The 69,328-nt window shown below is 43.9% G+C and overlaps 5 protein-coding genes across 5 annotated transcripts in view; 3 read left to right on the top strand and 2 right to left on the bottom strand.

Annotated features, from left to right (window-relative positions):
• The window catches only part of LOC310777765 (uncharacterized protein), a gene marked incomplete at its 5' end in the record, with an annotated part of 6,224 nt that extends 2,639 nt beyond the window's left edge, over positions 1–3,585 (top strand). Inside the window, 3 exons of the mRNA XM_083638125.1 lie at positions 481–721; positions 2,988–3,104; positions 3,343–3,585. Of these exons, the coding sequence (XP_083494251.1) occupies positions 481–721; positions 2,988–3,104; positions 3,343–3,557 (573 nt within the window). The 3' untranslated portion in view covers positions 3,558–3,585. The remainder of the gene's footprint in view (positions 1–480; positions 722–2,987; positions 3,105–3,342) is intronic.
• A 5,249-nt stretch (positions 3,586–8,834) lies between these two features.
• ptpn11a (protein tyrosine phosphatase non-receptor type 11a) lies at positions 8,835–27,292 on the bottom strand. Its single transcript, XM_083638996.1, has 17 exons — positions 27,146–27,292; positions 26,448–26,570; positions 25,334–25,528; positions 23,189–23,381; positions 22,726–22,845; positions 22,509–22,622; positions 22,184–22,280; positions 21,867–21,964; positions 21,068–21,133; positions 19,759–19,917; positions 18,958–19,089; positions 17,853–18,007; positions 16,711–16,778; positions 16,467–16,618; positions 14,627–14,745; positions 11,495–11,600; positions 8,835–11,302 (listed from the first exon to the last, which is right to left on the bottom strand). Exons 1-16 carry the CDS (start codon positions 27,157–27,159, stop codon positions 11,531–11,533), a joined length of 1,875 nt encoding a protein of 624 aa, XP_083495122.1. The 5' UTR covers positions 27,160–27,292; the 3' UTR covers positions 8,835–11,302; positions 11,495–11,530.
• Positions 27,293–30,729: 3,437 nt separating this feature from the next.
• On the top strand, positions 30,730–35,021 carry tmed2 (transmembrane p24 trafficking protein 2). Its single transcript, XM_083638572.1, has 4 exons — positions 30,730–31,088; positions 31,670–31,862; positions 32,952–33,059; positions 33,164–35,021. The coding sequence occupies exons 1-4, from the start codon at positions 30,909–30,911 to the stop codon at positions 33,286–33,288; spliced, it is 606 nt and encodes a 201-aa protein (XP_083494698.1). The 5' UTR covers positions 30,730–30,908; the 3' UTR covers positions 33,289–35,021.
• A 6,756-nt stretch (positions 35,022–41,777) lies between these two features.
• Positions 41,778–47,449, top strand: ddx55 (DEAD (Asp-Glu-Ala-Asp) box polypeptide 55). Its single transcript, XM_083638864.1, has 14 exons — positions 41,778–41,904; positions 42,022–42,072; positions 42,277–42,363; positions 42,459–42,550; positions 42,785–42,847; positions 42,994–43,143; positions 43,257–43,446; positions 43,594–43,676; positions 43,764–43,895; positions 44,002–44,094; positions 44,242–44,356; positions 46,018–46,186; positions 46,295–46,587; positions 47,135–47,449. The coding sequence occupies exons 1-14, from the start codon at positions 41,797–41,799 to the stop codon at positions 47,312–47,314; spliced, it is 1,806 nt and encodes a 601-aa protein (XP_083494990.1). The 5' UTR covers positions 41,778–41,796; the 3' UTR covers positions 47,315–47,449.
• Positions 47,450–47,497: 48 nt separating this feature from the next.
• Positions 47,498–51,846, bottom strand: eif2b1 (eukaryotic translation initiation factor 2B, subunit 1 alpha). The gene is made up of 9 exons (XM_083639522.1): positions 51,498–51,846; positions 50,457–50,558; positions 50,171–50,307; positions 48,866–48,982; positions 48,609–48,721; positions 48,452–48,520; positions 48,284–48,359; positions 47,764–47,889; positions 47,498–47,668 (listed from the first exon to the last, which is right to left on the bottom strand). The coding sequence occupies exons 1-9, from the start codon at positions 51,508–51,510 to the stop codon at positions 47,513–47,515; spliced, it is 909 nt and encodes a 302-aa protein (XP_083495648.1). The 5' UTR covers positions 51,511–51,846; the 3' UTR covers positions 47,498–47,512.
• Between the last annotated feature and the right edge of the window lie 17,482 nt (positions 51,847–69,328).

Here is a 69,328-nt window from a genome sequence, read left to right as displayed (position 1 = left end):
CTAATTCGACACTAGTTGAGTTGAGCCTGGAGCTAGGTAGCCTATACTGTATTTTACTATTTGCAAACAAATGCACACTAGAAAATAGAAATGTAGCCTATATGAAATGCTACAAAGAGAACACTTCCATGACAAAATAAACAGTTGTACTGTTACTGTACTGCATCACTGTTGTTGTTTGAAAACCTTGTTAATCCAAAGTTGTTGATTTTCATGTTTTCACATTAATCAAAGGATGACATGAGTGGGTTGGGAAATTGTCAAACCTCTTGTGTTTTATGAAACTCTTTTAAAACCACTGGATCAACTCTAAATGCACGGTGCAGAAACGGACATTTTGGAGACACAAGGTTTTCACACAACAGTGACAGCAGACTGACTGACACCAGACGACTCCAAGAAAGTACACTGACAAAAGATTCTGACAATGTCCAAACTCATCTGAGTCCATTTCCCTCAGTGCCTGTGTCCACTGCCCAGCTGGCTGATGAGTGTCTGTCCCAGGGAGAGGCGATGGTGTCCTGCTCCTCTGAGACGGGGGACAGTCCTCAGTACAGCTGGACTCTGGACGGACGCACACTGAGGGACACCGAGCTCGTCTCTGGTAACAACACGACAAACAACATCACTCTGAAACCAGGCCTGACGGGACTTCTTCTCTGCTTGGTCAAGAATAACATCAGTAAATCCACTGCAAGCAAGACCATATCAATCTGTGAAGGTGAGCCAGAACATATGAAAAAGTGTGATGTTGGGGCGTCCAGGTGCAGTGGTAGATTCTCTGCCTACTAACACGAGGGTCGTGGGTTCGAGCCCCCGTATTCCCTCCGGCTTGGTCGGGTGTGCATACAGGCACAATTGGCCGTCTCTGCGGGTGGGAAGCGCGGTTAAGGGTATGTGTCCTGGTCGCTGTACTAGCGCCTCCTCTGGTCGGTCGGAGCACCTGTCCAAGTGGAAGTGGAACTGGGGCAAATAATGTGATCCTCCCACCTGCTACTTCCTGCCGGTGATACTCCTCGCTGTCAGGTGAAAATAAGCTGCTGGCTACTGCAAATGTATCAGAGGAAGCATGTGGTAGTAAGACTCTCAACTGGGACAACCTAGCAGGGAATTGGCCAAGTACAATTGGGGACAAGAAGAAAAGGTGTGATGATTATGATGATGTGACTGTCGTATTTGCCCACAGGCTTCATGTGTGACAACTGCACCTCATCCAATGACACCAATGCCCAGTATATTAGCGGTAAGTCAATGTTATGGTCACATACAGCTGTCATTCATGAGCTGTCACTGGTTAACTAACTGTCAATCATAGGATGTCATTTGAGTGAATGGCGTAAGGTTACTGGCTAGCTCGTCTCGGTGGGCGGGCCTAATCACCATTCAGACGAGTGGTTTCAGGTGCGCTCGAGATGCCATAGACCAAATCACCGTGACGTCACCATGTAAACAAATTTACTTCCGGGTACCACTTGGGGAAGGCGGCAGGTTTAAATGTGCGTGTTGTCAAATAAATGCTGTCAAACCCTCTCGTTGTTTTCGGCCGACTACTTTCAATTTAAATGGTTAAACGGTTGGTAAACATGCTTGTCCGACGTATCTAGCCTTTCTTCTGTGTTTGTTTTATGTAGTGTTAGCTAGCTAATAATGTTTGTTTGTCTGTCAAACTCGCTGTTTTTTTGCAGACTCGTAACCTCGCGTCACCAGGCTCTTCTCGGCGAGAAAGAGCCTGGTACAGACAGAGCTACTGACGCCACGTCAATTTAATTTAGCTTCAAGTCTACTCTAGTCTGGTCCAACAGGTAAATTAGCTAGTCTGGTCTCCACTAACGTTAGTGAAAGTGTTGTTATGAATGATATTAAACAACAACACAACACGGACGAACCATTTTTGTCTTCTTTGTCTGTTTTTGTCTTCAACACGTCAGTTTGTGCCGTCCACCGCCATTATAATGTGTGGACCTCAGGGGTACCCGGAAGTAAATGTAAACATCCCGCTGATTTGGTCTATTGAGAGCTGAGGGAGCACATGAGCCAGTGTGTGAGGGTGAGGGAGCACATGAGCCAGTGTGTGAGGGTGAGGGAGCACATGAGCCAGTGTGTGAGGGTGAGGGAGCACATGAGCCAGTGTGAGGGAGACTGAGCCAGTGTGTGAGGGTGAGTGAGCCATGAGCAGCTGTGGGAAGACTGAGGCAGTGTGTGCCCCTGTCAGATCAGCGTGGGTCTAAGTTCAACTCAAGTATCAGAAGAGAGACTAGTGAAACAGAAAGTTAACTGCAGATCAAGAGGCTTCCAGATGCTGAGAGTTAACTTTGAATACCAAACCAGTAAAGAGAGACTGTTGTGAGCGTGGATCTGACCACAGCCCAGTGACTGTTTGTTTGTCAGCGTTTGTCGTCTGTTTGTCGTGTGCTCGTATTAATGGGACCTCCATGTTGAAGTCAAGTTCAGCACAACACTGTGTGAACTGACCACTGAAGCAGACAGACGTCTACCAGGCAGAGCACTGTGAGGGCAAGAGGGCGAGAAGATGGAGGTGTCAAGGTGCAGTTTGGGTCAAGTCAGCAGAGCCAGAGCAACAGTGCAGGAGGCCTCCTCTGTGTCTAACCTATGCTGCAGCCTGATGCTACTGGTCCATTCATTCATCCAAATGTTTATGGATAGTTGGTTTTGATGGTAATGTTGAAACCCCTAGACAACGAGGTAGCCAAAATAGTTATGTGATGAGAGACCAGCTAACTGGCCCGTGACATTCAACATGAGCTGCAACCACGACCAAAGAACCTTTAAGTGAGGCCACCACCACGGGTAAAAAGACCGGCTCCACAGAGTTCGTTAGAGCCTCCACTCACATCAGACCCTCCAGTCAAAACCACAGACCCCTGGTACATTAGTATGTGATGATTCATTCACTGATGTCATTTTTCTTTTCATATTATTATCTTTGCATCTGATGTGATGCATGTGATCTCTTGTCATTTGAACAGGACACATCGGGCTCATTGCTGGTTCTCTGTCGGCGCTGCTCGTTCTCTTAGTGGTTGTGGGCGGAGTCTGCTGTGTTGTGATGAAAAGGAAGAAGAAAGGAACCAGGAAGAAACAAGGTCCACAAACATTCTGCTCTTTTGTATCCACAGTAGAGTGTGCACATATCTGCTGTTGCTAATGATACAGGCTGCAGTTGATCTCCAGATGTGCTGAGTGTCAGAACTGTCACACAGCACGGCTTAACACTGAACACATGCAGCACATTTACTTGCTGTCACTGGGCCTTTGTGATCATGTGATCATCATCTGACATGTTTTGACCACCTGATTGACCTCCATCTCTCCTCTCCACAGAGAGCGGACAGGACATGACCTACGCTGACGTCCACATCTTGCAGCGTCAGGTGAAGTCACAGGAGGAAAAGGCCCACATGGAGGAGGAGGACGGCCAGGTCAATGTGTCGGGGGACCACAGGCAGCTCACTGAGGCCCAGTCGGAGGTGGAGGTCAATGTGCCCACTGAACAGACTGAGGATGACTGCGTGTACGCCAAGGTGGTGAAGAAATAAACTGCTCAGTATTTACAATGTATGCAGAACTGCTGATTGGCTGCCTGATCGGCAGGGTAAGGGGGGGGGGGGGGGGGGGGGTGCATATCATGGTGCAGATGCGGAAAACCTCCAAAACCAACATGGCAGCTCCTTGTAGAAGAAAACTGAGACAGAACATGTCAAACCAGATTGCAAAACTAATGGCTTGTAGAAGCACGTTTTCCCAGGAAGGAAGCTAATAGCTTCCTATAGGGCAACAATACAGAGTCAGTCACACTTGTCACATTCTGTGAGTTGTTAGGTTGAAACATGACTAAAGTATATCTGTACTGTACGGACATGGAGAAACTTGTTTTTCATCATATGGGAGCTTTAATGAATGTGCCAAAGCTTGCTCATCTCATCCTCAATATTAGACATTCATTCATGAGTGAATGCATTTTATAATGAAATAGAGGTTATGTACTTATGTGTGTATATTGTGTGTATGTATATAATGTATGTATAAAGTTTTATTTAGATATATATTCTATTATATGTATGACTGTGTCTCAACTCTTATTGAGTGGTAGTCAACCTTTGTTTTTATTGGGGGTATTGTGTTTGTCCTGTATGTCAAGTGACACAATAATAAAATGATCTATCTACTATCTCTCTCTCTCTCTCTGTATCCTGGCTATAATATAATATAATACTATACTAGATCAAATACCATACTACACATTCACACCTACGGGCAAATTAGATTCATCAGTTTACCTGACCATGTCTTAGGACTGTAGGAAGACACCGGTAGTCCCACTTATCTAGGGACCACCTCTAGGGACTACTCGACTGCAATTGCCGTTTTAGTTTGACAAGCCTTCTAATTGACATGTAATCAGATTCAGTACAGTTTAATTACATGTTTATAAGTCAATCTTGTTGCTGTATTTCTTTTACTTTACTCTTCTGATTGAAATCCATGATCCACCTCGCTTTTGAAAAAAATCACACCCAGGTTTAGAAGTAAGTGGTGCAGGTGGTTTAGCCCCTGGGTTGTGCAGGTCACCCCCTTCTGCCCCGCCCCCCTCTCCATATGCATAGGCTACTCCTGATTGGTCAATCCTCTGGACACCTTGTGCTACAAATAGACACGTCATATTATAAAAGCGGCTGCATGGCTTAAAAACTGGCAGGAACAAAGTGAAGTGCTCAGTTTGTTGCCAGGCAGAGTGGGAAGTGAGTGAGGATCTTATCTGTTGAACTATTTTACACTCTTTGTTCGACCAACCATGGGGGTGTGGAGTCCGCACGACCGCACCATGTCATTAGTCCATGGGCCAGACCAGATTCCGGTACCACTCAAGGTGGCAAAACTTGCTTATAATTTTTGATAAGACACATGTCTGTAGATGATATTTTGGTATGATAGCCATTCCTTAGTGGTAGCTGTGACACAGTTACCAGCTCATGAAGTGAACCACCCCTAAAGTAAATTGCATTTAGACGCTGGTGCATATCCTGGGTTAGGCATATGGTCAGGGCATTTTTCAATGTTTGGTACTATTGTTTTTGGTCCTATTTTAAATGGGACCTTCTTAGCTTTCATTTAAGGCAACTGCTGCTAACAACAACTGCTGTTTGCTTCAAGAGGAAACCTGCCTATCTCTGCTGCCAAAAGGGCCTAAACACCTCGGCCCTTTTCACACCTAGAAAACCCCCACTTTGCACTCAACAAGAACAAGAACAGCTCAGAAGTTAACTGAAAATGCATGCTGACATAAGCATGATCCTATCATTTTTACTGAACTATTCATATCCTAATTAATATTAGGTCAATAATAGATTAGTGTAATTGTGTTAATATTCCCATGAAATACTTAGGCCTATAGATTCAAATGTTATTTTCTAATGTTAGAAGTAGTAGTAGTAGTAGTAGTAGTACTTTATTGGCATATAGCAGTCCGTAGGCTGAATTAATTACCAATTTACAGGTTAAAAAGCAGACATCGACACAAGTTAAAATTCAAAACAGCACATAACTAAAATGGGACTTCAGGCATAGACAAGAGCAAACTAAATCAACAGGACATGTTATGGGATAATATGTTGGTTCAGGAGTCTAGTCAGATATGGTATGGGAGAGTTCTGATGGCGGCGTGTTTTTGTGAGGGGATTGTTCAGTTTATAACAGTAACTGGTCAAGATGAGCTCTGATAATAAGACTGCTGGTAGGGGGGCTCAGCCCCTAATCAGAATGTGACATGCATACAGTGCCTCACAAAAGTGGTTGAACACCCCCCCCCCCCCACCACCACCACCACCACCAGCAGCTAAACAATATAGCCAGTTCAGTAGTACATCTTTTTTTTTAATGAAAATTGTAATATGTGCTGTTTGAAGTATCCACCAACCCCTTTCACTTTGGCAAACCTCAACTCAAATACACAATGGAGTCCACTGCAATGAATGTGCAAGGGCTGAACCGAAGCTGCCCTGGCATTATAGCTACACTCACTGAGCACTTTACTGGAACCCCAGACTAATACTGGGTAGGTATCAGCTTTCAGCTTGGTGTTAACCAGCTACCAAAGTGACATCCGCCTTAAGGTTTGACGTGTTGCATTCTGAGATACTTTTCTGCTGACCAAAGTTGTTGTTTTTGCACCATTCTGTGTAAATTCTAAATTCCCATACATATTCAGAGATGAAATTTCAAAACTTTTCCATGACTTTTCAAAGATCCATAATAGAATGTCCATGTAATGTGAGGTGGTGACTCTGAATCAATATGATAAATTATTGCAACACTGGACAAATAGGACACACCTCCAAACAAGTTCATTTCGTCTATCTATTATTAACTATTAGTTTTCTTATTGAAAGACTGTGTGTTTTCTGTCATACCCAACAGTTTCGACTGCTGCTTCCGGCCAGCAGGGGGAATGGTCATCCGACCTATCCAGGTGGGATGGCCAACCCTTCATAAACCAGCCATACAGCACGTCCCAACAACATCACGTGACGTCTCTGAGGAAGACTGCAGGAAGCAGCAGTCGAAACTGTCAGGTATGACAAAAAACAGTCTTTCAATAAGAAAACTCTAATAGGACACACCTCTTTATATTGGATTTGAGTGATTTAGTCACTGCATTACATTACATGGAAGCTATGGAAATAAAACTGAATTTTCCATAAAAATATTAATATACAAGAAGCACTAAAAATCTATTTGTCCAGTCTAGTAATCCTTTGTGGTATTGATTTGGAGTCACTGCCTCACATTACATGGAAGCTATTGATTTTTCTTTCTAAACAGCTACAGAAAATAAATTTGCTATATGTTACATTATGTGGAAGGTTAGCCACTGAAGATTACTGTAACAATTAATTAATTATGCACAGTGTTGGGAGTAACTAGTTACTAAGTAACTAGTTACTGTAACTTAACTACTTTTTGCAGTAACTAGTAGTCTAACTAATTACTTTTCAAATTTAGTAACTCAGTTACAGTTACTAAAATAATAACTGGGCTAGTTACTAGTTACTTTAGGACATGAAAATAACGAACAACTTCAGAGGATTATCTGGTTTCTGATCCTCAGACCTAGTCCGGGGAGAGAGCTGCAGCTGCAGCCAGAGCCCCAGAGGCTAATGACCTTGATAGGCTATATGCCTCCCCAATAAGTGAATGTTCAATGCCACACTGTGGCACAGTGACACTAACATGTGTGCATTAATAACAATCGAAGCAGACTTTTAAAAGTAACGCAAAAGTTACTTTCCCTAGTAACTAATTACTTTGAAGTAACTAGTAACTAATACTAGTAATACTAGTAACTAGTAATTAAATTACTTGTTGAGAGAAGTAACTAGTAACTGTAACTAATTACCAGTAACTTGCCCAACACTGATTATGCATAAGAAAATGACTTTTCCAAAACTTTCAAGGATTTGACTAATTCCATGACTTTTCCAGGCCTGGAATTAGAGGTTTTCATGCCTGGGGGAACCTTTAGATGAATGCTGAATCACTGCCACGGACGCAGCACATAGGAACAGCCTGTGACAGCACATACAGTCTGTGACGGCACATACACACAGCCTATGACAGCACATACAGCCTGTGACAGCACATACACACAGCCTATGACAGCACATACAGTCTGTGACGGCACATACAAACAGCTTGTGACAGCACATACAGCCTGTGACAGCACATACAAACAGCTTGTGACAGCACATACAGCCTGTGACAGCACATACAGCTTGTGACAGCACATACAGCTTGTGACAGCACATACAGCCTGTGACAGCACATACAGCCTGTGACAGCACATACAGCTTGTGACAGCACATACAGCTTGTGACAGCACATACAGCCTGTGACGGCACATACAGCTTGTGACAGCACATACAGCCCGTGACAGCACATACAAACAGCTTGTGACAGCACATACATACAGCCTGTGACAGCACATACAAACAGCTTGTGACAGCACATACAGCCTGTGACAGCACATACAGCCTGTGACAGCACATACAGCTTGTGACAGCACATACAGCCTGTGACAGCACATACAGCTTGTGACAGCACATACAGCCTGTGACAGCACATACAGCTTGTGACAGCACATACAGCCTGTGACAGCACATACAGCTTGTGACAGCACATACCTTAGGCCTTTGTGGCTTGAGCAGAAGCATGAGGAGAACGCAGACGGCAACAATAAGAAGACAGCTTGTTTCCATCATGGAGGACACAGCTCCACTCCGAGCAGGATCAGGCAGACGTGAGAAAAAATGTGAACAAAATACTAGGAGTCAAGAGTTATTATTTCTCTTCTTGCAAAATTACATTGTCCTCATTAAGCACAGAGCTCAGGTCAGTTTCACTGTACCATGTCCCACGGGGTCATAGCACAATTGCAGTTGAAATGGCGTTGGAATGAACTAATGCTGATCTCAGTTCAGTGGTTGAGGGCTTAAGAGTGTCGAGACAAGGCCTAAGGTAATCCTGAAGAAAAGGCTACACAGTGACGTTGCTCAACACAACTGTGAAGGTTCCAGATAGCTTTTAGTTTGAACTCGTATAAGACATTTTTTTCTCATGATGCGAGAGCTTTTTCTCAGGCTGCTAAAAAGATCACTCGCATTGAAACCTCCTGGGACGTTTTGCCTTTCTGTCGATGGAGTTGGGCAGCTGGCCACACATACCAAACAATCTGTTTATGTGCATGAGAAACCCAGAAGCACTTCTACAAATGTACAAATCACACACACACACAAACAACAGCAAACGTAATATGAGGCATGAGCTAGCCATTTATTGTTATTGAGGAAGTTAACATGGTTAACTGCATTGAAAGTCATACAATACAATAAACCTCTTTTAAGCTTTTCGAGAGGTCCCCCTGTGTTACAGAGAGAAAGCTGTAGGAATATACATACAGTATATCTTATTGGCAAGTAGATATGTTTAGTAAGTACATTCTCCTCTACCAGGTATTCATGTACAATATACATGTTAAAAAATATAGTTTGTTTGCATTGCGAGCACTGTTTTTCCTTTCTTGTTCAGGATGACAGAATTCACATTTAAGTGTTACATGGTGAGTGGTGGTTGAACTAAAGAGCACGGTTTCTTTTCATAGCTATCACATACACACAGGCATACGCACAGAAGGCACATCTGTGCATCTAAATTGCTTACATGATCAAATGGAAAGCTGTTTCATGATCTGGGAGGGGGTAAAATAAAGAAACAAGAGAAGAAGAAAAAAAAAAGTATCCAGGAGCGCACGGCTGAAACGACCGTATTCTCACAACACACACACACACATCCACACACCACGAGACACAGAACACCACAAGCACTCCACGGAACGTTAAGACAGGTAACAAACAAAAACCATACGTTCTACAGTAAATGGGGGAAACTGAATACAGTACACCGCACTGCTGCAGAAGATCTCCTAACTCAAGTCAGTGGATGGTCTTCTTCACCCAGGAGGAGAAAGGATCATTTTTGAAGAACACTTCTTAGCGGAGTCCTCTACTGAGCCAAGTGCACCGCCACCGTCCGACAGTAGGCGGCGGCCCAAAAACACTGATTTCAAGTTCAATCTGTTCCCCCCGTATGGAGCGAGCAAAAGGCTGTTGGGTTCCTGGATCAGTGGTTGAAGAGAAGACGTGCTCCGTCCTCGTCTCGTAGGGCTCTGAGTTTGCGCTGTTACAACAACCGCTTCAATCGTAAGACGGCAGTTTCTCAAGGCGATGGCGACAGTGAGTGAATGTGCAGAGACAGGGAGAGGGCTTGGCAAAATGAAACACATTTGAAATGAAGTGGGTGAGTGGAGTCTCTCACTAGAATGATCATAAATGCATATACAAAACGTCCGTTCCCCCTGAACACTGTCGTCGACGGTGAAGCATTTACATCAGTATGAAAGAAAAGGAGTTAAATGGTTTTAGTGTGACAAAACGGAAAAGACACAAAAATGCTTCCACCCAGCGGGTGTGGTAGTGAACCAGCCCGTGCGGAGAAGCGTGTGCACGCACGGGCACGTGGGGCGGCTGCGCGTAAAGCTCGCGAGGGCAAACTATCGAGTCCAGCCGACCATCGTAGGGACTAAAATCTCTTAACAACCACAACAATGACTAGTCATACTGCCAAAGCACAGAGATGTGTGATCGCGTCTTAAAACAATGACTCTTAAAATGAAGTACATGTGGTGCTCACAATAGGCAATTGTCTTTAAAAAGAAAAAGAATGAGAAAGAAAGAAAAATGGTATTATGCATGCCCCTGAAAAGTCCTTCCTAACCCCTAGATGACATTATCAAGTATCCATCAGCTGCATCAAGGTTTGACTGTAACTATGCTGCTTCAAAAGAGCAGCATTAAGGACATTCGGCTTGAGCTCAGGAATGGTAACTAATAGATACCGAGTATCTCCAAAGAAATCATAATAATAACCACGCAAATTAACCCCCCGTATGAACTTCAACAAAAAGGTTATTTCATCATCCTAACAGCCTGGATGGGACTTTCTCTTCAAGGCAGGTCTTGTGCAAAAAAAAAATCAATTCATGTTTTAGGGGTGAGTGGATTAAGAATCAACAGTAAATATGGAAGTACCCTACAACGCCAATAATTCTTCATTCAGTAACATTAACACTAGATGAACATGACTTCGCATAATCACTGGGAAATTAGCCCCCATTTTTGTCTGCAAAATGGTCTTGTCCCCCACCACTCAGAAGGCTTACCGGGCCACAGGGAGGCGCTTAACTGGATGGGAAATGTGGATCAAATTTGTGGTTTTGGCACAGGCCTTCTTCTCAACAATCTCCGTACTGCCATCAAGAAACAATCGACATAGTTTTCCTTTGGTTAATAATAAAAAATAAAAATAAAGTACGTAGAAAAATTAGAGATGAGCAAAAAAGTTAGCTAGATGTTTCCCTCTGGAGGAGAGTGCCCTCTGGAGGAGAGTGCTAGTCGCAGCCCTTGTTGGGGTGAGTTTTAGAAAGGCTAAACCCAAGCGGCGGTTTAGTCGGGGATGGTTAGGCTTCTCAACGGCTCTTCTGACGATCACAGTGGTTTGGAATACGACGAGAGGGCAAATGTTGGTGTAGGATGAGGTCGAGAGGAGGACTCTAGTGTCGGCTCTCTCTCGCGTATTGTTTGTATGCAGGTCTATTGTTCCATGTCATCGTCATGGTCAAGTCTCAGGCGTCAAGGTGTGGCTGGCGAAAAAACTATCGGGTATCCGGTTCCTAAAGGAGGCAGAGGACAAAGACTATCAGGTATCAGGGTCCTAAAGGAGGCAGAGGACAAAGACTATCAGGTATCAGGGTCCTAAAGGAGGCAGAAGACAAAGACTATCAGGTATCAGGGTCCTAAAGGAGACAGAAGACAAAGAGGTGTTGTCCACGTTAGCGCTATTCCGCTTTGTTGTCCGTCTTTACCTGGAACTGGTAGAGTGCTGGGGTCAAAGGTCAATCTCATCTGAAGCTCTTCTGCTGTTGCATCAGACCCACGTTCTCATACACTCTAGAGCTGTCCTCCCTCATCCTGACACACACACACACACACAAACACACACACACACACACACACACACACACACACAAACACACACACACACACACAAACACACACACACACAAACACACACAAACACACACTTGAGAAACTGAGGCCATGTCCACACGGAGACGACTTTAGGTGTATCCGCTAAAGTTTTTTGTCATATAGCCGTTTCGTCCAGATGGAACCGCGTTCTGGGACTATACGTTCTGGCCGTATACGCTAATTTTTCAAAACGGGTCCCAGAGTGATTAAATCTGAAGACGCCACCCTTGCATTTCCGTGTTTACAACCCATACGCATCTTTCCTGAAACGATGACGCCATAGCCCCACCTCTCTCCACCAGCAATCATGGCAGTAACGTTCGTGCTACAGCAGTGGGGATCTTGCAGCAAAATATAATGCTCCTCTATTACCACCGTCAGCAACAAGTGGACACGGAGAACAGCGTGTAGCCTACAACATCCTCAGGGCTCCACACAGCTGACTCTTCCCATCCACCCCTCCCCTCCCTTCATCGGATATTTCCCAGAAGGCTTAGCGGTGGCTACATTTTTACAATAACACAAACAAAATCAGGCTTAACGTGTTAGATAGAAATTATATTTATTTTTAATACAACATGCAATTCTGGAATATTTTAATATTGGACAAAATGAAATGAAATTAAATCTAAACCCTGAGTGTAACCAACATACTCTCTTGCCCTATATATAGCCCTCGTAAATACAACGTGAATAGGGAAGTGAGAGGTTTGAGGAACACGCGGTTGCACTGTGATGTCTGTGATATCCGCTCGTGTCCACTCCAACAAGACTTTAGCTTACTTGACGCGACTTTTTCCAATAAAAACACATTTATGCCATGAGTTTATATAATGTATATTTATGTTGCATCATTTAGCCTGTGCTGTGATGTGCAGGAGCGGCCAATACGCTGGGATGTGTTTGCAACATGTCTAAAGATCATGGAAGTGGATGATATCAGGAATGTCACCTATAGTTAACGTTCTATATTGTAGGCTACAGGGAGACCATCAGCCCTGCTGAACAGCTCGGCATTTGCCTGTATACCTACTGTAGGTTTCATCATTTTATTCATCGACATGGCAAACCTCCCCGCAAAGCCAAGGGTTTAAGCTGCTGCTACAGTGAGATACACATTATAGACTGTGCGCCCCTAGAGGTTGTATGCCATTATTGACGAGATTGTCTTTCTCTGTTATTCTACAGCGGTTTCAGTGGTTTCATGTGGATACACACATTTCTTGAAACGTTTCCATGTTTATGGAAAACTTTTCTGAAACGAAAAAAAAAAAGATAGCTTCCGTCTCCGTGTGGACATGGCCTAAGAGAATAAGAAAATACTGACAGCTTTCTTGGCAAAGAGACAAGAAAGCGATTTAAAATGGCTAAACGTCTGCGGTAGCATTACTCACTCTGTGCATGTGGGAGTAGCATTACTCTGTGCATATGGGAGTACGGATGTAGCATTACTCACTCTGTGCATGTGGGAGTAGCATTACTCTGTGCATATGGGAGTACAGATGTAGCATTACTCACTCTGTGCATGTGGGAGTAGCATTACTCTGTGCATATGGGAGTACGGATGTAGCATTACTCACTCTGTGCATGTGGGAGTAGCATTACTCTGTGCATATGGGAGTACGGATGTAGCATTACTCACTCTGTGCATGTGGGAGTACGGATGTAGCATTACTCTGTGCATATGGGAGTACAGATGTAGCATTACTCACTCTGTGCATGTGGGAGTAGCATTACTCTGTGCATATGGGAGTACGGATGTAGCATTACTCACTCTGTGCATGTGGGAGTACGGATGTAGCATTACTCACGCTGTGCATGTGGAAGTAGCATTACTCTGTGCATATGGGAGTACGGATGCAGCATTACTCACTCTGTGCATGTGGGAGTAGCATTACTCTGTGCATATGGGAGTACGGATGCAGCATTACTCACTCTGTGCATGTGGGAGTAGCATTACTCTGTGCATATGGGAGTACGGATGTAGCATTACTCTGTGCATATGGGAGTACAGATGTAGCATTACTCACTCTGTGCATGTGGGAGTAGCATTACTCTGTGCATATGGGAGTACGGATGTAGCATTACTCACTCTGTGCATGTGGGAGTACGGATGTAGCATTACTCACGCTGTGCATGTGGAAGTAGCATTACTCTGTGCATATGGGAGTACGGATGCAGCATTACTCACGCTGTGCATGTGGGAGTACGGATGTAGAATTACTCACTCTGTGCATGTGGGAGTAGCGATGTAGCATTACTCTGTGCATGTGGGAGTAGCATTACTCACTCTGTGCATGTGGGAGTACGGATGTAGCATTACTCACTCTGTGCATGTGGGAGTACGGATGTAGCATTACTCACGCTGTGCATGTGGGAGTAGCATTACTCTGTGCATATGGGAGTACGGATGTAGCATTACTCACGCTGTGCATGTGGGAGTATGGATGTAGCATTACTCACGCTGTGCATGTGGGAGTATGGATGTAGCATTACTCACGCTGTGCATGTGGGAGTATGGATGTAGCATTACTCACGCTGTGCATGTGGGAGTATGGATGTAGCATTACTCTGTGCATGTGGGAGTAGCATTACTCACTCTGTGCATGTGGGAGTATGGATGTAGCATTACTCACGCTGTGCATGTGGGAGTATGGATGTAGCATTACTCACGCTGTGCATGTGGGAGTATGGATGTAGCATTACTCACGCTGTGCATGTGGGAGTACGGATGTAGCATTACTCACGCTGTGCATGTGGGAGTATGGATGTAGCATTACTCACGCTGTGCATGTGGGAGTAGCATTACTCACTCTGTGCATGTGGGAGTAGCGATGTAGCATTACTCTGTGCATGTGGGAGTAGCATTACTCACTCTGTGCATGTGGGAGTAGCATTACTCACTCTGTGCATGTGGGAGTAGCGATGTAGCATTACTCTGTGCATGTGGGAGTAGCATTACTCACTCTGTGCATGTGGGAGTAGGGATGGGAGTGCAAGGAGGCAAAGGGCTCTGCTCTCCTCCGGTCAAGTCCGACAATGAGTACTTAATGTTGGTGTACTCGCGCCCTTTGATCTTACTCTTCTGCAAAGAGAGAGAATTACAGGTCAGGAGAGAGAGCAAGAACACAGGAGGCACAGACAGGTCACATGACCTATATTCAACCATTCTTTTATCAAGAGCACAGGGGCAACAGACAGGGTCACATGACCTATATTCAACCATTCTTTTATCAAGAACACAGGGGCAACAGACAGGGTCACATGACCTATAACCCTTCTTTTGTCAATTCATACAAAGTCAGTCAACACATATTCCAAGCATTGCCCCAAGAGATTACCCCAAGAGATTACCCTGCCAGGTCACCGACTACTATAACAGGAAAGGACGTCATCCTATTTAACAGATTTACAGATGCTTTCATTGGCTGGCCGTGCCCGCATTCATAACCAATGAGATTTGTTCGTCCCGCCCCGATTGCTAGCAAGCCGGGTGGTGCAATTCACACTGAAATTAGCCTCACTTGGTCAGACCATTTTCCACACTTCACCAGCGCTGGAGAGAGTCTGGCTCAACCTACTCTCATTCTGCTATAGGGAAAAAACTATCTCTGCCTTATTTCCTCTTGTTTTGGTGTGTGTGGGGGACACACACACACACACACCACATGAAACAATAAAAACTGTACATTGGCGAGCATGTAAAACTTGTAAAAAGAAAATACAAAAAATAAAAAGTAAATACGCACGTCCAAACCAAAAAAGGGCAGGAGCTGAGCTGAAAGTGAACAATAGCACAAAACGAATAAAACCGCTCGCACACTGCAGGGCTCCGTTTCAGAGTTTTATTGCAGCAAATGTTTCGAGCGTGAAGCTCTTCATCAGACTGTCTGATGGAGAGCTTCACTTTGAAAACACGCCGGCAGCGGAAGGGGATTCCTCTTCCACTCCGTCTGAAACGGACGTCACCAATGGCAGAGCTCATACGCGCAGCCTACTTCCGTTGAGTCCGAATACACTGACATCAACTCTTGTCCGACCCACGTCTCGAGGTTCGCCAAGCCACGGCGGGCGACGTGGGCTAAAGCCACGGCGGGCGACGTCGGCTAAAGCCACGGCGGGCGACGTGGGCTAAAGCCACGGCGTGCGACGTGGGCTAAAGCCACGGCGGGCGACGTGGGCTAAAGCCACGGCGTGCGACGTGGGCTAAAACCACGGCGTGCGACGTGGGCTAAAGCCACGGCGTGCGACGTGGGCTAAAGCCACGGCGGGCGACGTGGGCTAAAGCCACGGCGGGCGACGTGGGCTAAAGCCACGGCGGGCGACGTGGGCTAAAGCCACGGCGTGCGACGTGGGCTAAAGCCACGGCGTGCGACGTGGGCTAAAGCCACGGCGGGCGACGTGGGACGTGGGCTAAAGCCACGGCGGGCGACGTGGGCTAAAGCCACGGCGGGCGACGTGGGCTAAAGCCACGGCGGGCGACGTGGGCTAAAGCCACGGCGTGCGACGTGGGCTAAAGCCACGGCGGGCGACGTGGGCTAAAGCCACGGCGTGCGACGTGGGCTTAAGCCACGGCGGGCGACGTGGGCTAAAGCCACGGCGGGCGACGTGGGCTAAAGCCACGGCGGGCGACGTGGGCTAAAGCCACGGCGGGCGACGTGGGCTAAAGCCACGGCGGGCGACGTGGGCTAAAGCCACGGCGGGCGACGTGGGCTAACCCTTTCAAACACAAAATCAACCCGGGGAGTAACCCTGGTCGGACACGGGGGAGAAAGGGGCAACGGCGGGGCGTGGTCAGCTACACACCTGCTCCTCCTCTATGCGTCGCTGCAACGTCTCTATGTAGTGCTGCACTGCCATGTAGATGAATCTGTACTGGGCCTCGGTCTGGACCATCCCGGAGCGCTGAGAACGCACCATCTGGATGGATTTCGGCACGTCGATGTCACAGTCCACCCCTGTGACGGCAAACGTTGTCATTTCCATTGAGATGTCCTTAATATGCAGACATTTCTGTGTGTGTGTGTGTGTGTGAACCATGCAGGCTTACCTTTTTCTCGGATTACGTCTATCAGGATGTCAATCACTATAAACGTTCCTGTTCGCCCAATGCCAGCACTGAAGGAAGGGAGAACGTCCTTATGTCAACACATTTACTACATGCCCTCTAAATAAGACAAGATCATTACGATTAAGGTGTTTACATGAGTGGCTTATAGAATATTCTATTCATATATCCGTTTTCATGCTACAGAGCATACGCTGATTAATGACTGAAGACACGCCCCCATGACGACCTACGTTTGAACCTGAAAGCCTTTCTGTCGTGTTTCTACCGCGTTAGGGACAAAATGTTGGGACTTATTTTTATCGTACCAGCCATCTTTTCTTCTTCTGTAAACAATTGCTCAACATCCTCTGGAAGCTAGAGCATGTGTCGTTAAGCAGTTGGACTGCCGTACGCGTCGCAAAATGCTGCGACAACTTTGATAGGACGTCATATGTATAAGGTGTATACGTAAGGGATAATGTATATTGAGGCGGTGATTACGGGGGAAATAATGACCGACAGGTGGATTGAGCCCGACGCGCCAGCGGAGGGCTTAATCGTTCACCTGAAGGTCATTATTTCCCAGTAATCACCGCCTCAATATACATTATCCCGCTTAGAACACGGCCTACAACTAAATCATTCAATAATCTGACAAAAATAATTATTCAAATAGATTTTTTAATAGCGTTTTCAACACAAAGCGGTTTCATTCGTAATTGGCACACAAGACACCACAGCTGCAACTGGTTGGCCTAATTAGTAGCGTCTGCGGACAAAATGCTCTTACCAACTGATTAATCCAGGTGTGGCAGAGCAGCGGTCGGTTGTCGAGAAATAATGACCGGTGAATATTGTTGATTGACCAATCAGAATCGAGTATTCAAGAGAGCCGTGTTCTAAATGTCTACAATGCACTTCAATAATACGGCTAAGATTGGAATACTCCACGTCTTCATTTATTTGACTATTATTTATTTATTATTTATGACCGTATTTGGGTTAAAGTAATCATAAAATGCTGTTTCCATGGCAGTGTCTTATTCAGAGTATTGTCTTAATCGGGTTAATATCGGAATATTGCAGTCCATGTAAACATAGTCAGTGACTCTGGTGAATGTGATGCCTGTGTGTGCGCGTACCTGCAGTGTACGGCTATAGGCCCGGCCTCCAGTATGCTCTCCTGTTTCAGATTCACCTCCTCCAAGAAGTCCAGCACGCCGCCCGGGTCAGTGGGGACGCCATGGTCCGGCCAGGCCCGGAAGTGGTACTGCCAGACTGTGCGCTCTGTGTTCCCCTAAAATATGCAGATTAAAGATGCAGTATAACACACAGAGTACACATTAGTACTGGGATTATTATGTGATGCTTTGGAACAAGTACAATGTAACACTGAGTTATACTGTGATTTCATGTGTTGTTTTATTCCATATGAATGCAGTAAAAAGCTTATAATTTGTGGATAAAAGCCTCAAGCCCACTACAAAAAATTTAAGACTTTTCCATTCTTTTAATCAAGGAATACATTTTCCATTGTGGATTATCATTTGATAGAATATCATAAATTGGTTTTGAATCATGAAAAAAATATATTGATATTGTGTTGGGGTATCACCGATTCACTAGAATATTTTAGGGTATATTTCACAGTGTTCTGAATATGAAAGGTGCTACAGTAGTAAATATAGTGCTTTTGATAAATAAAACTAGTGAGTCAAAGGTTAAATGAGCCAATGAATAGCTCAAATTCAAAATACATTTCAAAGACCACATTCAGTGATGATCTGGATTCAGTTCATTGGGACATCACTTCTTTCATGCATCTGTTAAGTTCAGCTGGCAAAAAAAAACAAGTCAGAGGCACAATGAGATGTCAGTCCACAAGTTTAACCTAACTTCCATTAACAGCGCCCACCAGTGGCACAAGGGTGAGGCTGCATTCGTTGTCTATGAAATAGTGCGGGGAGGCACAAAGAATGGCAAAGAGAAAGTGCTAATGAAAACCTTACATCCACTGTAATCTTCTGCAGGAAAATGCTCCGTTATAAGAGTGATCACTAACCAGACATTATCATTACCCCCCCTTTACTTAACAATTAAAAATAAATGCATTGGTTTAAAATGTATTGATAAATGATGTGCCTATGAAATGCCCTGTCACACTTATTTTGGTGGAGAAAACAAACAAGCAAATATGACAAGGTTTTGTACCCTTAGATCCCCTCCACACTCTCACACACGTCTTACCTGTCCGACCTTGGACAGTTTGAGTTCTCTTAAGATGTAGTCGTGTGCCGCCGTCTCTCTGACGTTGCGAACACGCATGGCGCCATACTCCTTCAGAGCCGACATCTCGGGCCAGTACTTCACACACTTACTCTAACGGAACACAAAACACATTCGTTGTGTGTAGACACGACTTTCGCTTGTTGTACTTCAGGGAAAATCCGGCCTGGAACACTCTCACACTGTTATGTCATGAATCGTGATGAAAAGTCTGGTCATTTTGCCTTTTTTTGGTGTTACACACTTTGCCTCAACCCACCTCATCTACTTCTACTTTAGTTCACGGTTTCCTGCATTTCCCAGAATGCCTTGACAACTACCAGAGAACTGCATTGCATTCTGGTCTATTGAGACTAGTCTCGGTTGAGAAACTGGTCTTTCTGCCTCCTCTATGATGTATTTCTCCCTGTATGACTGTTGAATGTAGGCGCAAAATGGAGTCTAGAAAGATGTTTTTATTTCTTTTATTCTGAAAGACTGACACCAAAAACGGACATTTAATGTGGATGTTAGATACCTTAGATATGTTAGATAGGTGTTTTGTGTTTTCTTTGCCATCAAGCTCCATTGTAACTACTGGAAATATCTTGATGTGTCGTCATGTCCTCTACGTTTGCCAGCTTATCCACAAGAATAAGAACAATATATCACCAAACAGCAAAATTGGTGGAGGAATGCAAGGTACATCACCGTGGCAACAGTGTTCAAGTGTTTGGGGTGGACTTTTACATGAACAAAATAACAATTGGGCATTTTTGTTACCTTTCCCCTTTCCACCTCTTTGGTTGTCATGACAATAACCCGGGAGTTCTCCTGGAACACCATCCTCCAGAAGTCACTGATGGTGTTCTGCAAACAGCCCTGAGTGGCAATGTAGCTCTTCCTCACCTTGGTGGTGGTACACTTTGGCTCCAGCTCGGGCTATACACACACACACACACACACACACACACACACACACACACACACACACACACACACACACACACACACACACACACACACACACACACACACACACACACACACACACACACACACACACACACACACACACACACACACACACACACACAGTTGATTACTCATTATAGCCCCTTCTAAACATGCAGTGAAATCTGGATTATTACCAGCTGCTAGCCGGTCGGCCTGCATGTTTAGAAACAATTACCCGGCTTGTGCGCACTCCCGCAAGTGCAGATCATGACCATCTGAGCCCCTAGTACAGGATCCGCATCGTTGGCAAAGCGGCTGTTGTTTAACACCGGCAGCCCATGTTCCGGATCATGTGTGTCTGAGTGGGCGGGTGGTTAGTCTCTTAAAACAGACTGTCTCATCTACATCCAGTGAATGCAGCTATACAGTCTGTATGTTACACCCCCAGAACATGCACAAGGAAGTTGGGAAAAAAACCTTCAGACTGGAAGGAAGTTCTACGGAATCCGACCAATCACGACACGCGAATGCGGCATATTGGATTCTGATTGGACTAATGAGCGGAAGACCCGCCTTTCTGCCGGCATATTGGATTCTGATTGGACTAATGAGCGGAAGACCTAGCCTGGGTAAACCCATCCCCCACGTGACCTGCTCTCAGACCTGTTCTCAGTGACTGGGAACTGAGAGAGCAGGTCACGTGGTGGCTGGGTTTACCTAGGCTACGGAAGACCCGCCTTTCTGCTTCCCATTCCGGTTGGTGCATGATTCTCCCCCACGAAGTACAGACGGTATGGCGGAAGCATTTGAAAATTGCGGAAGCCAACTCGTCTGTTCTAAGAGACTAGTGGGTGGTTAAATGGCACTTTACAAACCATTAACGTCCCTGTGCTATTTAATAATTTTATGAATGGACGTAGTTACGTGGCTGGATTATTTGGAAGAGAGATTAGGTGAGTAAACAAGTAAAAGTTGAATCACATCTGCTAGTTAAAAAATGCAACAAGGAGATGATAGCCTACTACTTACTGCATTAGGCAATTGGGTGATAAGTGCCCGCTAACGTTCACGTAGCCAATTAATTAATCAATCGTTCACGCAATCGCTTATCAATGAATGAAATAAGCAAACTCACGGTTTCCTCAAGTGCTGCAAACGGACTGAATGGTTTCTTTTCCTCCCGAGCCGTCTGTCTTGTAGGCTACATGAAAATGCAAGAGGGTGATAGTGTTACATCAGCCTATATCCAGACATATAGCCTAACTTTTGTGGGGAGAAATAAATGGAATTTGGTGGAATCAAATGGAATCAAACAGAATAGCTTTGAGAGCAAAACTTTCCACATTGCAATAAAAAAAAATACATTTGGGAGCAAAACTATCCACACTGCACTTTTTTATGATTAAGAATGTATGAATGTCAATCTAAAACTTTTGTTTGCGAATCCAAAAGTTTTGTTTGTGTTGTGAATCCAACAGTTTCGTCATAATAGCAAGATAGAATGTTATGTTTGAACTGGTGCATGTAGGTTGCGCTGCCCTTTTTTAAAAAAATTTTTTTTAACAAAAACTGTTGGATTAGCAAACAAAACTTTTGGGTTGTAATGAATACATTTTTAATCACAAAGTAATTTTACTTGCAAAAATGAAAGATTTTTTTTTGTTTGTTTTTGCACTCAAATCTATTTTTTGATTGCAGTGTGGGAAGCTGGGCTCTCAAACCTTTTCTGTTTGATTGTTTGATTGCATGATAAAGACACAAAAGCAACTCCATACCACAAGGACCACACATACTTACCAGCTGCAGAATGGCTTTGAATACAATTATATGGCACAAGAACATCTGGAAACATTTCATTTACAGAACAAATCGTGTCCAATTGTGCGCGTGTGTGTGATGTGTATGTGTGTCGCTTGAGGATGAAGTGCGTTTACCATGATGGCAGTTACTACCATGATGATATTGGCGTTGATGTAGTCGGAGCCGGGCTCGTTCGTGTCCCCGTCGTTCAGCACCACACGCGTGTGGTCGACTGGAGAGTGAAGTAAGAGCAGTAGAGATGGTTGAGAGAGAGAGAGAGGGAGAGAGAGAGAGAGAGAGAGAGAGAGAGAGAGAGAGAGAGAGGGAGAGAGAGAGGGAGAGAGAGAGAGGGAGAGAGAGAGGGAGAGATACTCGTCAGTGATTTGCCTTTACAAACTGAACCGTCACAATGAAAAGCTGTTACAGTGAAGAAGCAGTCAAGGTTTCTCACAAGGCAGGATGTTCTTGTATCTGTTTTTGTTTTTGTTCTCCACTCTCTGGCCCTCCTTGCGACTGTAGAGCAGCTTGCACTCCTGTTGCTGCAGGGTCTGCGTGAGAAACAAGAGTCACATATCAGCATGGCGTTCCCAAACGGCAACATTTAACACATGTTCTGTCTCACCTCTTGATAATGGATTTTGTATTGTTTCTGTTTACTAGTACCGTAACTAAGTAAGGATGTACGTGTTGAGGCTAAATTGGATCAGAGGTCACGGTGGATGAGCAGCGGAGAAGGCCAATGAAAATACTCGGGCCACAAAAGCTTGACCGCTCACCTCGAATTCTTCCCAGAAGCCCTGCTTGACCTTGTCCGTGGCCTCTGCTAGTTTGCTCAGCTCCCGCACTCGACTCTCAATCTCTGCAGCGTTAATACGAGTAGTGTTGAGGGGCTGTGGAGGAGAGCGGCAGTCAGCAAAGCCATCTTCATAGAAATGCATCTTTGTAAAAAAAAAAAAAGAATAATAATCTGAGATGGCGCAGGACCGCGGGTACCTGTTTGAGCTGAAGCACGGTGCCCAGGGTCTCCACCATAGGGTTCTTTTTGTAGTGCTCTACCAAGTCCGTGAGCGAGTCGAACTTCTCCCCTCCGCCCACGTCATACTTCAGGTCATGCTAAAACAGAGACCACCGCCTTAGCAAAACACAGAGCTATCGCAACTTTCACATGCTCATTTTTTTTTCACAGCCTGTCACTTTCCAAAATAAACCATATAACAGTCAGAAAGAACATCTTCTGGAGCATTGTCAGAGTAACAAAAAAATCGGATTCCAAGTCTGCCACTGCCCAGCTTATTTATAAACCCAAGATGGCCACACAAAGGTCTAATTATAGGCTAGTGCATCCCATCATATAATCAGTATAAATCACTCACACCCTTCCTGAAAATGTAACAATCTCAAATGCGCGCTGAGGCGTTGTAATAATTAATAAGAAGTTCAATTCATAACAAAGCACCTGGCAGCGGATCATGACGTGAGTGACTTTGGGTTTGCCGTCGCTCGTTTCCGTCTTGTCGTCCCCCGTACGCACGGACAGGACAAAATCCCCGGGATGGCTCTGGCTCTCCCGCACCAGGAAGCTGCCGTTCTTCCCTTTCTCAGTGAGCAGCTTCTCCGCTTCTCTGCCCGACAAGTGTCCGTGGAACCACCTGCCAAGAGATACGCACTGGTGTGAAATACTGGCTCAAGTTCCAACCACGCATTAGGATGGGACAAGAGGCGTTCCACGATTCCTTATAATCACAATATGCAAACTTGTGCCATCCGATGTTACTTCACCATATCACTTCACTTTGTTTCAATGAGGAAACGGGGATATTTAGCACCAAGAAACTAATTTGTTGTTGTTGTTGTTGTTGGAGGGCCAAAAAAACTTAAATCAAAACCCAAAGCCTCTATCTTTGTTTAAGGTTTTAATGCTTGTTATATGGTTGTTTTGGTGTTAGTCATGTGACCCACTGCTCCATTTTCAAACTAGATGGAGCTGAGGCTGAGCCCTGCATGAATTGAGAAATGCCCTCATGTTATGTTCTGCAAAATATATGGAAACAGATCAAAAGTAAAAAGAAAATGCTCTCAAGTTTGGCTTAGCATTAAAGTGTGAAATAACAATGCAATAACACCTGTGAAAAAGTAATTTTCTGCAAAGACAGGCAACAGGGAGTTGTAAAGTGAAAGAAGAATGTTTACTTTTTCATACATCTTATTCTCGAGTAGAGTTCACAGCCTGGCTAACAATGCAATCCATATGGAATACATAACTGATGAGAATTGAACAATTACAATAACTTATAATGGCATGACATCAATGAGCAGAATCTGAATTGGAATAGATATCCAAACAACTGAATACATTCAACAGTGAACATACATTGAACATTTAAACAGACAAACATAAGATCAAGCTTCACAGCTCACCACTCAGAGGTGGGGTTAGGTTTAGGCTCACCACTCAGAGGTGGGGTTAGGGTTAGGCTCACCACTCAGGGGTGGGGTTAGGGTTAGTTAGGCTCACCACTCAGAGGTGGGTTAGGTTTAGGCTCACCGCTCAGAGCCTAACCGCTCAGAGGTGGGGTTAGGGTTAGGCTAACCACTCAGAGGTGGGGTTAGGGTTAGTTAGGCTCACCACTCAGAGGTGGGTTAGGTTTAGGCTCACCGCTCAGAGGTGGGGTTAGGGTTAGCCTCACCGCTCAGAGGTGGGGTAAGGGTTAGGCTAACCACTCAGAGGTGGGGTTAGGGATAGGGTTTAGGCTCACCGCTCAGAGGTGAGGTTAGGGTTAGGCTCACCGCTCAGAGGTGGGGTTAGGGTTAGGCTCACCACTCAGAGGTGGGGTTAGGGATAGGGTTTAGGCTCACCACTCAGAGGTGGGGTTAGGGTTAGGCTCACCACTCAGAGGTGGGGTTAGGGATAGGGTTTAGGCTCCCCGCTCAGAGGTGAGGTTAGGGTTAGGCTCACCGCTCAGAGGTGGGGTTAGGGTTAGGCTCACCACTCAGAGGTGGGGTTAGGGATAGGGTTTAGGCTCCCCGCTCAGAGGTGAGGTTAGGGTTAGGCTCACCGCTCAGAGGTGGGGTTAGGGTTAGGCTCACCACTCAGAGGTGGGGTTAGGGATAGGGTTTAGGCTCACCACTCAGAGGTGGGGTTAGGGTTAGGCTCACCACTCAGAGGTGGGGTTAGGGATAGGGTTTAGGCTCACCACTCAGAGGTGGGGTTAGGGTTAGGCTCACCACTCAGAGGTGGGGTTAGGGATAGGGTTTAGGCTCACCACTCAGAGGTGGGGTTAGGGTTAGGCTCACCACTCAGAGGTGGGGTTAGGGTTAGGCTCACCACTCAGAGGTGGGGTTAGGGTTAGGCTCACCACTCAGAGGTGGGGTTAGGGATAGGGTTTAGGCTTACCGCTCAGAGGTGGGGTTAGGGTTAGGCTCACCACTCAGAGGTGGGGTTAGGGATAGGGTTTAGGCTCACCACTCAGAGGTGGGGTTAGGGTTAGGCTCACCACTCAGAGGTGGGGTTAGGGATAGGGTTTAGGCTCACCACTCAGAGGTGGGGTTAGGGTTAGGCTCACCACTCAGAGGTGGGGTTAGGGATAGGGTTTAGGCTTACCGCTCAGAGGTGGGGTCTGCACAGTTGAGTGGATACTTGAGCTCAATAACATCTCCATTTTTCTCTTTCAGCTGCCCGTGATGCTCCATGTAATACTGCACCAGCTCTGCCAGAGTGGCAAACTTCTCCCCGCCATAAAGGTCGTAGTAGTCGCCTGTGTTTTGTATCTTAATGTGGGTGACAGCTCCATTCCGCCTGCACAAAAGCACATGTAGAAAAGCGTCATCGTCAGTGGCCGGCAATACATCACAGTAGGCGGCTTATATTCCTGCATCAATGCTAAAATGCAGCACTTGACATTTTCATTTTGGTAGAACATGGTCTAACAAAGAAGTGTCTTGGCGCAACTTCCTTGGTGCCAGTGATGTAAGTATTTGCTAATATGCACTAATCCAACCAATCAAACTTCTGACTCGGTAAGTATACTTACTACGCTGCTGGTCCAAATCTATCAATGCTGAAGAGTCTGAATGAATCCACGTTGAGTCAGAAAATGACTAAAAAATATCCAACTAAGCTGTCTAGAAGCCTAGGTGATTTATCATTGCTTCATTATGCATGCATTGTATCCCCTTTCTGATACATGGTGCATGTATTATCATTTAAATGAGACAAAAAGATAGTTTAGTCGTGAGTCACATGTTCCAGGAACAGCATGACAAAAACATAAAAAGACTCAATAAATACAGAGATTTTAGGTTGTCAAATATAGATCTTAAATGATCTTAAGATCTTAAAAAACTAAGTTTCTGTTAGACAGTTCCACTGCTCAACTTGACCAAGATGAGAAGAACATAAGACACCAAAATCATCGCCAGGTCCCTGGTAGATAATTTAAAATACACTATGTTGAGTGTCAGTGGGCGAGCAGCATGATCTCAATAGTGCATGTAACAATGAGTTGTATCAATGGCACAGAAAAAAGTTGGTGCAACTTAAATTTAAGTGGGGGTTCCTACATTTTTACGGGCGCTCCTCACATTGAACCAGGAAGAGCCAATGAATGCCACCAAGTTAGAAAGTGCATGTGTAAGCCTGAATGGCTATTGATTGACACAGATGCTGTATTGTATTGTAGACTACAATGTATACCACATTGAAGACAACCACTCACCGTACTGAGAGAGTGAAGTCCCCTGGGTTACTCTTACTGGGCCTGGCCAAGAAGCTCCCATCCACCCCACGAGTCAACAGGAGGTTCTCAGCCTCCACACCTGTGATGTTGGGGTGGAACCACCTGAGAGGAAAACAACTTTACATTGGTAGGGGGCAGCATGTGTTGTTAAAAGCCCAGCCTCTCCCCATAGTGTCACACTGTGCTACAGTATAACGTTACAATAGTCAATGTAATTTAATTCAAAGACAGAGACTGTTTGCTGTACTGACATGAAATTAAAATATCCATTGAGAACGCACAGACTTGTCTTTTGGGTGTTTGACAGCAGTTCGTAACACAGCAAACATTTTCAATAGGCTTACAGTGGCCACAGTGAGTGGGTAGCTAGCTTCAACTTCATTTTCTGCTGACGTTAACGTTAGTGCATATCTGTAAATATTGTGTTTAGGTATTCACGGCTATGGCACAGTGTTAACGTAACGGAACATCGTCTGACTGGGCTGTAAGTTACCGGTCTAACGTTACGTTACTTGATGGACCCTTGGGGTGATTGTAGTCACTATCTGGTTAGTCCACCCTTTGGTTAATTCCAACAGCCCAGTCAAGTCTTGTTTACCATCAGACTAGCTATCAAAACAGTCAAATTGAATTAGCTAAGCTAACGTTATCACCAGATTGTTTTCCAGTCCCCTTACCTCCGAGATGTCATTTTTTCGTTCCTCACTTCCTCGCCAGGAGTTAGCAATAGCTACAACTAGCTGGCTAACGTTTCCAACAGTTTCCGTCTTCTTTCACAGCATAAAAAGCTTCATCGGTCCACACCCGCTCAAAACGGGCACCGAAATCTAGGCATTGACGGCCAATTTTAATAACGAGAGCTACAAAAAGTCTGTAGGCCTCGGCCCCGGAGACTTCAGAGCTAGTCGATTATTGGACGTCACCAAACATGCGACAAAATACAGGGTGCGTCTGTTTTGTCACCCTGGGTAGCCGCCGCCCGCTGGCGTTTTTCCCTTTGTAACGAAACCAGACAGAGCTTTGGCCATCCGGCAAACAGAGTGATATAAATTAAAGAGGCCTATCACTTTCACTTCGCGCATGCGTATTAAGGCACGGTCTTTGTGGACAACTCGCGGTGCGTTCAGTGTTTTTTCGAGTGTCGTAAATTAAACAAATCGCGAGTTTTAGCACTGGGAAATTGCAGGCGAAAGCTCTGTTAAACTGTAAAGTGGTAATTATTCACCTCAATTTGCTAGCAGAACGGTGACGGTCCATATCCTAGCAAAGTCGGAAAAAATACATCTAAAATGTCACGGAACTGAGAGCTCAGTCAGACTTTTCTTTCGGTCAAGAGAGGAAGAAAGAGACTAGACTAGAGGAAAATCCTGCTCTCCATAATTCCGTCATTACTCGAAGATATCACAGTCAACTGGATGGTCAAGATGATTGATTGATTGATTGATTGATTGATTGATTGATTGATTGATTGATTGATTGATTGATTGATTGATTGATTGATTGACTTGTTTGTTTGTTTGTTTGTTTATTCATCATTCATTAATTTTTTTCAGTTTGATTTATTTATTTATTCAAGATTCAAGATATTTTAATAGCCATAGTAAGTAATTAGATTACAAACGAGGCATTTGACTTAGTGCAAGTATACAGCACAGCGGTCACGACATCAATAGTAGAAGATGGAGCAATACAGAACAATCTCAAATTATAAAGTGCAAAGTAAAAAGTCCTTTAAAGTGACATAGGGAGGCTGGGGGTAGGATAGTGTCTGTGTGGGGTAATGTCCATGGGTGGTTCCCCAGCCTGTTACATTGGGGGGAGAGATTGATAAAGCCCTGATTTGTGGGGGCGGATGGGAATTGGGAAGAAACTGTCCCTGTGTCGAGAGGTTCTGGTACTGCCAGACATCAGTCTTCTGCCATGGGGGATGGCCTTGAAGAGTTCATGACCTATGTTGGAGGGGTCGGCCATGATTTTCCGAGATCACTTTAGCATCCTGGCAGTGTGTAGGTCCTGAAGGAATGGCAGGTTGCATCCAACCACATTTTCAGTGCAGCGGATGATGCGCTGCAGGAGATGTCCTATAGCGACAACAGACCAGACCGGTGATGGAGGAGGTGAGGATGGACTCGACGGTGGAGGTGTAGAAAGGTGGAGGTGGAGGTGTGCCAACGCTGCCTTTGGCACCTTGAACGTCCTCAGCCGCTGAAGAAAGTGCATCCTCTGTTGTAGCCTGGGTAAACCCATCCCCCACGTGACCTGCTCTCAGACCTGTTCTCAGTCACTATGTAGTGTAGATAGTGACTGGGAACTGAGAGAGCAGGTCACGTGGTGGCTGGGTTTACCTAGGCTACCTCTGTTGTGCCTTCTTGGTGAGAGTTTTGATGTTCAGTTCCCATTTCAGGTCCTGGGTGATGGTGGACCCCAGGAAGCAAAAGAAGGACTCCACAGTGATGACTGTGGAGTCACCCAGGGTGATGGGGGCTGCGTTCTTCCTGTAGTCCACAACCATCTTCATTGTCTTTTGAGCAATGAGCTCTAGGTTGTTTTGGCTGCACCAAGTCATCAGGTGGTCAATCTCCTGCCTGTACACAGCAGACTCGTCACCATTAGAGATGAGCCCTATGAGGGTGGTGTCATCATGCGAATTTCAGGAGCTTGACGGACTGATGGCTGGAGTACAGGAGAAGAGGTATGGAGAGAGGACGCTGCCCTGGGCAGCTCTGGGGCTGATGGTCCAGGAGTCGGTGACATGCTTCCCCAGCCTTACATGCTGCTTCCTGTTCTTTAGGAAGTCTGTGGACCATGCATCTGCAGATGGAGTCAAGCACGCCCAGCTGGGAGAGCTTCTCGTGCAGCAGGCCTCAAAGGCCGAACTAAACTCCACAAACAGGAGCCTGGCATAGGCTCCTGCGGTGTCCAGGTGCATGAGAATGTAGTGGAGGGCCATGTTTATTATTACTTAATTATTACCTAAAAATACCCTGTCAAGAGAAGAAGACCGAGCAATATGTATTTATTTATTCATTTTTCAAATGTCTGTGTCTTTTGGTCATTATGTTTCTTCTGCTTAATTAATTATGGTGGTGTCGGTGTGCCTTATGAGATCAAGGGTCAGTCCTTGGGCCAATTGTGTTTTCTTTATGGGGTCTAATTATTTGACTTGCTTTGGCAGAAAAACAAAATACTATTGAGACACATCACACATAATCAATTCTGAAATATTTATTTTGACTGGTTATTAAGTGAGAAGCAGTTGGGCACACTGTCAGCACTTTTCCTTGTTATGCTGATAATACTCAGCTGTATGTTTCAGTTACACATCAAATGCCTCAGCAATAGTCTTCATTCTCTCCTGTTGCACTTTGTCTTCAGTCTAAAACTCCTATTGCTCCCCTATAGCTTAACATCACTATTATTTTTATCGACCAAAAGGTAATACCTTGAAAGAATGTATAAGAATTAATATTTTGATCATAGCTCTCACTCTCTTCACCCAAACTATAATAAAAATAGCTATGTAAATGTTCTAAATCAACAGTGTCTGGATGTCTGTCCCGAGCAACACTTCCTGCACTGTTTATACTGTATCTATCCTGTCTAGATTAATTGCTGCATGTGGTCCTGTCAAAGTATTTTGAGGAGGGGAAAAACATTTATTATCACACAATTAACCCCCTTTATTGGGTAGCACTTTACATTACAGCTAGTTAACACCATGGTAATAGGGGGGTAATAGTGTAATACCGTAATTGCCAAATTAAACCAGGTAATAGCTTGGTATTAAGAATAGGTATATCTGGGTAATTATTTTCAAATGTAGCCTATGTAATAGGCTAATACTTGCTTGGCTAGCTATTGCCTGGTTATTACTTTGGTAATTACATGGTATGATTACCTATTATCACACTATTACACCCTGTAATGTATATTGATTTTATTTGAAATGCAGGATTGTCAATCTGATTTAATTGACCCGAATTAAAATTTCAACTTACTCCTTAATTACAGTAGAACTAGTCCATATCCGTCCGTGACATGAAAAAGAATGTTAACTACTTTTTTGTCCCTAGAGTGTGTGAACTACATGTAGTTTCAGTCTACTTTAACTTTAACTGATGACGCTGAACAAGTTGACAGCAAGGAGGCTTTGACTGTATGGAGGTTATGATCAGACTTTACGCCACGCACTCACTAAGTTTGGCCCTCGTTGCTCGCCGTTTAAACCCGTACGTGGCAGTCACAGAGCAGTGCAGCTCAGTGCGCTGATGCTGGTGCGGCAGCTACCCTGCAAGTAGCTTACTCAAACTGTCAACATTTCGCTTCATAAACTTCAGTCCTCCTAGTACTTTGTACATGCATACCGCTGGGATATACTGAAGCAAGGATACTCATTCATTCCACACAGTCCGCGTAACACTAGCTAGTAAAACACGAAACATGTTTACGGTGTCGGAGCTCGTTGTCCTGCTGGCCGTCTTGTGTGCCACTGCGTCTGGCTACTTCGTTAGCATAGACGCCCATGCCGAGGAATGCTTCTACGAGCGGGTCAACTCCGGGACCAAGATGGGCCTTATGTTTGAAGTTGCTGAAGGGGGTTTCCTGGATATCGACGTTGAGGTGAGATTTACGCTGATATCATAAACTAGACCGCCAAGTTGGGCAAATAGGTGGGGGGTTCCCCTTTTGACTGAGAATGCTGTGTACGGCCTGTAATGATAAGAGGCTAACCAAACCAAACGAGCAACTGGCCGCCGGGCTAATGACTTTCAACTCAGTGTCGGCTGTAAGTCGGTTTAAACTACGGATTCAATTATTTGAATATTGACACATTCATTTATTAGATTTGCTTTCAGATCAAAAGCAGATGTGACATTGTTCATTCAGTTAACATGAAGCTATACAGGAAGTGCAACGTTAGCACTAGCTTAGTAACTAGCTAAGTAATGCTAGCTGAAACTTAGCAGCTGTTTACCAGTTCAGTTTGATCCTAAAATTGTCTAAAAGTCTGGGGCTCGTTTAACTATCTATCTGGTTACATGCTGCTCTATTCCAATGTGCATATTTGAATATATTTTTGCATATTCTGGTGTTGCCAACTTGCCATATGTTGCCAACATGCCACCCCTCCCTGCATGATATGTACTGCTGCATTGTTGTTTAGTTGAATTATGTTTATGATACTCTTGTGTTGCTTACAGATAACGGGTCCTGATGGTAAGCAGATTTACAAAGGGGACAGGGAGTCCAGTGGAAAGTACTCAGTGGCAGCACACATGGATGGAACCTACAAGTTCTGCTTCAGCAACAAGATGTCCACTATGACCCCCAAGATCGTCATGTTCACCATCGATATTGGAGAGGCACCTAAAGGCCAAGACATGGAGACTGAAGGTAGACACTGTGTGTGTGTGTGTGTGTGTGTGTGTGTGTGTGTGTGTGTGTGTGTGTGTGTGTGTGTGTGTGTGTGTGAGAAAGAGAAAGAAACTCCATGTGTCATATGCTTTTGTCTGTTTCAGGGTTAATCATACGCACCACGGACCGGAATAGTACTTTTTCTTGTATGCTGCTGTTTTATTGACCTTGTTTCATAGTTTGTGCTAGTCTCTTCCCTTTCTTGACTTTATTCTGGGCCCTCTTCTCTTCTTTGTAGGTGGTGACAGCTGGGATGGTAGGGCATAGGGCAGGCTGCGGCAACACTACCATTGTGAAATAGACTTTTGGCGTGTGATGCACTGCAGAGCTTTCTCTAACCAGTCTTGTTTCCCCCTCGTGTAAACTAATATTATGTACCGCTATTGCTAATACACTTATTAAATGGAGGCAGTAAAGTAACCCTTGTGTTTGTGAATGGTTTGAGGAATTTCACAGTGAAAAAACATGGTCCTGTTTCCCCGGTGATGGGGTGTTGCTCTTTCATAAAGCATGGGACTCATTAAGTGTGAGAATGTTACGCATGCATTCCATATAGGGATGCACCGATTGTGAAATTCTGGGCTGATACCGATGTTTAAAATAACAATTTGGCCGATGCCGATACCTGTGTTTTTTTGTTTCTTTGCTTATTTTGTGACAGGGAAACCAAGATTCTAAAAAAAACCCCCACCAAAAACACTGAACTGTTTTAAACTCTTTCAGCACTTCATCACACTATCTTTGAATGAGCACATTTCAATCATACCAATTTATCAAACAACCTTGAATGTAAAACTTCTTGACAAAGATTAATTTTGTGAAAAATAGGCTAACTGTTTCAAAAGTCTTTTTAGCTTGCTATACAACTACCTACTCAAAACAGATAAACAGAGGCCACTGCCATCGGTGAATGTCATCTTATTTGTCGATGGCAGTCGACAAGGAGAATATCGGCTGATACTGATGTACGGCCGATAAATGGGTGCATCCCTAATTGCATAATGCATGTTGTTTTTTGCAGCGGGCCTGTGTTGTGTTGTGACTTACTGTTGATGGGGTATCTTTCAGCCCACCAAAACAAGCTGGAGGAGATGATCAATGAGCTGGCAGTTGCCATGACCGCTGTCAAGCACGAGCAGGAGTACATGGAGGTCCGTGAGAGGATACACCGAGCAAGTGAGTCCCCCGGCCTATGAGAGCTGAGACCCAGTTCATCATGTTAGGTTGTATCTGTGTGAATCCACATGTTAACTCAAGCCCGTCTGTTTCTCTCCTCCCAGTCAACGACAACACAAACAGCAGAGTGGTGCTCTGGTCCTTCTTCGAAGCCCTCGTCTTGGTGGCGATGACGCTCGGACAGATCTACTACCTGAAGAGGTTCTTTGAAGTACGGCGGGTGGTGTAGTGCAGTGCACGGTCCCTCTGTGTGCGCCGACGTTTCTCCAACACCCAAGAAGGTTATTTACACTCTGGAAACGAGACTGTCAGTTTTCAGTAAAAGCCTAAATACAATTGGATCTCAAATATGCTTCTGTTCTCCTGTTACCCATCTGGTCCCATATTTATAAATGTGGTTTATTATAGTTGTACATTTTGAATGAAAGGCCAAAACATTCTTGGATTGATGTCAGTTTTGATTAGCATTTTTCTCATTTAAATAAGTTGTTCAATTTGTTTTTCTACAGTACATTTGTTAAATAACAGTTAACCACCAATCACTTGCCAGTGTAGTTTTATGTATGTGTGAATGACTGTGGCTCGTAATTTTAAGTAAAGTCAATGAGATGAATATGACTTCTACATGCACACACTGAGGAATAGGCATGTCAGGAGGAGTCACCACAGGAGAATGTATCCCTTGTTAACCTGTCTATGGGACCCTTTTCCAATGTTAGAAATGTCAAACACAGATACCGGGGTCCCCACCAAGTGAAACAATGCCCAGGTAGATATGTCAACGCTGTACACTGTGGAATGGTCTGCAACAACTGATTGCATTCCTGGCGAATAAGTCTCTAAATATCTGTAGGATTTTCATTGCAGCTGGTCTGAAGTGCAAAACACATCGGCGGTATTTGGCACGTGTCAAAACAGCCCCCCCCCCCCCCCCCCCCCCCGCCCCATTATTTTCTATGTACAATCCCACACTGACGACACTTCACGCCACTAACCTGTCTCGTTGTCCCACGCTGTGTGTGGTCGGTTGGGTGAGCTGCAGCGCCACGCTTCCTGTGTGTGTTAGGGGCATCAACACATGACGGCGCATCATACTGCATCATATGCCTGCCGCCACCAATGTGTTTTGCACTTTAGAGGGAAAGTGTACTAGCCTGGTAAAGCAGCCTGAACTGTACAGCTTCTAGCTCTTTTTGTTGATTCATAGAAATGTATGCCACACAACACTTCTGTGGATCATGTTTTTGCTAAATAGGCAATGCGGGGAAACGGTTTGACTCCCTCCGTAGTTCAGAAATGTAACGACGGGCCAGTAGTTTGCCATCTGCGGCCTGCGAATTCACAAGTCGATTAAGTTTCAGACAGTTTCACGTTCCAACTAGGTAACAAGCCCTTGATGAGTTGACGCAGTGTTGGTTTTTGGGCTGGATTTTAAACTGAACTGCTCGGGTTGGAACTCCAAAACCAGGGTAGAGAAATACTGAAACTCATGTTACATGTTGATTGATGCTGGGGGGTGGGGGTATGAAACCTAATGACTGCTGTGTGTTTTAGTTGCTTCTACTATAGTAATTTTGTTGGGTTTGGGTATTTTAAGTTATGTGACATTAAGCAGATTTGTATGTTTGTTTTTGTTTTTTTTCCTGGAGCGTATCCAGTGGGATGCAACATTTGGACATTGGGATGCCTTTCAAAATGAATACCCCCCGCCCAGCTAAAGAATTGTCCAAGGCATTACCTACACATCCAGCACACATCTGCAACAACAGAAATGTGGCATGTTATTGAATATGCCCCAATTTTGTACTCGACAACTTCTGGTGTGCTCAGGCAGGTGTAACTGCTGTACACAGTCTCTCCTTTGTGTGATTAAAACAATCTGATCAATGGATCTGTACAAATGTGGAATGTTTGTGGACAATTACCCAGGTTTCATAATAAATCCAATATTCTGTAATTCTTTGGGCGTGTTTCAAAATGGACTGTATTCTTGGTTTATTGTTACATAGACAGTTGAGGGCCTGGTGCTCAGCATTGGCAGCCATTGGGAATTGAAATCCTGGAAGGATGACATTCCTCAAGCATTTATCATCCAAATGAGGCCATTTTCAATATAACGGTGTAAAGGCCATCATTAGAGTAATGGTCTTGAAACTGAATCCGAATCACTTTTATTGCCACAGTATGCAAGTTACATTAGACAAGACAAATTCCTCGTATGATTTTGATTCTGATTCAAGACCATTACTCTTAACGATGGCCTTTAACATCATTGCTCCAACATAAAAATAAATAATTATTTATTAAGTTTTACAAATGGCTGTGCACTCAGTCACACAAGACTTTTCCATTCCATATCACTGACCTTGGAAAAGGCTCAACACAGTGGGCAGAATGAAGTGTAAAAACACCTTAAGTTACTGCTGCTAAATTATGACTCCCCCAAACAAAGAAACTCTTTGTAGTTTGTATTTTTTTTTATTTTTACAAACTTTATTTTAGTTTTCTTTGTAGTTTGTATTTAAGCAAATCGTATGACTGATTATTTAGACGACATCTAGTCTGCAGCCACTGCTCTGCTCTCCCATCGTTCCATGCCTCTTCCTTGGTGCATGAGGGGAGTGGTTTCAGTGGTCAACCTTTCAAACTGCAAACTTATTGGTTGCAATTGAAGGGTGGATTTTTTCCACACAATCAGTAAAATAAGATAAATAATAAATAAATCAGACGATACACAGGCAGGTAATAATGCCATTGCAGTTGTGGTCTTTCTTGACTGGTCTTGAAATAAAATCCAGAGACCATGAAAATGTGACCTTGAGACCAAGACCGGTCTCGAGTACTCGCAACACTAGCTATTTGTCCAAAACATCTGCTTGCCAAGTTAAAAGATCATCTACAATGGGCTGTCTAATACCCCTTTCACATCAAGGGTCCAACCAAGGTTATTCCCAGCTTGATTTTGTGTCTGAAAATGTTGACCCAGAGTAATTTTATTCTCAAAATGACACATTTTAAACATTGACACAGGTTTAAACTGTGTGTGTGTGTGTGTGTGTGGGGGGGGGGGGGGGGGGGACACAATAGAACAAACTCAACCACAAATCAGAAGCAGAGTAGGGTGGGTCTTGACTGAGTCAGACTTCACATCACTTCTTCGTCTAAAAAACTTGAGGTACATGTAGAAATGCTGCCTCACAGAAGGTGATTAACAAAAAGCAAGTATTTGTAATTTGTATCAAAATACTTTTTGATGTATTTTCGCCCCGTCTCTATATGCATGCATTCATAAATACATTAGAAATGGTAAATTAACAATCTTTTTAGAGTTGACATATCATTTGCATAAATAATCAAGTGAGACTGATCTGCTGAAGTTGCCCATGCTCAGAATAGCAGGTTTTGCACACTGCACTAAAACTGACTTTTAGTGAAAGCATTTTGTGGACTTGATCAAATGAAGATTGGTACACATAACAAGGACCACGCCATAACAATATATCGTTTAAAGGTTGAATGAAAAGTCAGATGTGTGTGTGCTGAGGTGAAGATGGAGGAGGATGTCATCTGTTAGGCTGGTCTGGGAGGACCTGCTGAAGACCGTGTGGAGGAACCTCAGTGTGGGCGTTCTGTCTCAGCCGTGTTCCTGCCCGAGCAGATTAGAGAACCCCCAGACGGAACCTAGAATGAGATGTGAGATAGGTATGCACCGGATTGAATGAGAAGGAATGAGGGATGAAGAGGTGAGGGCAGGGATGAGGGGAAGGGGGTGTGTTGAGAGATTTGAGACGAACAGGGCAGGTTGCAGGTTCAGCAGGTATAAGTAACCTTGCCAGGTAAATGAGAGGAGTGGTTGAGGCGTGGCCCTGCTCCCAAACCTAAATTAACAGGTTGACTTCCAGTTGTTCTCACATGGATTCAGATCTGATTCACAGCATCATGTATGGTAATGTTTTTTTTTCATTAAAAAAAAACACTGTAAAAGACCAAGCTGTGTGTTACTAAAAACATTTTATTTCTCAATCCATACAGAATAAGTTGGCAAAATACATTTTATTTATACAGCACTTCTCTTCTTGTTCTCTCATAAAAGCAAAGTTTGCAATGTACTTTATCATACAGCATAAAAGAAAGAATTGTAAAATATACAAAGGCGTTAAAAATTGCAAAGCACATTGCAAAGGTGGTTAAAAATAAAAACACCACAATAAAATAAAAAGCCTGCAAAACTACAGTAGGTCAATGAGTGTGTCACTTGAAGACTTGAGTAGAGACTGTGCAAAAGAGGAGCTGGTAAATCTACACTTCTACTGGACGCTTCACAAATACTGATCCTGGTCCCAACAGGCATTCATGTTCTGAAGCTCGGACAAAAATAGATGACAAAGTGCTTTACAAACAATCAAAGACAATCCCATAAAAGGAGATGTCACCTCCTCTGTGTGAATGACAATCACAATCTTGGTGTGGGAGGTAAAGTCAGATTATGTTTTCATTTGAGATGACACAATGTTAGAAGTCAATCACTTTTTCACAGACCCAGTAATACAAAGAGTTACAACTCATATCATACCACCTGTTTAGTTCTTGTAACCAATATATGTTAAGAACACAGTCCTCCTGTCGACCTGTGGAATTTCCACTGGGCTGGTCTGTGCCCCAGAACCTGTTTAAAAAAACAAAAGTCAACTGTACTTGATGGAAAATAAGATGCACAATGCATTATCATTATCAGGCCAACCTGTTAACAGTAAAGTTAAGTAGGACTGAAGAATGAGTGTCTTACCTGCTGCTCAGAGGTTTACCATCCACCCATTTCCAGACTCCCTCCTCATCTCTGTCACTCAAACCAATCCAAATGTTCTTGTTCAAGGAATTGATGAATTTCTGTTGAATTGTTTCAAAGACAAATGCCATCAACACACACTTGTGAATCACTCAAATAAAGTGTGGAATGTGAGACCTTTAATCCAAATTAATCAAATTAAACACACCAAAGAGATTTTTACAGTCAAACAGCAACTTCAGGGGAAAATGTGTTGCCACTTTTCTCTTTACCTGTTCTTCTTCAGTGTTTATGATGAGCAGGTCTGCTCCTCTCTTTATGCACTCCTGCCTGCTGTCCTCCCAGCTTCTTATCTCAGTAGAAATGTAGTAAAAACTGTTGCTGAATAAGCTGCATCCTCCATCTTTACAGAGACGCTCTGCAAGAGGAGAGGAGCTTAGCAAATAAAACACAATGCATACGCACACAAATGTACAGTACATGCAAGTTCACACACACACACACACACACACACACACACACACACACACACACACACACACACACACACACACACACACACACACACACAGGCAGAGTAAAGCCCTATTTGCACAGGATACGTATTACCTGGGGACCTCTGGTAATTTGTATTAACTGTGTGTGTCTCTCTCTCTGTCGTGTGTGTGTGTGTGTGTGTGTGTGTGTGTGTGTGTGTGTGTGTGTGTGCGTGCGTGCGTGCGTGCGTGCGTGCGTGCGTGCGTGCGTGCGTGCGCGTGTGTGTTAAGACTCACTGATCTCAAACCAAGTCATCTTGTTGAGGGTCTTTTTGTTTTCAGACCAGGTCTTGTTGGGGGTCTGCAGTTTGTTGAGTGATTCTTCTTCTAGTCTGCCAACAGTCTTTGTATCTGCACAGGAAACAGGAAATCCAAAACAGTGGTTAAATGTAGCTAGAGACAAATATACAAAAATGGATGCTGAAGAGGGCAAATCGAATGTGTGATAGAGGAAGTAAATGGCTCACAGTGGAACACAACGCCTACAAGAGCAGCCTGTAGGAGAAAACACATCAGCAGCAGACACACTACAGTCACCCTGCAGGGCTTCTTCACTGGCTGGATAACATCAGCTGTAAGAACAAGACAGAGCGGCCATGTTTTAGTAACACAAGCACCAGAGGGACTGTTACACAGCTACTGAAGATTACTGTTCATTACAACATGACTGGCTATTTTCTGATTGTGTGTGTGTGTGTGTGTGTGTGTGTGTGTGTGTGTGTGTGTGTGTGTGTGTGTCTCTGTGTCTCTGTGTGTCTGTGTGTTTGTATGCTTGCGTGGTTGTGTTACTCACCTAGTTGCTGATCTGGTGTGTTCTCGATATTTGATCTGCGTTCACGACCCCCATAGTTGTCTCAACTTTCATAGTGGTCCACTCCGCTCTCCTTATCTAAACTTTCATAGTGGTCCACTCCGCTCTCCTCCATCTCGTCGCTCCCTCCAGCTGAGGCTCTCTCTTCTCTCTCTCGTAGACGCTCCTCTCTTTCCAGAGAATCTTCGTTGTTGTAGATTTGAACGTGCTCAGACATCTCCATCTTCTGTCTCAATCTTCAGCTGCTGTGTGTGTCTGTGTGTGACTGAGTGTGAAAGCAGTGAACAACACAGAGACACAAAGAGCTGCGTTCAACAGGATGAGGTTTTATAGAAGCATATCGTCATTATCACACCTCTCAGAGAAACGGACGTGTGATAAACATGTGACCTGGACTTGTTTCCTAGAAGCATCATAGACATTTAATAGAAATGCCCCTCAACCTGCACTACAATGCAACAAGTAAAGCAAGCTTACGGGTATAGGCAGTATTATAGGGTGACTGATATAAAGGACTCAGCCCTTTGACAGCAGGGCAGTCAATATAAAGCTAGTGACATCATCATCATGTATCAGGCTCTGACTCAGGGCCCCTGAGCTCTTGGGCCCCTGGGTCTGTGCACGGTTGGCCCATTCAGTAATCCATCCATGGTGTGTGTGTGTGTGCGTGTGTGTGTGTGTGTGTGTGTGTGTGTGTGTGTGTGTGTGTGCGCGTGCGTGCGTGTGTGTGTATATTGTAAACTATGGGGCAAACATCTAGAGCTCCATGCCCTGAACATTGTGTTTCCCATTGTTTGAGGATGTAATGTGTAATGAATGCTCAGTAGTGTTTTTAGTTCGACTGGCTTGGAGTTAGTATGAGGCCATTTACACCTGGCACTAACATGCTTTTTCTGTGATCGGATTGCAGTCAGATAGTGCTTGACCACTTGAAAGTACAGGTGTAAACGGCCCCAAGACACATTGAGGACGGATTGCGATATGATTAGCCAAACCACCTCCGGAGGTGGTCAGGCACACATTGTGACCACACAAGTGTAAATGCAATGCCGGGTTGCTTGACTCGGTTTGGCAGTAGGTTGAACCAGGGTCGGACAAGTGTTGATTTCAGAGTGAATGGCACCACCACCTGGGTTGCTATTTGTTATGCCAATATGCTAGGCTAATTGTTATGACCTGGCGTGTGACCCAGGTCCTATCTGAATGGTCATGACCAGAGCCGTGTAGATAGAAGAGTCCCGACATCTCCATTCACTCTAATGGACCAGTTTTTTACTCTCAAGAGTTCCAGGAAGTAAGGTCCTGGATTAAGCAGCACTGTCGAGTTGCAGCAAAATAGACAGTTTGTGTTGTACTCTGAAAGGGTTTTTTCCCCCTTGAATCAAATTGTACATTATCAGCTTTATTTTAGCATGCAAAAGTAGCGCGAGACCCATTCCTCCCCCAGGGTTGCCATTTCTTGACTTATCCAAGAGGTTTAGGCCATGTAGAAATGTAGCGAATCTGGCTGCTGCGTGGCCTTGCCTTGCCAGCACACAATTGCTCAACTTTGCATCACTGATGACATCAAAATGTCTATGACATAATCAGTGATGTCACATTTTCCAAAGTGTAACCAAAAATCACAATTGCTTGAGTGGCATCACTGATGACATCATGACATCAGTGATGTCACAATGCCTCCTATGATGACATCAGTGGGTCAAAAATGTAAACAGAGAACAAAGTAACAGAGAACAAACAAACATCGCCCACATGCTCCCTTTTATATATAGAACCAGCAGCCAGCATGCTTGTCATTCATAAAGACTGGGTTGTTGGGACCAGTGTTGAGCAAGTTACTTTCAAAATATAATATACTACATATTACTTATTACTCTCATTTGAAAGTAATACGTTACTTTACAATATTACTGTCTGTGTAGAGTAACTCTTTACATTACTCATTACACTACTTTTGTATTACTTTCACCAAAATGACAGCAGCAGTAGCAGAATGACATCGCTGCCCCGGAACCATCCCGAAAAATAATGTAAACCGCCTTGAAGTCAGTGTAAACAATCCAAAATTCTAAATGTTATTCTTTTCCTTTGTTATTGTCATCTATAGTGGTTATTTGCATAAAAACACAGTTTTGTAACATAGTTAATAACTAGCCTATAATCAAACATAGTTTTGATTAGGAAATTATTGTATCTTTTTTATGTGCATTGATTTAATAAAATCTAACTCAATTTGTAACTTGAGTTACTTGACAAAGTAACTGGTATAATATTACTGAAATCCTATAAGTAATAAGTTATATTTCTGAATTACTACTAAAAGTAATATATTACATGTAATATGTTACTTTTGTAACGAGTTACCCCCAACACTGGTTGGGACCATCCACAGCCAGGTCACAGAAGATTTTATTTGGGTTGTCAAAAAAGAGCGAAATAATTATATAGTCTTTGATTTAAAGTTGTTCGCTGTGTAAATTGTTTATGGAAGTTATAAAATAAATGAGCGGAACCAGAAACATAGTCCTTCAGTTTCCACCCGGTACGTAAACATCATTGTACCGGAAGAAGGAACAGCGTGGACGATCTGCTGTTTCCAACATGGATAATACAACAGAGGGGAGATGGGAGAGTTTACCTGTTAAACTCAACGAACATATTTTGCAAACGCTGGACGAGTTGAAATTCACGCACATGACACCAGTACAGGTAAAATAACGTTAATCGGGAAACACATAACGTTACCTCTCTGTCTTTGTATGTCTCATCCAGTCCCCACCAGGGGTTAGGCAGTAACCACATTTTAATCTCGTTTTTCCATTCTAGTCTGCTTGTATCCCGCTGTTCATGAGCAACAAAGATGTGGCTGCTGAGGCGGTAAGTGTACAAAATGAAATCCAATTAAACGAGAAGAGGCTGAATTTGCAGTCAAACAAATGTCTCTATCTCTGGAAATGAAATATCCTATTCTAAAACAGACAAGATCATTTACCCCCTCTGGACAAGCAGACCATATGCCATGGTGTTTTGACATTTTTCAGTCTGCTGTTGTATACAACTTATCAAATATAATTGTTGCAGGTGACTGGAAGTGGAAAGACACTTGCCTTTGTCATTCCTATAATAGAAATTCTTCTGAAGCGGGAAGAAAACCTAAAGAAAATGCAGGTATGGATTCTATCAAAATGTTCTTCTTTTCAAGTAACACTGGAAATTTGGAGAACAGCTTAGGATGTCCAAGGTAAAGGTCACTCTTTTGGCAGGTTGGTGCCTTGGTGGTCACTCCCACCAGAGAGCTGGCCCTTCAGATCAGCGAAGTGATGGAGCAGTTCATTCAGAAGTTTCCACAGTTCAGGTAGGTAGGGAGCCAGTCTGAATGTGGATCAGAGCCGACAGATCAGCATCTGGTTGAACTATTTGAGAATACCTCTGTAGTTTCCCCCATTTCTATTCAAAGATTGCAATTACATGTTTAAGATGGCTCTGTGTGTGTAGCTTTTTTAAACACGTGTATTATCAGTTACACAATGTAAAATGCTACTAGGTTGCACCTTTTAAGGTCATCATTAATTTTCAATGTGATTTTCAGGCAGATTTTACTGATTGGTGGAAGCAACCCAATAGAGGATGTGGAGAAATTTAAGGAGCATGGGTATGTATTGTGTAATGTGCTCAGTGTGAGTCACAGACTGCTAAACTGAGACATTTTCTGTAACTATCAGATCATTTAAAAAGAAATGCACAAGAAAGTAATCAAGTGTTTCTGTGCACAACCTTACTTGTTCTTCCCCGTTTCAGGGCGAACATCGTGATTGCAACACCGGGCCGTCTGGAGGACATGTTCAGGAGGAAGGCAGATGGCCTGGACCTGGCCAGCTCAGTCAAGAGTCTTGATGTGCTGGTTCTCGATGAGGCAGACAGATTACTAGAAATGGGTTTTGAGATGAGGTACAGCACACAGAAAACACACAGACATTCTTTAAAGTACGGTATCTTATGAGACAATTTGCTTCAAATGTTAGCGTGTTTTACTTTGTTGTGGGCTGTGTGTCTGTGTCCAGTCTGAATACCATCTTGGGCTACCTGCCTAAGCAGAGGCGTACGGGCCTGTTCTCAGCCACTATGACCCAGGAGCTGGAGAAGCTGGTGAGAGCCGGCCTCAGGAACCCCGTACGCATTGCCGTTAAAGAGAAGGGTTTGGCTGCGACCTCCGTCCAGAAAACCCCCTCTAGGCTCTGCAACTACTACACTGTGAGTGAGGAGCGTCGCACACAACCTGGCAACCCAATCTGAAATCTCCTCTCACATAAATCTCGACGGTCACTTCACAGTGAATATGGGGCCAACACAAAATGTAGCATGTAACCGTTATTTATTTCTTAATGCTTGTCATTTCAGATTTGTAGAACAGAGGAGAAGTTCAACAACCTTGTGGCGTTTCTCAGACAACACAAGCATGAGAAAAATCTGGTGTTTTTTAGGTATGTGTTAGGCCATGAATTAACCTGAAATTCAATTGACTGTTTTAAGTGTGTCATTAGTGACTTTTGCTGTTGTGTTGCTCTCAGCACATGTGCATGCGTGGAGTACTTTGGCCGCGCTCTGGAGGCCCTCGTCAAGAACACCACCATCCAATGCATCCACGGCAAGATGAAAAATAAGCGCAACAAGATCTTCGCTGACTTTCGGGCCCTGAAAAGGTTGGAGTTAGCTTGTGTGTTTCTTGGCTCAAATGTAAAAAAAAAATCTTTGTTTTGCTCTGTTTGAGAAACTTTAGTTTAAATCTGTCTTTGTGTTATGCTGCAGTGGGATCTTGGTGTGTACAGACGTCATGGCCAGGGGGATTGATATCCCCGATGTTAACTGGGTGTTGCAATATGACCCTCCCAGCAGTGCCAGGTGAGTGGGCCTAATTGAGGAAAAGGACTTGAATTTTCATTGGATTTTGTCCTTGGCCCGTCAAGCAGGTGCTGAGCTTATATTTTGAGTGAGTGATGAAACTGTGGCTCCTCTTTGCTCAGCTGTAGCGTTTTGTCTTTCTCGCAGTGCCTTTGTACATCGGTGTGGGCGTACAGCACGTATAGGCAATCACGGCAATGCCCTCGTCTTCCTGCTGCCAATGGAGGAATCCTACGTCACTTTCTTGTCCATCAACCAGAAAGTGAGTTCAGTTTTTTATTTCAAAATCTCTGAAACCCAGATACTAGTTATTATAGAGGTCCTTAGGCTGGGTTCACACCGACGACCCAAGCCTTGCCTATGCCTTGCCTTTACCCACGCTTTTTAATAGGCGTCCGTTTTAGTCAACGAGGCTGTGTACACCGGCCGCCTGAGCGTGAACCCTGCGTGCACCCACGCCTTGCCTGTGCCTTGCCGATTTTATCGAATAGGCGTGAGTTCTATTTTGAAGCCGACAAGGCGCTTGCAGGCAGACTTCTTCTGTCAAGCCATGAAAGAAAAATGCACAATATCCGTCGGAAATTGCAAAGTCAACTGAATTTCAAAATAAAATGGAGTTACTACAACATGTTGAGCAGAGAGAGAGAGAGATTGACGGGTGGCTATCACGTGGGGCTTTCTCCCCGTCGGCAAACAAATCTTCATGAGAGAGAATAGCGACCGAAGAAGCAAGATGGACAATGTTGTTGTGCCAGGCCAGCACATATTCTTGCAAGATCACCTCTCTAAAATGTCCGACTATAGTCAGACCTGGTTATACATATCCAGCATCAATAGAAGATTAAATATATCTGATTTATTTTACCTAGAGGCTACCCATGACAATTCTGGACAACACGTGAAAAAATACAGTCGGGAGAGAGGAGAGGCGCTTGTGACTCGGCTCCAGGTTCGGCGTGCAAAAGGCGTGCGGTGTGATCGCAAAAGCGTGTAACAGGTTCACGCCCAGCTTGGCGTAGGCGTGGGTTGAGGCAAGGCAAGGCATAGGTTGTCTGTGTGAACGAAGCGTTAAAATCAAAGGATCTATCTAGGTATTCTCTGCCAAAACTTTGAGCCAAGTTCTGCCTTGCCTAGGGCGACCTGGCCGTCACTCAACCTCCGCCTAGACCTTTTTGCTCCAGTCTTGTTTAATTAAAGCCTTCTACCTTGAATTCAACTTGCTAGCCTTTTTCTTTAGCTCTTATGGATAGAGCAGTGATACTCAACTTGCTGCCCGCAGATGCTGATCTGTGTGGCCCGCGATGGAATTGCAAAAAAAAAGAAAGAAAATTACAGTGCACCTGAACACAACATGGAAGATACCCGCTGAATAAGTGTCCAAATGTTCATGTCATTCTGGCCAATACTCCACTTCTGTTATAGCATTTCAGTCTGGAATATGGATTATCTTTCAATAATCTATGATTTAGCTGCTAAATTGTCAAATACTGCCATCTGCTCGCTACCCAGGCACTTATGTATGTACTTAACCTAACTAACTTAACTACGGTAACTATCCGGTGTGCACAACATTGTCGGACTAAACTCCAGCTGACACCCCAAAAACCTACAATCCGCTACAGAAAAATGTATATTGTTTGTTTATTAACTGGCCCCTGGCCTTAGACCATCATTTCACTAAAGTGGCCCCCGGGCAAAGCAAGTTGAGTATCCCTGCTCTAGAGTATACATACACTTTATAGAGAGAGGTTTAGCTAAGTGCTTGAAACATACATACACTTTCTAGAGAGGTTTAGCCAAGTGCTTGAAACATACATACACTTTCTAGGGAGGTTTAGCTAAGTGCTTGAAACATACATAGCATACACAGCTAAGTGCTTGAAAATTTGCAATATTAACTTGTTTGTTTTGCCCTTTCTCCAGTGCCCGCTGCAGAGGATGCCTCCTGTAAGCGATGTCGTGGATGTCCTGCCCAAAGTGAAGGCCATGGCTCTGGCAGACCGTGCAATGTATGACCGGGGCATGAGGGCGTTTGTCTCCAACGTCCAGGCCTATGCCAAACATGAGTGCAGTCTTATCTTCAGAGTCAAAGGTGAAAACTGATACCTCGAGGTCTTTAACCCTAATGTGTACAATGCAGTACTATGCAGTTAAACCACAGAAATGACTTAAGATGTTTTTGGTGCCTTTCTTTGTCTAGATCTGGACTTTGTCGCCCTGGCCCGTGGCTTTGCCCTCGTTCGCATGCCTAGGATGCCTGAACTAAAGGGCAAAACATTTCCAGAGTTTACCCAGGCAATAGCAGACACAAACACCATCCGCTACATGGACAAGAACCGGGAGAGACTGAGACAGAAGTTACTGGTTGAACTGAGAGAGAAAGACAGGACCGCTCCACGCAGAAAGAACTTGGCCAAGAATAAATCCTGGTCCAAACAGAAGACCAAGAAGGAGCGTAGGAAAAAGACGGCTGCCAAGAGGAAGTTTGATGAGGTATTTGCATTAAGTGTCTGACAATCTGATTGATACTTTGATGGCACCTGGTGTGTACATTGTACTGTTACCCTCAGGGAGAAGATACAGGGTCCCAAAAGCACGCACAAATCGCTTGAGGGAGTTTCTTCCCGCAGGCCACGAGACTCCTTAACATACACAAATAGTGTAGTAGCTGTACTGTACCGTACTGTAGCTGCTACCATTACGTATGTCTAATGTTTAATTAGGTATATGCTATTTGCACCTGTACGTCAAATACGTCGAATTTAAAATGTTTAAGTAATGTCCAAAGTATGCACATGACATGTGCACCTATGTGCAGTGAATATGCCACTGTCTCTGACTTGTCTTATCACTCTACTGCCTTATTGCTTGTTGTCTCTTGTTGTTTTTGCACTCATATGCCCTGTTATATTTGTACTATGTTGTAAACGGAGTTCACAGCACAAGAATTTCACACGTGATACTTGTACCATGGAGTGACAATAAAAATCTTGAATCTACATTCATTTACTTATGCCTTCAAACCATTGTGTGTCTGCAGGGCTCTGATGTGGAGGACGAAGACATGAGGGAGCTTTTAAACGACACCCGGCTCTTGAAGAAACTGAAGAAAGGACAAATCAGCGAGGAGGACTTTGAGAAACAGATAACAGCTGAACCAAAGTCAAATCACAAAGCAGGACCGTCACAAGCATGTGAAAGCTCAGGTGAAGCCGTATGATGGAACAGCTTGTAATGACACACTATTCTGCCAAATTACTTGGATGTTGGAGATAAATCAGTCAACCTTCTTGTAATATAATCTACACAGTGATACTATACCTGAACTATACCTTTTTAACAATTGTGGCAAATAAACCGGTATTTCTTCCCTTTTCAGTAATGTTTTTTTTTATTTGCGAGTTGTGGGGCACAGCCGTTATAAATAGAGTTTGATGAGTTCGTCACTGACGGCGGACGGGGTGAGGACTCCCAGGTCAGTGAAGAGGAGGGTGATGAGCGAGGGAGGTGTGTAATCAATCATGGGATGCTCCTCTGACAGGTTCTGTACAGTCTTCAGGGTGTCCGCCTTGTACTGCGGGGGAGAGGAGAAGAAATACGATGGAGCAACAGCCGATGAAAATACTCCGCCTTGGTACGCGGCCACGACTGCTGGAAATGACACCATACCTTAAATTTATCTGGCACGTCCTGCTGGTTGAGCGGATAGAGGCGGACGAACTTGAAACTCTCCGCCACGACGTAGAAGGGCTTGTTGTGAGCTTTAGAACACAATGCCGTCTGATATGTGCCAATCTGCGCGGGCAAAGAGATCAACGAGGGTTATGCTCATATCTGCACAAGCAACAGCAATGGAGTAACAGACGCTAGAGCTGCAACTAGTCGATTAGTTGTCAACTATTAAATTAATCTGCAACTATTTTGATATTCATTTTGAGTCTTTTTTTTTTAATCCAAACTGATTCCAGCTTCTTACATGTGAATATTTTCTGGTTTCTTTAGTCCTCTTTGACAGTAAACTGAATATCTTTGTGTTGTGGACTGTTGCGTCGGGACAAAACAAGAAATATGAAGACTTATTTGGCTTTGGTGAACACTGATCGACATTTTATGGACCAAAACAACTAATCGATTAATCATGAAAATAATCGTTAATTGCAGCCCTAGCCGACACTTTGCTCGAACACACCTTGTTGATGATCCCTCCGCTCTCCACGACTCCCTCTGCGCCAACAATGACGAGGTCTACCTTCTCCAGGACGTACCTGTGGACGGGGACACACCAAACGTGTCCTGCATAAATACAGCTCAATTCTTGTCTTCTGCCAAGAGAAGCTTGATATTAAATAATATTCACCCCACAGCTGCGTCCAGGACTACAGTCACTGGAACATTGAGTTTCCTCAGGGCTTCTGCCATCTGTCGCCTGGGGAGGGGGTGGGGTCAAGACTCATGACTGTGTCCCTTCAGAATAAATCTAGCGCACAATGTAGTGACACTATTCACTGACTCACCCTGCTGCGTCGGGCTGGGATTCAGTGACATACACAGAGAAGCGCTTCTTCTCGGCTGCTGCTTTTTCCAGCACCCTGAGCACGACTCTGGAGAAGGAGTGAGTCAGGATTTTCTGAGAGAGAGAGAGAGAAATATTAAACAAAGGGGAATGAGTGTAAATATGTGCGACAATCACTGGGTTGGCTCGACATGAAACCACCAACAGTTAAATACACAGTAGCATAATGAAGCCATAATGACTTGTGGCATCACTCACTGCACCGTCTTTGATGAAGGTGTGACAGAGCTTGGCCACCTTAGTCCTGGACAGTGAGATCTTCTCTAGGAACAGTTCTCCTCTCTCCTCCATCACTTTCTTACAGCGCGACAGATCCTGGGGCAGACAACATGGCGGTCAGTCACCTGAACTACATGCGCAGGTAGTGTGTATATAATACTATATAGTGGCCTTGGAGTTTCAGTTGATGAGACAAAGTTTATCAGAGGCAGAAATACTCATTGGTATATAGATAGATATCTAGATAACTTAGTATGGTATAATTGTATTTATTTAGTTATTATGTTATTCAGTTATTATTCAGTTATTAGTGATTATCAAGATCACTAGGCTTTATAATATTAGTTTCCTCCTCTTTTTTTCCTGGCTGAACATGTGACCTGCAATGTTTTTAGCTTGGTTAGGTTTGCAGAGTGAGATGATTGGGATTAGGGTAAGAATCACTGACGTAAGGATCGGCGGTGCAGTGCACCGGGGCCCAGAGCTGTCAAGGGCCCATGAAGAGCGAGACGTACTACTTACGGTTTCTGCTGCAGTCCCACTCCAAATAAACTTCCATGCTGTATTATGCAGTCAGCACCTGCTCTCATGTAGCTTACTAGGCTAACAAATGCGGAGTCTCCTGTGAGGTTCTGGTGACATCATTGACCATATATGGAAATGGAGGAGGAATATCCCTTCACCTAGCATGGCTCTTGTTTGTGTCTTGGGTCCTTCGGGGGGGTACTGCTAACGCACAATCGACGGCTAACAATCTGCCTGACGAAAAATAATGAGTGAGACGTGAGTCCATATTTTCTATAACAATATAGCCGAATTGTTAGGTAGGGCCCAGAGCAAATATTTGCACCAGGGCCCATGGCAATGACGTTACGCCACTGGTAAGAATATCAGGGCAGGTCACAGAATCTGATTGGTCACCTGTCACCAAATAAGGTATAAGCAAAATGTGTGACCGCAGAGGGTGCTTGTTGCTGGCTACAGTACAGTTTAGTGACATATTCTGCTGTCAGAAATGGTGAAACAATTGATTCTTCCCCCATAAGAAGCAATGCGGGCACACATTTTGGTGGTCACAGATTTCAGTGTAACACCTCTTCACTCTTATCCATATTTGGCTCCGCGCATTGAGGTTATTTCTGCCTCCAAGAAATGCTTGCCTTGTACAACTAAAACTCCAGTCTGCTTCTTCTCACAATGTAAATACTTGGTACTGTATATAGGTGTGATATATTTATCTTTCACAAAAATAAACCCAGAAAGCAAGTGAGAGGCTCGTCCCACCTGGTGCTCCAGTGATGTGAGACTGATGAAGCGCAGGAACAGCTCTCCCCCCGAGGAGACGGCCACAGAGGAGTCCACTCCTGTCAGGAGGGCCGTGGCCCATGTCAGGCTCTCCCTCAGGCCCAGGATGGTCTCTCCTGGAGGGGGACGGTACAAGTCATCAACCTGGCTGCTTCAGTCAAATCAAGCACCACTGCACCCACTTCAGCACAGCTACGACTAATGAGCACTACCGTTGTGTGTCATGTGTTTTATTATTATAGTGATGAGCACAGGGTGAGCAAACCTTTGTCTCTCTTGAGAAACTCCAGCAGAGTGCGGATAGCGGCCACAGCAGAGGCCATGTCGGGGTCTTTCCTCATCTGGGTCCTGAAGTACTCCACCAGCTCTAGTAAGTAAAGTTGAATTATGTAGCACCTCTCACAGAGCAAAGTCACAGTGTTTCACGGGAGTAAAATGGCTAAAACAAGACCATCAATTACTAAGAAACAAAACAGAAAAACAATGACAAAAACAGAAATACAGACACAACACAAGAGGCTAGACAAAGGCCAGTTTGAACAGATTAGTCTTTAGCGGCCTTTTGAAAGTGTCAAAAGAGACTACGGATCTCAAGTCCAGTGGAAGAGCATTCCACAGTTTAGGTGTGACATCAAAGGCTCAATCACCTTTTGTTTTGAGCCTAGAGCGAGGGACAACCAGTAAAGCCCTGGTCAGAAGACCTAAGTGACCTGCAAGTAATGTACAGTAGGGGATGGAGTAGGTCAGTGAGTCGAGGAAGGACCCCTGATGAGACCAACTGATGAGATTTTGTCTCTTAGACCCAAATCTGAGATTTTTTTTAATTGTCATATTATTTTGTCCAGAATTCCATGACTGTACTGTTGATAGAGAGATAACAGTGAAACTATGGTCAATGTCATTATTCTAAAATGACAAAAATAATGAAGTTTAACAATTCATCAACTTGCTGGAGACCCCCTGGAATGGCCTCAAAGGCACCACTGGAGTAGGCCACAGATGTAGACAGGTGCCTGACCATGCAGGTCTATAATGTGATTACAAGAACTTTAAACTGAATTTTAGACTTGGCGGGGAGACATTGCAAATAGTAAGCAGATGAGTGTGATGTGATGTGACTAGGTCCAGCAGGAGAGCTGTTGACCTAGTCAACAGCATTGCAGCAGCGCTCTGGACCATTGTAGACGGTCCAGGGATGACTTGCTAAGGCATGTGAAAATGGAATTACACAGATGACAGTGGCGCACTGTTAGCTGAGTGATGTTTGTGATGCTAACGAGCTAACGTTAGAGACAAAACAACTCACCGTCTTCGTTCATCTTCAAACTCACAGCACGGCCACACGGCTGGGGCTTGCGTTAAATCAAACGGTAGTGAATAGCACTCGGCTGATGCTCAGTGTGAACTCAGTAAGCTAGACGTGTTTGACACATGCCAGAGCAGAGCTGGCTCTATTCCGCTCTGCAGCCTTCGTTCAAATAAAACAAACTACAAGAGTCGAACTAAACAATCGTGTTTAAAATAAAAAACTTTTAGCCAAACTCCTCGCGGTGTTTAATGTTACTACCACAACGATACTGTCTACAAAGTGTTGCTCACACTACGATGTTACAACCAGGTTACAACGCGTTAGCTCATCCTGCGAGCTGCGGGTTGGCGTGTCGCGGATTGATGACGTTGTTTGTCATGGTAGCGTGTCTTCTGGTGCTGTCGGAAATATCGGCTTTACAATCTGAAAAGCTCTGCCCCACGCGATGTTTTAGAATAGAACAGCCAAGATAAAAATGCGTTTCACATGGACAATAGTGTGTATATACTGTATGCAAAAAGCACCTGAATTTGTCGTATTGAGGACATTCAAAAATGAAGGGAGGCGTTTATAGGAGAACATGAAGGCACCATCAATAGGCCCTTTTCACGGGGGGCATTTTGTGTCAAAAAGGCAGGTGTAAGCAAAACGCACAGGTGCGTGCAAGCAAGACACTAATGAGGGTTTCCAAATTCCAGTCATGGAAGTTTAAAACCCTCATTAATGTTTTGCTTGCACCTGTGTTTATCCTGCCTTTTCGACACAAAATGCCCCCCGTGAGAAGGGTCTATTACACACAAACAAGCGTATCGGTTTTGTCAATGGTCATTTTGTCCCTGCAAAGGGAGCAGGTCGCTATTACTATGTAATAATGCGCATTGATGAAAACCTGTAGAGCAGAGGTTTTCAAAGTAGAATGGAATGGAATGGAATGGAATGGAAGTGAAAAAAACCCCATTACATTCGTGATCAAAAGGAGGTCACATAGAATAGCCTATAAAATGTGTGTGGTTTGGTTCAAGAAATATTTCAGAGACACCTTAGTGTGGGGGAATTTGACAGTTTTTCCCACTTTCCCAGAGTCAAAAACAAATAGGCCTAAATGCCTTCGGACAGACCTTTCTTACCTTATCTTTATTACGTTGACTTATTGTATTGTCTTGTCTAACGCACCTAGGGGATTGCTTCAATTTCGTTGTTCTTAACTTGTTTTTGTAACAGTGACAAATAAAGCTCATTCATAATCAGCTGGAGGTGATGGATTTGTAGAGGAACATTACCTGAAACAAATGCAGTCCGATATATCTCACAATTATTTTCATGTTTATTTTTTGTGTGTTTGTTTGTTTTTACCAAGGGGCAACCTCCGGTGCTGAAAAATGAAGCCAATGCAGAAGTGCCTTAAACCTGCATTCTTTCTAGTGGCCAGCAGTGCCACTGCCTGCAAAAAAGAAGTCGGATTGTCATCAGAACAGTCCACTAACCAATGGGTGATCTTATGGCGGCTACGTCCATATTTTTGTACTCCCTTTATGATTCATAATGTGTCTCTTTCTATAGCATGTGTTCTGTTTTTATTATAATGCACCGTGTAAGTCTGTTTTGAAAGTTGTATAAAATAAAAAGTTATAAGCTATAAAAAGTTTATCTCGCACATCTGTCTGTATATGTATTCCTATTCCCATTTTCTTGGCCACTGTCTGCCTGGCTGACAACTTTCACATTTTGTATGGGTACCGGCAGAGGTCCCAAGCAGACGGTGGGGTTGGATATTTTAATTAGGTCATTATGGCTGATTAAATTACCACAAATGGCCAATTAGTGATAGCACTACCCACCGCAGCCAGGAGGTCACATAGACACACGCACACACATTCTGTATTCTTGTTTTTTAACTGGGATCAGAAAGTGTGTGCCTGGGGTGAACAAGAGGATGGCTGCTCGTGGCACCGCCGTCATAATGCATAATTTATTACAGTTGAGACATCAAGTCCAATCGCCACCTTGAATTTGTCAAATGTAATTGTAACAAACTAGGCATCTTGCGCGCTGCGTGCTCTCGATGCCTGGGCTCGGCTGCTGTGCGGCCTCACCCGTAGCTCGTCCTCGCCTGTCCCAGCAGCTGTTCTGCCCTTGGGGTCAGTAGCTCCCCTGGTCCATGAAGTTTGCTTTTTCTCAGCAGGAGTCCTTTTCTCAGGAGTTTGAGTTGATTCTTCTATAAATGGGTCACGGTTATAGGTTTCTAAGTGCCCTGGAAATTGTAAATGCAATTTTTTGCTGTATTTTAGTCACTCAGCTGTTAATATTGACCATACATGTGTTACTTTTAATGCATTGTGTGCAAATAATTTGTAGTGAACAAATAGACAATTTTGACTAATAAATTCATTAGACATCAGTTACATGCCTGTTACGCATTGTTTCCTCTTAATTATGTTGCTGCTGTACAAAACATTTCTGTGCTGTAATAAAACAAAGACAAAAACTAAAACTACCTTTGTTTTGTTTGTGCACCAAGTTGTATTTGACCTCTGAACTGAGAAGCAGGAGTTTACAAGTAGCACATGAAGGCTAGCCTGGGTGAACACAGCCTTCAATATGACACCACAGGCTATGCCTGTAACGTAGGTTTCTTCGTGACTGATAGCACATAGAGGTCACGTGGAGGCTGGGTTTACCCAGGCTACCTGAAGGCAGTATAACATATATATATAAGACAGCTGGTTATTTTTGTGTTTATTAGACTATCATTTAGTTTTTATATTTCTGAATCAACTTCTGACTCAGTGCATATTTGTATAATATTTGTAATATTGATTTAGAAATTACAAACTCATGCAGTATATAGTAAGTTAGTAACAGCCTTATTTCAGAGGATATGTATTGCAGGTCTGTCATGAGGAAGACTAATCCAGCTTTGGTTATTGACCTTTTGGTTAAATGCGAATCAAGGACCGCTTTTGGTTAAAAACAACTGAGGAAAATGTAAAATGCTTTTTAGGTTAAGATGGTTTAATTGATGTCCTTTTATTGTCATCCAGTATAGACACAATGTTTTGTGAAGCTTCATACTGTGATTGGTCCTTGTATCTAGAAGCATATGGTTAAGGTGGATTGGTTCCTAAATAATTGGGTCCAGCTCCCAACTGTGTTATCTGCCTTTGTGTATATATTATCAAATGGAACCTGTATAGTTAAAATGCTCTGAAACGCACAAGGGGTTTTTCTATTGTGATGTGAGCCAAATAAACAAGTGAAATGTTAGTATTTTATCCCCCTTGACCCCTTGAAATTTTGAGATGTAGCCTACTACCTTTCCAAATTTGTTTGAACATGTTTTGGATTTTGCTTCTAGCATCCCACTGAGATGCCCAACCTCCTTTTTCAAATGTGAAATATGTGTTCTTCAAACAGGTCTGGGTGCGTTAATACAATACCGTTTGTATAACTAATGATATATTTCCATAAATAAATAAAACCGATTATTCTTGGTGTTGCCACCCCTTCAGGAATTTGGAGTAATTACACAAACACTGGCGCCCAGGTTCTCTTAATCTCGCGTCACCAGGCTCTTCTCGGCGAGAAAGAGCCTGGCTCCCGCCCACAATTGATTTTGTCACCCTACTAGACGGCACGGTGGCTCAGTGGTTAACACTGTTGCCTCACAGCAAGAAGGTCCCGGGTTCGAACCCCGGTCCGTCCCAGGTCCTTTCTGTGTGGAGTTTGCATGTTCTCCCCGTGTCCGTGTGGGTTTCCTCCCACCATCGAAAAAAACATGTATGTTAGGGTTAATACTCCTGTCAGTGCCCCTGACCAAGGTACTGGCAAACGAACTGGAGTTGGTCCCCGGGCGCTGCACAGTGGCTGCCCACTGCTCCTAGTTCTAGGAAGGTTCCTAGTAGAGGATGGGTCAAATGCAGAGGATGCATTTCCCCAAGGGGATAAATAAAGGATAACTTAACTTAACTACTGGCTCCGGCCTAGAGCCCGCCCTAGACCGGATGGCAGCGTTTCTAGCTCGTCAACTTACACGTTAACTTGACAATTTGACCCAAGTATCAGAATCCTCTTTCACCGTTTTGACCGGTGTGTCAGGCGGTGGTGGCGGAGATGCCATATTGCATAAACGTTTTGTTTTATGTAACGCTAGCTTTGTTTTGATCAGACTCTAGTTTAGGTAACATCACCGCGTCAAGCTAACGGCAACAAAGACGTTGTTAGGCGCATTGCCATCCGGTGTTAATTCTGGGTCCGGGGTTTACGCCCCCATGACAAAAAGCGGGGTGGAAGGTGCCCAGACTAGGTTCTCTCATCTCGGCCACTCCCCTCCCCATCATCTGCAGAAAGCGCGTCAGATAAAAGTAAGTTTATATTTTTGTCTACTTGCTGCCACAGAAATGTGTACGTTCGTCAAAACAGTGTTTTATAAGGTTGTTATTATAACGGATGGCGTTAGTTTTAAGTTGTATAACTGACAAGTGGAATTAGCCTTATAATTCGCCTATTTTCACTCGTTGAACATGCAAAGTCGGGCTTCATAAAAGACAGCCCAAGCAGTGTCACCTCGACGCGGTTTTCAGGCCCCTACTTGGCCTGGAGGACATGTCTACCAGGTGTCCACCTGCTATGCCGACCACCCGCAATGCCGACCTTAGGTTTAGGCGTGGGGGTGGGAGAGGTTAGGTTTTGGGTTAGGGTCTGGGGGAGGTTAGGTTTGGCGTGGGGGCTGGGAGAGGTTAGCTCTACCGACACGCTGCACGCCGCCTCGCTCAGCTGGTTCTGGGCTATCGGCATTGCGACCTGTCGGCACTTACAGTGTGTTCCAGTGCTGGGGCCATGAGGTGAAAAAGGCTAATGTAGCTACCCTGTCAAGTCTTGACAATAAAACACAAATAAAATCAAGCAGCCTAGTAAAGTCTAAATCCCCGCCACATGCATCCCCACCCGTTCAGCTTAAAAATGATATAATCTTCTGGTATCGTTTGCTTGCAAGTTGCACCTGTGTTACTTCCTGCCTTTTAGACACAATGACTAGGCCTACTGGTGAAAAAGGCCCATAGCTCTCAGAAAGGTGCCCAACAAGTTAATCCATCTGTTATGTTTTTTTTTAATCATGATTCATGTCCAATCCACAGTCTAGCCCAGTGGTTCCCAACTAGCCTATCAATGTTCCCAACTTTTTTTGTCCTATATGTACCCCTGGCTTAAAGGGACAGCTCACCCTAAAATCCAAAATATATTTTCCCTCTCACCTGCAGTGCTATTTATCCATCTATATCGTTTTGTGTTAAGTTGCCTGAGTTTGAGATATCAGCCACAGAGTTTCTGTCTTCTCTCTGTTACGGCCCTGGCATAAGGGAAAACCAGGGATAACATGTTGGTGCCCCCACTCTTCCCACTCCCAAAGACGAGAAGCTAGACCATGATCACTTCCCACTCCCAAAGACGAGAAGCTAGACCATGATCAAAGTTCTCAATGCAGCAGGTTTATTTGTTTTGTAGTTCAGAGTAGAGTACTACCAAAATAATAAACAAAATCAAACTAAAAGGAAACTCACACTTTCCTACACACAAAATAAAAAGGAAAACAAAAGACAATACCTCTTACCTTACCTCCTGATAACAAAAACACTGAGTGGTAAAGTCAAAGAAAAGGGGTTTCTCTCTCCTATTTGACTGCAACATGAGAATCAACAATAATCTCTACGATCTAAAGAGACCACAAAATGTACAGATTACCATACATAAATATCCATCAGAACAAGTGTGGCGCAGAGGTAGATGGCCAGCCTTCATCTCTGGGATGTGGGGAGAATAGAGGGACAGACAGCAGGCCTCAGCTGGTGTATATCAGCTGCAACAGCCAATCAGCAGCCAGTCCTCCTGACAGCCCAGGTACCACACACCTGCCGCTCATCACCCACTCAGTAACACACACAGGGGAGGAATGACACAGGTTACACACTCAAATGACCCGAGGTCATAACATCTCTAATACAATGGAACTGGATGGCACTCGGCTTGTGGTGCTCAAAGTGCCAAATAAATATGTTTGATAAACTCAACAGCAATGTCTCTTTCCAGAAATCATCACCCGGTTACTCAAGATAATCCACAGACCTTGTTAGGTCACATCGTTGGTTTGGTTTCAATACAAAGTGCCTCCTGTCAGAACAGAGACTGGTAAAGCAAGTCTGTTCTACTATGGTCCTTGGTCCTGGAATGATCTGCAAGCCAAACTCAAACTCGAGACCCTTATCTCCTTGCATGATTTTAAACTTAGAATTAAGGAAGTGGCTACTTTTGGTTGCAATTGTTTCAACTAATATGTAAATACACAATTAAATATTGCTGCCCTTTTATTTCACTGTAGCCATTGTAATTTTAGTTTTATCTACATTGTAACTTAATGTCGTTGCTTTTAGGTGCTTTCGTTGTAACTATTGTAGCTGTGTTGTGATTTATGCAGTCCTGTTAATGTTTTAGTCCCATCTGACTATGTTGCTGTGTGTCTGTAACTTGATGTTGTCATGTTACGTTTTTTCACGTTGCTGACCCTGTCTTGGCTAGGTCTCACTTGTAAAAGAGGTTTCAACCTCAATGTGACTTCCTGGTTAAATAAAGGTTAAATAAAAAAAATAATGAACAGTTTCATGTAGAAAACCATTTTCTTTTGACCGAACTACACCCGCTAGCTGCTAGCTAGTTCCTACAAAAGACCCCCCAAAAATGTAGGTCCCCAATCAATCAATCAGACAGACAGACAATCTTAACACAAAGAAGGCTGGCTGTGATGACCATGACTTGTTTTCATTAGAGATGCACCAATTGCCGATTCCGATTTCCGATTTTTGAATAGTCTGACTTGACGATACCGATTTTGGCCGATTTCGATTTTCTTTCTAAGAACAATAATTGACGGGTTATTTTTTGATTTTTTTTTTTACTTTGGTTTAATAGAAAATTAAGATTCATGTCACATTTCTTATCATTTGCATGAGGTAGGATGATCTCACTCAAAACATCAAGTTCCAGGTTACTGGACAGAGATTTTCTTTTTTGTGTAAATACAATGAATATAAAACAAGCAGTATATCCCACAGCTATCATGCATTTACTTTTCCAAAAGAAAAAAGGTGCAGAGCAGGGGCTCCAGATGGAAAGTAGCCTATGGCTAAATCTGTTACAAAGCATATCTTCCCCTATGGGGTTTAATGTATTTTTTGTATATGTCCCTGCCAAATAAACGAATAGAATAAAATAAATAAACGTCAAAATGTTATCCATGGACAAGGAGTTTATAGCCTATAGGTCTGGAGCCCAGACCTTCGAAGCCATGCCCACTCTACAGTTGTGGATTTGGCTGTTCTTGAGTAGATGAGGAAATTAGTTTGAGTTGAGTTTACACACAGAGTCCATTTCTTTTAATCCGCCATCCGGAAACAAAATCATCACCCACAGTAAACCTTGCACACTGGTCCGATGCGTTTTATTATGTTCGTCGTTCTATTCGCAATACGAAACAAATAGTCCTCCTCTCCTGTATCCACGTTACAACGTGACTGACAGATAGCAGCAGCAGCAGCTGATCTGCAGCAGGCAGGACTGGACTGCAGCTGGTCGGGGAATGTAACCTGGACACAGGGCTCGAGTCGATAGTAGCCTACCTTCACTTCGCCGGGGAGAGAGGGGCCGGTGAGGTGAAGCGAGCCGCTCAGAGTGGAGTGGACTCCCGCCGAGCGGGACTCGGCAATGTACCCTGCCCCTCCGCAGCTTATTTTCAACTTGCATGTGTGACAAACTGTACAATTTCCACAATGAGGACGACATGCTGGCGTGTGTTTCCTTTTGGCTGCTTGGGGTGCGCGCACGTCACGTGAATGCATGCATCGTGCAGCTGCAGGTAATTGACCAAACAAAAAAAGGGGAAAGCCGACCGGCGCACAGAATCGGCTATGTGGACTGACCGATCGATTGGTGCATCCCTAGTTTTCATTTACCATATTGGAGACCAGAGGTAAGTTGGTCGAGTTCAAACTGCTGATGCAATCATGCAAAAATCCCCAAAAGTTTATCCATGCAAACGCTAGTTTCACAAGTCGCCAAAACAGCATCTGAAGAATGAAGATGTTGTTTTTAACTGGAAAAAAATGCTCGTTCTTCACGCCATTACGCACAGCGCAGCTGACTACGGCAGCTGGATTATCCAAAAATGCGCACTGTTTCCTGCAGTTGTGTCGTATCACGTTCTCACCACAAATGAACCGCCCCAGAGTTAGTTTGGAAGCGGACCAAGACCACCCTTTCTTGGTGATCTCAGCCTGCTTGTTTTGTCCCGCATCCGAGTGCGATTGCTGTGTTCGCACTCCCCCAAACGAACCGCACCAAGGGGGAAAGCACATGTTTCGGAACAACTGCTCCAACCTCCACCTGATAGGGACAATTTAATTCAGATTAGCTTTTATTTGGACAATCACTAGTTAATATATTCATATACATTTTCATTTAAGTTACACATAGTTATTGTACATACTAGGGTTGTCAACAGTATCGATAGTATCGATAAAGTCAATAGCCTACTAAAAATTGTAAATGGATACAATACTCATTTGCAACAGGTATCGATAGTATCGATAAGTATCAATACTAAAAATTTGAAACTGATACAATACTCATTTGCAACTGTAATACTGTATCAATATCAGCAGTGCTTTCTCTAATGAAAAATCAAACATGTCACTGTTTTCTCCCTCCCTGTCATTGGTGGGTATCTTTTGCTTCAACAAGTTCAAAGCATTCTGATAGGCTGATGACTAAAGCAGGTGCAATTTGCTGTGTTATGATAGGCTGATGACTAGAGCAGGTGTAATCTGCTGTGTAAGGTCAAAGTTTGTAATTAGTTTTATCAGGCCTAGATTAAGGAGAAGCGTGTATCTGTCCGTCCATCTGTCTTTGTTCATTTTTTATGCCTCTTGATGTGTTGTCATCCCCCTGGTGGTATCGAAAATGGTATCGAGTATCGATATTTTCCTGGGTATCGGTATCGAAGTACAAATTCTAGTATCGTGACATCCCTAGTACCGTACATACACAGACAGACGTCATATTCAGATAACCTGTAGCTCACATTTGCATCTCACACTGACTGTGCCCTGTCACGATGCCCTCTACTGGGCCAGAATAACAGATAGGTTGAGTCTGCAGAGTAGCCTTCAAATGTGCGTCAAGACAGATGTCATCTGATGTGTGTCCTATAAGTATTTTTGACTTTCTGTTCATTGTATTTTTTTTGTATAAGTTTAATGATATATTCCCATAAATAAATAAAACCGATTATTCTGGTGTTGCCCCCCCTTCAGGAATTTGGAGTAATTACACAAACACTGGCGCCCAGGTGCTCTCCTCTCGGCCCCTCCCCTCTCGGCCCCTCCCCTCCCCTCCCCTCCCCATCATCTGCAGACTCCGGGATACCACATGGTTTTTAGACGAGGAAAAAGTGAACCGGATAAAAGTAAGTTTATATTTGTTGTCTATCCGCCACAGAAATGTGTACGTTCATCAAAACAGTGTTTTATAAGGTTGTTATTATAACGGATGGCGTTAGTTTTAAGTGTTATAACTGACAGGTGGAATTAGCCTCATAATTTGCCTATTTCACTCGTTGAACATCAACAGCTTGCTAGCTTGATGTTCCCTAGGCCGTGAGGCTGAAACACGTAGGCAATGTTTTTAACTTTCTGTAAGTGATAGCCAACTAAGAATAACGGCTTTTTAACATACTACCTTCTTGAGTGCCTCTGATCTCTTCAATAAATGCTGGTTCACTGTTTACCTTTTGGCTGTCAATTAACATTCTACGACAACAACACCCTAAAAAAAGAAAAAACTAAGATATCCTGAAATAAACTGACCTGAAGTGATGTAGAATATGGAGGCCTTGGTTCTATTTGTATCATTTTAATGATATAATGGTAACTTATATTACATTAGTATGTTCTATTTAGGCTTTATACTATAGACATCATATAAGAAGGCATTTATATGGTTACCAGCTGTGATATAACATATCTTAACATTTTAAGATATTCTTAACAACCTAACATAACATATCAGTCATACGTGCTACGGCTTTGGTACTTTCACAAAAATGTAGAAGACAGGAGAAACGTGTAGATGCTTCAAACTGGCAGGAATTATGAAATCATCACTGTTTTTTGCAAACATTTTTAAAACCGTACTCCCAAATGTTTTTGTTCAATCAACACCAACCGTTCACATCTGCACCCGCTACACAAACCACGTAATAAGCAGATTTTTTGAATGATAAAAAATTTACCCCACATTACATCAAAATGTTTGCCATTGTTAACTCATTGAGTGCCAGCCACTTTTGGAGAACGGACGCTCCCAGTGCCAGAGTTTCAGAGCGTTTTCAGTGATTTCTCGAGGCCCACAGAATATTGTGTGATATTACTATGTAAACACCGAACACGCACAAAGAACGATGAGACTCTATTGTATCAGCAGCAAAAAAAAGTTTATTGATATCATTTTCCGTTCTTTAGTTATCAGCCGGAGAAGATAGGTCAAAAACAGAAAAAATTGGCGTTTCCATCTAGAAGCTGAGATATTGAGCCTTTTGTGAAATATAGCATTTCAAGCACATGACTGACTCTGAAGGTAATATTTTCTGATGTGACACCTAAAAAATAATTTACTTCAATAAAACAGTGAAAACAAAGGAATTTTGTTTGGCAAAATAATATTTTTTAGCTGCAACCAGCAGCGCTGGCCCCTGCGTGCGCAGACCCTACACCTTCTTGCTGGTCTTGATTTACTGCTGGTGGGCATCAGATAGCTTGTTTGCCTGTCTCTGTCAATCGAGCCTGCTGTGTGGGTGTTGTGTGTTGTACACTGCCCTGCGTGCCCCACCCCCCTCCTCCTCCTCCTTCGTGGGAGTGTCTCTGCGCGACTCTGAGTGTCGCTGTGTTTGCTCTCTCTGCTTTTGCTCCGTCTGCACTGAAAAGTGCGCTGCATCCCCCCGCTTTTTCACAGCCTGTCCCAGCTCCCAGCTGAGAATAATGTAACTTTTCAGAAAGAGGCTGGTGTCGGCAACTAAATCATATGGAGGGGCTATTGCAGCGGAGACGGAGGAGCTCAATTGTGGTGTCAGCAGATTGACTGCTGTTCACAGGCACAGCTAACGTTATGCTTCATGCATATCGATGCGATTTCCGTTTCCTCATGACTTCTTCTCTCTTTTCTCCTGGCCTTTCTCTAATCTGGAGAGCACTGTCGCCACCTAATGGGTCCCTAAAATAGCTTTTACACATTCAACAGCCACCATACTTTCACAGGAGATGGATCTGGCTTTGATACACGTCCCACCGTCAAAGAACGCAATTGACGACTTTAGTCGTCTTTGGCACTCAACGTTACTAAAGCAATTGACGGCTAAAGTCGTCATTGGCACTCAATGAGTTAAGGGTTAGGATTTAATGGATATTAAACGCATAGTGCATAGTTAATACTTTTGGATCCAGTATCAAATACACTGGGCGTATTTTCCTCACATGAACATAATATAAAAACAATTGCAACTCACCAATGTGTCCACGTGACCCCACAAACCCGCCTCTGTTTATTCCTCTTTCTCTCTCATGTCTGTGAGACCTTGGCCATTTACACCTGGCATTAACATGCGTTTTCTGCAATCAGATTGTGCTTGACCACATTAGCCTGATTCCATTTACACCTGGCGTTACCCTGCGTTTTCTGCCATCTGATTGCAATCTGATGGCATAAATGGGTGTCCTCTCAATCCGCATAAAGTTGATGTATCCAGATTGAGAGGACACATTGCATTTACACTTGTGTTCAATGTGTACACAATGCATCCCTGACCACCTCCGGAGGTGGTTTGGCCGATCAGATTGCAATCCTTCTTCAATTCGTTTTGGGGGTGTTTACACCTATACTTCCAAGTGATAAAACACAATCTGATTGCAATCCAATGACAGAAAACACATGTTAATGCCAGGTGTAAATGTTTCTTCAGATCAGATCGATAGCCTACATATCATTGTAGATGGCCACAAGATAGAAATGCGTTTGCAACACTTGATTTCACTTAGTCATCTTTCTTTTTACTACACAAAAGAGGTGTGCATAATTCGACGTGCAAACCGATCCAGCGTGGGGGTCTTAAATGTGTGCGTGGGGGAAGAAAAGCACAATTAGGGATGCACCGATCGACAATTTTTCACTTCCGATCCGATTCCGATACCTGAATTTGGATATCTGCCGATACCAATATTATGCCGATACCAATATTTTTCTTGAATATACAGTATAGGCAAAGATTTGGCCAATTAAAGATTTTATTTTTTAAATATACCTTGCAAAAAGCAGACAAAATTAAGAAAATATAAAAGGCAAAGAAGGATACTATTATACATGGGCAAATTACGCTGGAATTGCAAAACATTTTCCCCGATCCGATCCGATTTGTGAATTAGTGCCAATATCGGCACCCGATACCGATATTGGATCGGATCGGCCCCATCCCTAAGCACAATGTTGTATTATTATGATCCTCTCCTTGACGGTCTGACTTTTGATTTCAGCAGTAAGTACAATGGCTGAAGGAGGAGGTGATGCCAGCTTCACTGTCCACCACGGCCAAGGTGAGATACCTGCCTGTGTTCATTCCAAAACACACACACACACACACACACACACACACACACACACACACACACACACACACACACACACACACACACACACACACACACACACACACACACACACACACACACACACACACACACACACACACACACACACACACACACACACACACACACACACACACACAGGTCCAGTTTGTCATAACAGTCCCCTCTGTCTCACACAGCCTGTTACCCAGTGGGGTAATATGCACATTTCATATTCATCTTACATGCATTCTCTCTCTCTCTTTACAGCCACTGCAGCTCCCGTCGAGCTCATCACCCTTTCCTCAGATGAGGAGGAAGATGTGATTCTGGTACCTGACAGTCCTGTTTTAGGATTCTTCATTCTGCATACTATGATTGCATGGCTTGAGTATGTTTTAATATGAGGGCACAATAAATAGGGACCACTGTGTGAGAGCTTTAGGATTTTGAGTTCTAGTACTGGATCGTATGACTCCTGACTGGTAATGGATTACTGTAGCCGTTTAACCAAAGCCAGTAGCCACATGCTGAAAAAGAGTCACAGAAAGACTTGTAAAGCGCAAATTATGCTTGAGCGAAATCGCCGGCACTGACTGCGCCGAGTTGGTCGCCGCGGCCTGTGCGGTAAAGTCACATAAAATATAGAAGACTCACTGTATACTAGGGGTGGGGGAAAAAATCGATTCACCTAAGCATCGCGATTTTTAATGTCACGATTTTTTGAATCGATCTTTTATTCCAGAATCGATAATCGCAAAAAAAAAAAAAAATTTTGGTGCTTGCAGTCAGGCCACTCACTGAACAGCAGGCCAGGCGCCGCCTACTGGTTTACTAGTGGTTTTATTACTTTATTAGTTAGTCTGAAGTAATAATTACACTTCAGGGTTAAAGTGGGTGCATCTCATTGTAAAATTGGACTTCAAACGGCCCAAATCTGGCTTCAAACGGCCCAAATTGGGCTTCAAACGGCCCAAATTTCACGCGCGTCGGCCCATATCGGCCTGGCCTGCTTGGTATCTAATGCCCGGCCTGAATTATGATCCCAGTCCGCCCCTGTTTTTAACTATATCGCCCAGCCCTACTCATGATATATAATATACAGTCTCTAGTGTATGATTCAACTTTTCCCATGTTCTAATCTAGTGTAAAAAAGCAAACAAACTGAAAAAAGAAAAGAAAAAAATAAACAAAAATCGCAAATAAATCGTAATATCGAATCGCAATAATCGTAGAATCGCAATACTTAAGAATCGCAATATAAATCGAATCGGCACCCAAGAATCGTGATAGTATCGAATCGGGAGATAAGTGAATCGCCACAGCCCTACTGTATACATATGGGTTGTTTTCAGCCGATGGCATATTGTGGCAATGTGGCATGGCTGAAAATTACTGTTCGTCGTAGGAGCAGCAGTGGACGCAACAAATCAAACATCAATGTGTCTGTTTTCTTTTTTGCTTTCCGTCTTTGCCCACTGTGGCCCACAGCCTCCAACTCCTGCGCCAATCAGAATCAGATCAGAATCAGAAAGACTTTAATGATCCCCGGGGGGAAATCGGGACAAGTTACAGCTGCTCGCACTCAGGCATGAATATCCACATAATACACATAAGTGGCTTTTAAACATGAAGTCTGGATCATGTCTGGCTATCCAGACCAGGAGATTTTCCGGTTTTACCTTTTTAAACATGAGGGGTCTTTGTTTAGAAACAACTGGATATGAGACGTTTTTTCTGCCAGTGGGCGGGGGGGAGGGGGGGGGGGGGGGTGCGGTAGCATGTATCGATAACAAGAAATGTGATAGGAAACAGCTTTAGCAAATCTGTAACCAAACTCCATTCCAAAACATGCCGTTTTAACAGAAGGTCCATTCCAACCATTCAGGCAATAACGAAGGGTGGCATTGTGCCAAAAATGAGCGCAGTCAAAATAGTGGTCGCACCGTCGTCAATCACTGTGGGTGATTTATTTTACAAGTGGCATTCAAGTCATATCTGACTAGTTTTAAATTTATTTCTCCCCACAAAAGTTAGGCTAGGCCTATGTCTCGATATAGGCTGTCAGTCAGTCAGCTCCTCTCCTCTCCGCAGTGTGGACGCACAGTCACACAACACTGCCTGCCTCAAATGGCTGCCTCACACAATAGACTTGGCTGCATCCAACTCGAGAAAACTTCTCAGAAGAGACTAACGTTAGCGACAAATCTGGAGACTTTTTCTGACATGGGAATGATGGGATTATTACCAGCAAGCGGCAGTAAAAGCAGGCAATGACGATAGCTGGGTAAGTCCCGCTAGCATCGATGCTAAGTTAGCAAAGTTGCCTACAGCAAGAGCGCAGCTGAAGCTAATTAATATGGACGTTAACATCCATTATAATATATAGCCATGTGCTTGCGCGATGACATCATGTATTGGCGGCGATGTCAAAGGGTGGCGATTGACGATCTGACTGAGGTCAAGATTGTGCAACTCTAGTAGGCTATCATCTCTCTTGTTGCATTTTTAAACTGGCACATGGGGGATTCAATTTTTAGTTGTTTACTCACCTAAATTGGCTCTCTTCCAAATAATCCAGCCATGTAACTAACGCTACGTCCATTCATGAAAATAATGATGGGACATTAATGGTTTGTAAAGTGCCACCACGCTCCCACTCACACATAACAGCTAGATGATCTGGATCATGAGCTGCCAGAGTTAAACAGCAGCCGCTTTTGCGCTAATGCGGATCCTACACCGGGGACCGAGATGAATATGATACGGACTCGCGGGAATGCGCGTAGGCCGGCTAATTGTTGTTTAACATGCAGGCCAACCGGCTAGGAGCGGGTTATAATACGGATTCCACTGCATGTTAAGAAGTGGCTATAGCATAACACAGTATCACACAGTATCTCCCTAAACGTAAACAGTCAATACAATAAAGTAAAATGCAGTAAAATGCAATAGAGTAAACTAGAATAAAGTAGAGTAAGTAGAATAAAATAAAGTAAAATAAAATAAAGTAGAATGTACAGTACGTGTCAAATTGCAGTTATTGCACACTGGAATTATATTAAGCAACTTGCACATTACATGTGGCTTAGCTAAGGCACAGTTAACCGGCTGACTCAGTCTCAGAGAGTCTGAGGAAGACTGAGTGTCTCCGAGGTGCTCTTCTAAGTGAGGCGTTAAAGAGTCCAATGGCCACAGGCAGGAATGATTTCCTGTGCCTCTCTGTGTTGCATCTGATAGATGCCAAGATGCCTGATACGGCCAGCAGCGACATGGAGTGGAGCTTCGGGACAACTAACCCGAGTCACAGGTCATAGAGGCGCGGCCTCTGGGACTCCCACAGGAGACCCCGGCTCTGAGCCCTCTACCTCCACAGAGGACATTCCCAGGATAGAGGACGCAATGCCTGGTCCCTCTGTAAGGCTGTCACTTTTTCCCAAAATAAAGTTCGAACGAACTTTAATTGCCCGAAATTCGTTCGAATATATTCGAAGTTTTTTGGTTAATTAAAAAAATAAAAAAATATATATTTTTTTTTTTTTCAGTCCAGGCCACCGGGCATCAGCCCGACGTGTAAAGGTGCTCTTATACTCGAGCAAAGCTCCGTGGGGGTGGGGCCCCGCGAGTCTCTGTGAGTCACCGTGGAGACCTCGCGCTGGGGCAGATGCCATTATACTCAGAAAGTGATCAGCATGTATTGTACAATGGTGAGAACAGCCCGTGAAAAGTCGCAATGAAACACTGTGCAGTACTGAGTGTGCTTTCACTCTCAAACGACCGCACATCAGCACATGAAGGACTCACCAAACTTGTTTTTACTGAAAGCCGTTTTTACTTCTCAGCCCTGATAGCCTACTCTGTGCTGCTTTTAATCTCTCTCAATAATGCTCTCAACACAACACATTTACTTGGTGAAATGACTAAAAACGAACAGTTGCAAATCTAAGTTTATAGCCTACCACATGGGTCAAGAAACTTGTTTGGACGCTCACAGTCACAACACTGCCTCACAAACTTGGCTGCATCCAACTCGAGACAACTTTTCAGACCCTGGAGACAATCTTTCTCAGAAGAGACTAACGCGACAAATCTGGAGACTTTCTGACATGGGATTAACATTACCAGCAAGCAGCAGTTGGTTAATTTTGGTTCATAAAAAAAAAAAAAAAAAAAAAAAAAATCAAAGTGTCAATTTACATATCGAACACGAACCCCTCCCCCACATTCGAAGTTGCATTCGAATTTCGAATGAAAAGTGACAGCCCTATCCCTCTATGCCACAGGTGGAGAGACTAGAGGATCAGCCCCACATTACTCTCTTTATCCCTGGGGTGGTGAGTATCACACAAACTGTCACATATACCCAGCCAAGCATGGCACATGCCTTGCACACAAGCAACTTGACCGAGACTCAGAGTGCTCACAGCATTGAGGAGTCACTTCTTGTTAAGGCCAGCCCAATGCTTTTAATTGTGGTATAACCATATCTGTCTCCTCCTCCCATCTTGTTCTTCCTGTATCTCTCCCGGCTTTCCCCTGCAGTGGTCGTTTGTCCCGGGAGCCTACAGGTATGTAGCAGACCTGATCCAACAGCAGACTGTGAAAGACTTGAATGTGTAAGGAGCACTTTCTTCTGTAGCACGTCATGTTGTATATGGCTACCATGACAGTTTGATCACCGCCTAAAAAATAAGTTATATGAGAGCTACAAAATCTTTATAAATATCAACAACTAGCCAACGCTGGTGGCCTGTATGGAAACAGCGTTGCTCAAAATGGTTGAAAGTTATATCAATTTGCTTTGGTCATTCAGTGGCGAACTAGAAATTGACTCCATTGACTCCCATGTATGTATCATATGTATAGGTTTGTCCTGACAATAGTCAGGACAAACCCCCCGCTCTCAACACGCTCATGTAATCACAATGGGAGATTTGTCCATGTTATTCCCTTGTCCAACTTGTCCTCTACACCGCCATGAAGTCCCTTTTTAATTTTCGTTTCTCCCTTTTTCGTGATTCTTGTCAAAAAGTGTAGTGCACCTCTGCTTTTTACTCTCGAGCGCAGAGTAGAGCTGCAGAACATTCTCCCCCTCCCTCCTCCTCAGGC

The sequence above is a fragment of the Poromitra crassiceps genome (genome assembly GCF_964638095.1).
Source record: "Poromitra crassiceps genome assembly, chromosome: 6".
NCBI classification, from domain to species: Eukaryota; Metazoa; Chordata; class Actinopteri; order Beryciformes; family Melamphaidae; genus Poromitra; species Poromitra crassiceps.
The sequence above is the reverse complement of the archived record's forward strand: the minus strand, read 5'-3'. Positions and strand labels throughout refer to the sequence as shown.

Excerpts from the sequence above, each read along its gene's own strand:
- ptpn11a (XM_083638996.1), bottom strand. Across the intron at positions 22,846-23,188 it reads ACGTCATGATCCGCTGCCAG|CATGACCTGAAGTATGACGT; the intron begins GTGCTTTGTTAT and ends TCTCTGTTTTAG. Across the intron at positions 22,281-22,508 it reads GCTTCTGGGAAGAATTCGAG|ACCCTGCAGCAACAGGAGTG; the intron begins GTGAGCGGTCAA and ends TTTCTCACGCAG.
- eif2b1 (XM_083639522.1), bottom strand. Across the intron at positions 48,521-48,608 it reads TCCCAGCCCGACGCAGCAGG|GCGACAGATGGCAGAAGCCC; the intron begins GTGAGTCAGTGA and ends CCCCCTCCCCAG. Across the intron at positions 47,890-48,283 it reads GCGGAGGGATCATCAACAAG|ATTGGCACATATCAGACGGC; the intron begins GTGTGTTCGAGC and ends TTGCCCGCGCAG.
- ddx55 (XM_083638864.1), top strand. The coding sequence starts at position 41,797 with ATGGATAATACAACAGAGGGGAGATGGGAGAGTTTACCTGTTAAACTC. Across the intron at positions 41,905-42,021 it reads CGCACATGACACCAGTACAG|TCTGCTTGTATCCCGCTGTT; the intron begins GTAAAATAACGT and ends TTTCCATTCTAG. Across the intron at positions 43,896-44,001 it reads GACTTTCGGGCCCTGAAAAG|TGGGATCTTGGTGTGTACAG; the intron begins GTTGGAGTTAGC and ends GTTATGCTGCAG.
- tmed2 (XM_083638572.1), top strand. The coding sequence starts at position 30,909 with ATGTTTACGGTGTCGGAGCTCGTTGTCCTGCTGGCCGTCTTGTGTGCC. Across the intron at positions 31,863-32,951 it reads CCAAGACATGGAGACTGAAG|CCCACCAAAACAAGCTGGAG; the intron begins GTAGACACTGTG and ends GGTATCTTTCAG. Across the intron at positions 33,060-33,163 it reads TGAGAGGATACACCGAGCAA|TCAACGACAACACAAACAGC; the intron begins GTGAGTCCCCCG and ends CTCTCCTCCCAG.